This window comes from Pseudophryne corroboree, chromosome 8 (assembly GCF_028390025.1).
Source record: "Pseudophryne corroboree isolate aPseCor3 chromosome 8, aPseCor3.hap2, whole genome shotgun sequence".
Classification (NCBI taxonomy): domain Eukaryota; kingdom Metazoa; phylum Chordata; class Amphibia; order Anura; family Myobatrachidae; genus Pseudophryne; species Pseudophryne corroboree.
Window position 1 is genome coordinate 316,854,196 of NC_086451.1, and position 72,089 is coordinate 316,926,284.

Sequence of the window (72,089 nt, forward strand, 5' to 3'; positions counted from 1 at the left end):
CCAGCACCCCCCTCTCTGATACTGAAATAAAAGTATTGTCTCTGTGTCTCTCTTTCGTCCCAACGGTTAAACACAATGCTATTGATTGGTCTGTTGACCACTTTAAGTTTGGGAGGAAATTGAGATTAAGAGAATTTTTCTCCAACAGTACTGCCACTAGACAGGATACTGTTGAATTTTCCAGACCGAGTAGTTTTGACCCAATATCTTCTAATGCTAGTATAAAATCTTTTCTCAGATTAACAGAACACAAGATGCAAACACATAACTGTGATGTGGTTTATGACAATCTATCTAGTGAACAGAGGATAGCATTACAGAATCTTTTAAAAAATGACCAATTGGTTATTCATCAGGCCGACAAAGGGGGAGCAATAGTTATACAGGACTGGGTAGACTATGACTCAGAGGTACGTCATCAGTTGTCTGATACGACTACTTATTCCAAAGTTATGACTACTCCTATGTACAGTATGGTATGAAAAAGATTGTTGATGTCACTGTAGATATGGCCTTTTGGAATGGGTGGATTGCCGAAAGCATTGTGACCTAGCTAAAGGTTGATCACCCTACATGTCCCATACTATATACTTTACCCAAGATTCATAACTCTATGGCCATCTGATTATTTCAGCCAGAGATTCTATTTTACAACCAATAGCTAAATTTGTAGACAGTTTTCTGCAACACCGTGTTTAAAATATGGAGAGTTATACAAAAGATACAAATGATACAAATGATTTTTTGACGAAATTTAATGAATTGGGTATGGTAACTTATTATTTATAGCTTGCGTCTATGGATGTTAATTCACTCTACACTGTGATTCCTCACTCTGAGGGTCTTGATACAATAAGATTGGCATTTGACGATGGTGCCCATAGTTGCCCCCTTGTTGAATTTTTATTAGAGCTGGCTTGGCTGATGCTTAGCAAGAACCATTTCTGCTATGGTAATGACTTTTACATCCAAAACATGTGGACCGCTATGGGTTTCAACCTGATGTATGCAAATCTATATATGCACTGGTATGAGAATCTACACATTTTACTGGTATTTGGTGAAAAAATAGCCTACCTTAGGTACTATATTGATGATATTTTTCTACACTGGAAGAGTACAGAGAGTGAGTTCCATGAGATGGTCCAATACTTCAACTCCCTAGATAGCCTTATTAGGTTCACATATGAGATTGACCGTAATGTAATGAATATCTTGGATGTTACCATATTCCGTGATAAGCAATATATTGGGTCTACCATATACTGTAAAGAGACTGACTGGAACACATTACTGTACGCTACAAGCCACCATCCTGATAACTTTAAAGAGAGTTTGCCAATACCGCAGTTCCTATGTGTTCTACGTAACAATTCCTCTATAGATGCTGCTAACCAACAGATAGAAGATATGGAAGAGAGATTTTGGATATGAGGTTAGTCACCTTTCTCCATTTAGCGGTGTCTTAAAAAAGCTAGGGCAAAATTTGCAAAGACTGATTAAAATTGTCTTCATCCTTTGACCCTCTACTTTTGATACATCTTCATATGCGGCAGAATAAGTGATCAAGAAATATTGGCCAATCATCATGACTGACTCTAAATTTGAGGGAATCAATCAGAGACCTCTAATGCATTCCTATCAAAGAGGTCCAAACTTAAAACAGTTATTGATGTGACCTTTGCTATAACCATCAAAAGCAAATACCTCTTGGCTAACGATGCGGAAGATGGGTTGTTTTCACTATGCTGATTGCACAACTTATAGATCGATGATGAGTGGCTCGTCATTCTCACATCCACACAGTGGTAGAACAATTCAAATTAAACATAAACTTTTGTGTAGTTCAGATATTGTGATTTATATTATCATCTGCCCGTGCGGGCTGTACTATGTCGGTCTGATCACACAATGTTTTAGAGATCATATGGCGAACCATCTCTACTCAATTTGTGTGGCATTGGAAACAAACAAAACTGACAAGCCTGTTGCCAAACATTTCTTTCAATACAAGCATTCTGTCTCAAGTCTAAAATGTATGCTGATTGATCATATTCCTGCCTCAATTAGGGAAGGCAATAGAGAGAAGAAGCTTAAACGCTGTGAAGTCAGAAAGATTTTCGACTTGGGAACTGTGGTCCCACGTGGGCTTAATGAAGCCAACCCTTATGGAATTTTCCTGGATTAGACTAAATAAAAAGAGTTATTTTTTTTTTACTATTAGGATCTTTCAAATATTGATGGCTTTCTCAATGTTGTGTTTTTATTAGTTATGCAATTATTATTGTGCTAGCCTGGACTGTGCTGCATTGATCTGACACTCTCTTGGTGTCAGTTCAGTGACAGCTGGTCCTCTTCTCGCAATTTTTAAACATGAAAGATTAAAAGTTAATTTTTATCTCCTAAGGTTATTGACTTTGTGCATGCTGCGGGTTCCTGGGCCATTTATACCTGTTTTATAATACTACTCTCCTTGTTTATTTATATAGTGATCCATTCTGTTGATTCTCAGATTCAGTCTTTTGATATTCAGTAATTGACATATATATTGGTAGATGCTCAATTAGCTAAGTGATATCATTCAGGTGCTCGAAAGGGAGGGGTATTTCTGAGCAAGGAAAAAAGGCATTTGGTTTCCCCCAGCACGCTGAATGATAACAGTAACCAGATATAAATCCCACATAATAATAGAATTCAGAGATCTTCGTTACACATATTTGCGCAAATGTGTGGTTAAGCCCCAAAGCCGCATCAAGGCATCTCTGTATATTTGGGGTCCCTAGCGCTATATCTAGGTGCAGGGTGTGGCACCCCAAAACACCAGCATAAGACAGAAAGCCCAGCGTAGCATACCAGTGAAAAAACTATAGTGTTAATAAATTAGTATTTAGGAAGCCAAAGCTATAGAGAGGGTGATACCAACATGAAATGTAATTAAAATAGAGAAATAGTGTTAACAAATTAATAAGTGAAAAGTGTTAATAGAATGTAAAGGTATGCCACACTAAAGCCATCCAGCTCAGCCAGTCCATAGGCACCACACCTCACACCTCCATTACCCCAATCTGGGTCGTATATTAACCAGCAAGGAGCCACATGATAATGGCTCCTTACTACAATATGTCTAAGCTAAGAGCTACCTACCTTGGAGCAACCCCATAATGCTCCATGTGGCATGTCAGGGCCTGCACCTCCTCCTAATGCAGGAACCTCTCTGCCTCTCACAACAGACATATATATTGGTAGATGCTCAATTAGCTTAGTGATATCATTCAGGTGCTCGAAAGGAAGGGGTATTTCTGAGCAAGAAAAAAAGGCATTTGGTTTCCCCCAGCACCCTGAATGACAACAGTAACCAGATATAAATCCCACATAATAATAGAATTCAGAGATCTTCGTTACACATATTTGCGCAAATGTGTGGTTAAGCCCCAAAGCCGCATCAAGGCATCTCTGTATATTTAGGGTCCCTAGCGCTATATCTATGTGCAGGGTGTGGCACCACAAAACACCAGCATAAGCCAGAAAGCCCAGAGTAGCATACCAGTGAAAAAACTATGAGAGGGTGATACAAACATGAAATGTAATTAAAATAGAGAAACAGTGTTAAAAAATTAATAAGTGAAAAGTGTCAATAGAATGTAAAGGCATGCCACACTAAAGCCATCCAGCTCAGCCAGTCCAGAGGCACCACACCTCACACCTCCATTATGTTTTTTCACTGGTATGCTACGCTGGGCTTTCTGGCTTATGCTGGTGTTTTGGGGTGCCACACCCTGCACCTAGATATAGCGCTAGGGACCCAAAATATAGAGAGACGCCTTGATGCGGCTTTGGGGCTTAACCACACATTTGCACAAATATGTGTAACAAAGATCTCTGAATTCTATTATTATGTGGGATTTATATCTGGTTACTGTTATCATTCAGGGTGCTGGGGGAAACCAAATGCCTGTTTTTCTTGCTCAGAAATACTCCTTCCTTTCGAGCACCTGAATGATATCACTAAGCTAATTGAGCATCTACCAATATATATATGTTTGTTGTGAGAGGCAGAGAGGTTCCTGCATTAGGAGGAGGTGCAGGCCCTGACATGCCACATGAAGCATTATGGGGTTGCTCCAAGGTAGGTAGCGCTTAGCTTAGACATATTGTAGTAAGGAGCCATTATCATGTGGCTCCTTGCTGGTTAATCTTAGACCCAGATTGGGGTAATGGAGGTGTGAGGTTTGGTGCCTCTGGACTGGCTGAGCTGGATGGTTTAGTGTGGCATACCTTTACATTCTATTAACACTTTTCACTTATTATTTTTTTTAACACTATTTCTCTATTTTAATTACATTTCATGTTTGTATCACCCTCTCTATAGCTTTGGCTTCCTTAATACTAATTTATTACCACTATAGTTTTTTCACTGGTATGCTACACTGGGCTTTCTGTCTTATGCTGGTGTTTTGGGGTGCCACACCCTGCACCTAGATATAGTGCTAGGGACCCAAATATACAGAGACGCCTTGATGCAGCTTTGGGGCTTATTCACACATTTACGCAAATATGTGTAACGAAGATCTCTGAATTCTATTATTATGTGGGATTTATATCTGGTTACTGTTATCATTCAGGGTGCTTGGGAAACCAAATGCCTTTTTTTGATATTCAGTAATTACAATTGTTTCCAGCGCAGGTTACCATGATGATGCGATGTCACTTCCGGTTCTAGTATGCGTTCCACAGCTGGTGGAATGCATGGCGCTCTCTGTTTGGTGGTGCTGAAGCGCAGTGCTGCCTATTACCTCTCTGGGTTTGTTCTATGTAATGTGCTTAACTATAGCACCTAGTCGCCTTATTCATTATCGATCCTTGTGACTTTTAGTTGATAACTCTACTGGCTTACATTGTTTATCCTACACTTCCCCTCTGTGAGATGACTGGAAGTGATGTCACAGGGAGTGTGCATTAAGAATGTGATGAGTGCCCTCTATTCAAGTACCTGTATTTGGATTTATGTTCATGGAGTGGAGCACCCCATCCGGCTGAACAATTAATAGCGGATTTGCGCGGATCTACAAGTATATATATATATATATATATATATATATATATATAAGACAAGCAAACAATAAAAAAGTATTTTATTAAACAAACCTAGTTGCACATGGCTAGCTAGGACCTCCTGTCCTGTACACCAGTATTTACAGTATTACTTATTTTATTAACCATTTACTACAAATCCCACAGACCAGAGTTTTGGGCAATATCCCTAGTGCAATCAGCACAGGGTTAGTTTTCCCTATGGGGAAGGGAGCATATTTTATTTTTAATATAGCCCCATGCTGACTGGCCCGGGTTAATTGGCTCTAAAGCAGGGTGACTTCATGCTGTACACCTTCCCTTCTAGTGCCATCAGCCAGCACTGACAAAGCCTATTGCTGGTTAGTGGAAAATTTGGGGGTGGTGGGGTGACCCACACATTATGTCTCCACATTTTTTCCCCCACATTTTTTTTAAATACTGTAAGTATATACACAAGGATGCATGGATGCTATTCCTAAGCAGCAGTTAAACACCCCCCAAAATAGATGTTTTATGTTGGCCATACCATGGAACCAAGGCCCAATTAAATGATGGCCCTGTTTCATGTAACAAGATGGTGATGTATTCAATGAAAGCTATATACCACTTTTTATTAGTAATCACTAGAGATGAGTGGTTTGGATTGCTTGGAATTCGTACCGCTCTGTACATTGGTAATCTGAGTCCACCCAAGCTAGGTGTTCCCACCAGATTCAAATTCCTCGTCAAGGCTGAACATTATCTACCCGGCTTCGGATTCTCATAGGACTTGGATTCTTTATAAGATGCCATAGATGGAACTGGGTGCCATTTCATCCAATGCACGCTGATTAATGCCGAGCTATACTTTGCTGTTTAGGCTGTGCTGTGTTCATCCAGAGACTCCAGACTAATTGTAGCTGTGCAGTAAATAGTGACTGTATATAGGGGCATGCTGCACTGTACTCTGCTGTTTAGGCTGTGCTGTGTGTCCATCCATAGACTCCAGACTAATTGTGGCTGTGCCCTGTGCAATATAGTGACTGTATAGGGCCACACTGCGCTCTACTCTTCTGTCTAGGCTATGCTATGTCCATTTAGAGACTCCAGATTAACTGTTGCAGATTAATTATGGCAGTATAGTGGTTGTATATAGGGGCATGCTGTGCTGTACTCTGCTGTTTAGGCTGTGCTATGTCCATCCAGAAACTCCAGATTAATTGTGGCTGTGCAGTATAGTGGTTGTATATAGAGGCATGCTGCACTGTACTCTGCTGTTTATGCTGTACTCCGTCCATCTGGAGACTCCAGACTAATTGTGGATATGCAGTACAGTGACTGTATATAGGGACAAGCTGTGCTATACTCTGCTGTGTCCATCCAGAGACTCCAGGCTAATTGTGGCTGTGCAGTATAGTGACTGTATAGGGGGCCAGCTGTGCTATACTCTGATGTTTTTGCTGGCTGTGTCCATATAGAGACTCCAGACTAATTGTGGCTGTGCAGTATAGTGACTGTGTATATAGGGGACTGCTGCATGAGGCTGTGTGTTCCACTGTACTCTGATATATTGGCTATGCTTTACTCAACTGCATTTTGTTCAAGTATATCTATAAGCCATGTGATCTTTGCATTTCGAACTGAGATGCAAGTTTAAAAATGGAAAAATAAAAAATATATATCTATTACTTTCCTTCTGGTTGGTAGGTGAGCTTTACTCAAGTGTGCTTTGCTCAGGTGCATCTTAAAGGCCTGTGTTCCACACAGTTCGAACTGAGCTGCAAGTTTAAAAATATGAAAATAAAAAACATATATCTAATGTTTTTGTACTGGTTGGTTGGTGCGCTTTACTCAAGTGTGCTTTGTTCACATGCATCTATAAGCCCTTAGATCAACGCAGTGACTTTCGACTTGGCAAATAGAAAACTATCAGCTTAGAGAAGAGCAACCAAATACTAGTGCAGCAGCTGCTGCCACCAATCATGATAAAGATGCTAGTCCAGCAATGTCATCTACTAAAGCCGATGCTCAAGGGCATAGCAAGTCTGAGTCAGGGCATCTAAAACCAAGTATACAGTGTTAAAGAAAAAGACACCTCTTATAAAGGGAAGGTTTAGTTCAGAAAAAAATATAAAATTGCCAACATGCCATTCACCATACGCAGTGGCAAGGAAAGGTTCAGGCCTTTGCCTTTATTTCTGAGTGGTGGTTCTGCAACTGTCAGTGAGGCATCTTCTTCTGCCTCTCATGACAATTCAAGACCTCTTCAGTCAGAGACTAGAATAGCTGTAAAAAAACCTAAAAACCACTAAGGCAGTAGAACAAACTGTGCATTCAGAAACAGAAATGTCACAAATCCCTAAAAGTCTTAGTGTCTCCAAGAGTGCTATGTGTGGGCCTGATTTATCTGATACTGTACTCGCAGAGAAGCCGCCTTCCACTATTTCTGCTCCCTCTGCAAATGTGGGGATGAGCAGTAGAAATATAGCTGATGAAATAGAAATTGGGGATGTCACTGTGGAATTGCAAGAGGATGAGGGTGATATTTGTGTAGCTGATGCTGGTGCTAATGAGGATGGTGAGGATGTTATTTGTCTAAGTCAGGCACCAGTAGAAGCAGCTCTTGGCCATGATAATAAGATGACCATTATCATGCCTCGGCATAGAACCAACAAATCCACCTCGGATGTGCAGAATTATTTTTAGCCAAACCTGACAACATTTGTCAAGTCTTCTGTACCCTTTGTGGAATCGCATTAAGTAAAGGTAGGGACTTTCAGCATCTAGGAATCACCACCCTGTTACTTTATTTGCAGTGAGCTCTTGACAAGTTATTTATATCATTAAAAGCTGGTGCTAAATAAAAACCCAACAAGCAGTCCAGCATCAGCTAGCTTTGTCTCTCAACTAGATCCCAGCACCGACAATCTCCACTACCAACACCTTCATCCTCAGTAATCATTAGAGGTAGTCCTGCTTCCAATTTGTTACGGCTAAGTGATTCCTCCACAATTTAGGATTATAATAATAACAATAATAATAATAATAATAATAATTATTATTATTATTATTACTGTTATTTTTATTTCTATAGCACTCTTTCTCCAACAGGACTCATGGCAATTCCACAGAAGAATCTTTGAGCACTAGGCCTGTTGCCGCTGGGGGTGGTTCTTCATCAGAGAAGCGCACCAAGAAGACTACTAGTAGTGTTGTAAAAAAATCACAAATATACAAAAGTGTGTTCAAACAATGCGCCAACCACAGCTCTAGTATTCAGTGATATTGAGTGTCACCCACACTTAACCACCATAGAAAGATAAAAAAAAGTATCTCAATTCCTTAAGCACAGATTTCTTATGAATATAGTGTTTAAACATCCATAGGGTCACAATAACCTCAGAAAGAAGATACAAACAATATCATAGCATAATTTTGTATGAAATATGACACTTTTCTGGATTATTTTCTTCTAATCAAATTCATACCAAATAGGTTGGTCTACATAAATAAGTAGGCAATAGAGCCAAATGATTCCTTAAGATACAACTGGAACTCCCACGTTCTCTTCTTTCTTATACTGGTACCTCAGAGAGATGGAAAAATGCTCCCAATAGTGTAAAAAGGATTTTTAATGAAATATAACAAACATGCATGTATAAGCCAAGGTAAATCGGACTATCACTAATTCAGTAGGTCTACAATAATTTAGTAGACAATTGCGCTTAAGATGAAATAACCCAATGATTCCTTAGGGTACAGCCGGAACTCTCACGTAATCTTCTTTCTTCACAGGTACCTCAGAAAGATGGAATACGCTCCCAATAGTGTAAAAAGGTTTTCAATAAGATATGACAAAACATACATATACAGGCCAAGATAAATTGGACTCTCACCGGTTCAATAGGTCTACAATGAATAAGTAGACAATTGCGCATAAGATGAAATATCCAGGCATTTCCAGGTAATGTGATCACCACAGTGTTCGTCCAAAGTTTATGGTCACTCTCCTGCTACCAACGCATTTCAACACCACATGGTTGTCTTTTTCAAGGTATGAGGAGAGTTATGTTGTGGCAAATATATACCCACAATCCTAATTACCATAATTGATAATGGGATTACCTAATACCAGACATAGATATCCTAAAACGTATAAATCCCCCTTATAATCACATTTTCTTATCAGGTCCATGATTCAATGTTTTCCACATATTATGTCCTCCTGTTGAACTGATTCCTTTTCCCGAATGTTGCCAGATATTCACCGGAACTGGAAGTAATTTAACCGCGATTTGTGTTTCATTTTGCGTTCCACCAATAAACCGTGTTACATCTGAGTGACGTACTTCCGTTTTTACAGGTCCCACGGTCAACCAAATTTACTTATTCTATTCTGATGGCCATTTTTAGATAGATTTTCCATTTAGTTGAACAGGAAGCCAATATCATGTGGACATAAACAAAAAATGAATTACTACAACACAGATTGATACAATATAATAGGTTGATAAAATTCCATTTAATAAACCTATTAAAATACAATGAAATACCACACAGAATAAATAAAATAAAAAAACATAAAAAAAGGGACAGAAACGAAGCATAACTGCATAAATCATTTTACCTCAAAGTCCTTATTTAGGCCCAAAGGTAACAAGGTTTTGTAGTTAAATATCATTTGCATTTCTTCCTTTGCTAATTTTTGTGCAATATCACCCCTCGTATGTTATTAACAATTTTCTTAAAACCATAAAAATTCTTTATATATTTTGTCACAATGATGTTCTTTTTTGAAGTGCAGGGACAGGGCATGTGTCTCTAATCCCTTAAGGATATTTTGGACATGTTCCCCTATCCTTACCTTCAATGGGTGACTAGTGCTTCCAATATAAAACTTATTGCAAGAACATTCTATGCAATAAATTATATTATTTGAGGGACAGGTTATGAAGTCCTTAATTAAGTATTTTTTCTCATTAATAACAACCTCCATTTTCTTTTTCCCAAAGGTGTTCTCAATTTGTTTGCATCCTACACAACATCTACATCTATGTAACCCTTCTGTTAAATTCCTACCATTTTTAGGAGAAGATGGATGTAGGCTCCTAACCAATTTAGACTTCAAATTGGGCGCCTTTTTAAATATACACACTGGGACCTCTGGTGAGTCATTTCCTAACACAGGGTCTTTCTTTAATATTGACCAATGTTTTTATAGTATTCACTTTACTTTATGATGTAACTGGTTGTAAAAGATCACTTGTATTTATCTTGGTCATTAATTTTTCTGTCCCTTTTCTTAAACAATTTTTCTCTATCAGTATTTGCCGCCTGTGTGAGAGAGGTAGATACTTTCTCTTCATCATAGCCACACTTCTTAAAACAATCCATCATTTTTTTAGCCTGTTCTTGAAAAACCTTTTGATCTGAACAATTTTTCCTAAGTCTTTTAAACTGGCTTAGAGGGATTGATTTCAACCAATTGTGATGATGACAACTATTTCACTCAATATATGATCTTGAGTCTATTGGCTTTACATAGTTCTTTATTTTAATTATACCTTCTTCATTATAAATGGTTAAATCCAGAAAGTTTATACTTTCTGCACTGATATCGCAGGTTAGGGTGACATTTTTGTCATTCCTATTCAAATACAAACATAACTCTTCCAACAGTTCTCTCCCTCCACGCCAAATAAAAAAGATATTGTCAATATAATGATGCCAGGACACCAGGTTCACCTCATATGGGTTGTCATGCTAAATGGTTTCGAATTCCCATTGACCCATGAAAATATTTAAATAACTAGGGGTGAACCTGGTGTACATGGCTGTCCCTCTCCTCTGTATGAAAATGTCCTCCTTAAAAATGAAATAATTATTCGTCAAAATGAAATTGATCCCCTCCAATATCAGCTCTTGTATATATAATTTCAAAGTAGATACCCTTAATGCCTCCTTAACTGCTCCTATCCCCTGCTGATGATCAATTAATGTATAGAGGGAATTTACATCAGAAGTGACTAGGAAAAATTCTTCATTCCATTTCATAGAATTTTGCACCTCTATTATACTTCCAGTATCCTTCAGATGAGAAGGTTTAGATAAAACCAATGGCTGCAAATAGAAGTCTATGAATTGCGATAAATTTGCTGTCAATGAATCAATTCCAGCCACTATAGGTCTTCCTAGTGGGTGTAGGGGGTCTTTATGCATTTTTGGTAAAATGTATATAGTGGGAATAATAGGATGTTCATTAAACCGAAACCTACTTTCACCATCTGTTAAAGTATCTTTCTTATTAAATTTATCAATGATTTCTTTTAGTTGTAAATTAATTTTTATTGTAGGATCTCCCCGTATTTTTCTATACATTTCCTTATCTCTTAATTGTCTGTAGCTCTCTGTCTCATAGTCTTTCCTATTTAACAATACTACCCCTCCCCCTTATCTGCGGGTTCGATTATTAGTTCTGTATTTGCGTTGAGGTTTTTCAAAGCTTTTCTTTCTTTATTAGTAATGTTCATATTAATACGTTGGTTATCCAAATTCTCCAGATCTTGAACTAACAGTCCAAACAACTCTATGAAACAACTTTAAGATGGGGCAGAAAAAAGTAGACTTAGGTTTGAAAGGTGTGTGATTAACATTTTCACCATTTTCTATACTATCATCATTTAGTGTAAAAAAAAAAAATGAATAGTGAGTTTTCTTAAAAATTGCTGAATATCAATAAAAATATTAAACTGATTCACTTTCGTAGATGGCGCATATTTGAAACCTCTCTATAAAAGGGACCTTTCCTCTTCTAACAGAATATGTGAACTCAAATTAAATATCTTAGTTTTATTTAACCTGGATGTATAATCATTTCCCGAGATTACCATTGTATCTTCATTTTGTTCTATTTCTAGATACTCTTCCTGTCTTTCTTTATTTTTGTTATTTTTCTTATCTTTCCTTTTCTTTTGCTGTTTAGTGAGAGTGAGAAAGTTTGGTGAGAGTCCGATTTACCTTGGCTTGTACATGCATGTTTGTTATATTTCATTAAAAACCTTTTTAGACTATTGGGAGCATTTTTCCATCTCTCTGAGGTACCAGTAAAAGAAAGAAGAGAATGTGGGAGTTCCGGTTGTACCTTAAGGAATCATTTGGCCCTATTGTCTACTTATTTATGTAGAACAACCTATTTGGTACGAATTTGATTAGAAGAAAATAATCCAGAAAAGTGTCATAATATTTCATACAGAATTATGCTATGATATTGTTTGTATCTTCTTCCTGACGTTGTAGTGACACTGTGGATATTTAAACACTATATTCATAAGAAATCTGCACTTAAGGAATTGGGATACTTTTTTATCTTGTAAAAAAAATCAATTGACTTTGAAATAATTGTTTCCAAGGGGAAGCAAGTATGACAGCTCTCAACCAGTCGCACAGCAGATCACTGACGCTATTATAGCTATGCTAGTATTAGATCTGCATTCAATATCCACCATTAATGCAGTGGGTTTAACACAGTTAATTAAGGTCCTGTGTCCCCGGGACCAAATTTTATCTCGGTTCCATTGTAGCCAAAAGCCATTCCTCGGCTGTACTAGGACATTTAAAAAAAAACAAAGGAGCAGAGGGTAAATATACCTTACCCCTGCACAGTGGAGAGTACTTTCTGTCTTGTGCGAGGTGCGCAAACCCTTTGAAGCAGCCACCTGTTAAGTGAATGCTGACACGACTGGCTTGAGTAAGGTGATTCCCCTTATTAGGCTTATGGAAAATCAGCTGTAGAAACGGAAGGAGGAGATTAAACAAAGTGAATCCACAAAGTGTAGATCAAGTCCTTAATTTGCTTCCCCAAGATTCATGCCAATAGCTTGAAATCTGGTCATTACATTTTAGCAACTGTACTTGAGCCTAGGTTTAAGTTGTATGCTGTCTTTCTTTCCATTTTTCTCAGATCTTAAGAGATGCAAAGAGCTCCTGGTGAGAATTATGGAGCTCAAGTGACACATGACACTATGATGTCTCCTCATTCGGTTTCTTCAGCAGTAGCAAGAAAGAAATTCAGCTTTCCCAAACCACCCAGCGGTGATGCAAATAAGTCAACCCATCATTTTGACATCTGGTTGGGTCTAAGAGATTTACTCAACATTAGTGACACCTGTACCGTAACTCAATCTGCTACGATCACCATCCAAAAAATGGTGGAGGATTAAATTCATGACACCATACAAATAGACATGTCACAGAGTTCCTTCGAGTACTATAGTAAGGAAAAAAAAGGTAATTTGGAGGCCCTCGTGCAAACTGGCTTTGCACTACTTAAGCTGCCCTCCCTCCAGTGTGTTCTTTGAGAGAGTTTTCATCACAGCCAGGAACCTTGTGAGTAAACAGCGTAGAAGGCTAGTTCCTCAAAATATGGAAAAGATGATGTTTAACAAAATTATTTGGAAATTCCATGAGGAAGGCCTTTCCTGGCAATTATGTCAAATTACAGAGACTGCTGTATTGGTGAATTACAGCAGGGATGAATGAATATTGTCTGAGAATGATGTACACATTGATGATGGCGAGGATGGCAATGACATTGACATCTAGCTACTGTAGAGCTCTTGTCATAAGCCAACTGATAGATTGTTTTGTGGGGGCCCAAATAAAACAAGCACTTCATCCAAGCAAAAGTGGCAGTCCCTCACGTTGGTGAACTTGGTTTGTTAAAGGGTGCAAGTTCATTTTAATATACAACATTGTCCTTGGGTGGGAGGTCCAAAGGACAACTTCATCTTTCACCACCTTTTATTTCTGCCACTGCTGTGTGTAAAAGCTTCATAGATGTGCTATAAATTGCCGTGTGTTTGTTGTGCCTCTGCTCTGTCGCTTAGTAACAAACCAGCTCACTTCAGCCTTTGGCCAATAATAGTGAAAACAATGTTGTGGGCTGTGAGGTAGTCAAAATTGACTGGAAATGTCTGGAATTAATGTTATTGAGGTAAATAATAGTCTAGGACAGTGGTTCTCAAACTGTGTGCCATGGCACCCTGGGGTGCTTCAGGGCACTTGCAGGGGTGTCTTGGGTTGATGGTCCAGGACCAATTCAAATTATTTATGGTCAATTTAATAGGTAAAACCAGTGCTGGTGGCTGTCAATCATAAAATATGGCCAAACAGAAGCAAATCTTATTCCTCACCACACAATTGTTTCTATATGTCATCCTTAGGTTCAATTTACTTAATTTAATATATACTTTCTAAATTTCTCAATAAGAATCTTTTGGCCTAGGGGTGCCATGAAAAAAATCCTAATACTATAGGACACCGTGATTGGGAAATATTTGGGAAGCACTGGTCTAAGAACAAAAAAAATCACAAATGATGTGATTATAGCTTTTTTTGATCAAATTTGAAAAAAAAAATCCAAATCAGAATCCATAATCAGTCACGACAGGTTGGCAAATCCAAAGCCAAAGCTGAATAATGAATTAGAGCCAAATCGAAATCCAAATCGAACAAAAATGGTCCAGCACATATCTCTAGTAATCATTACCATGGAAGAGGGAAGAATTTCTTCCCTTCTGTAGACACAGTAGCTGAAGTTTAGGGTACATAGAGTATAATTGTTCCAAAAACAAATACAATATCAAGTCATTCTTTTATTCTTTTTCTTGATTCAGTAGTGTTAGATGCCTTGGGGACTGGAGAAGTCTAGAACAGATGAGTAACCATCCTTCTTGGTCCACAGGAGCCCCAAAATCTCTCTCTCAAGACAATTCAAAATATCCAGTGGATTTTGAGAAGTGAGAAACCACAGTGGCATAAAGTAAAGAGATAGCACCTTTAACATCTTAGTTATAAATGCATTACCAGTCAAAAGGCATGGGGTACCTTAGTTTGGACTATTAGTAATTTTATTAAGCAAAAATTCTAATTTTCAAATATGAAAAGTGCAGGTTTAGTGGTCTGTCATAGCTTTCACACCTCGATGTCGGCTTTTTGATGTACCTAACTAATACTGAGCCATAGTACTATATAAATCACTAAAAGTTTTTTTTATATTTCTCACAGCTGCAAAGCTATTGTGTTTGTGACTACACACAAATCTGTATCCAAAAATACAGTGCAATAATAAATGTATATTAGTTTTTGTGCTAATTAGTAAGAGGACTGGCATGTGAACTGAACACGAAAACACTCTAAAATACTTATTGAAAGCTCACCACAACATTTTTCCTTGTGGGTGTAATCAATATTGTGTCCAAATGGATCTGTAAACAACAAGTGGGAGCAGATTTCCAAAGACCTGCAATTTCTGGCCAGATTAACAGCATCTCCTGGGCTGAAATCGCGATAGTGCCTTGCACCTGTGTAAGATCACAGGTGCATGAATGCCATGCTGCTTGGCTATGTACTCAGTTTGTTATGCCCTATCTCCAGAGAATAAGTGGCTTGCATGTAAAGTCGCATTTAGTTATCATCAGGCAGGTGTTTGAAATCTCCTCCTGTTACACAGAGTCACTGTTCCCAGAATCACCATGCAGCAGCAGTACAGGGGCACACCTCTGTGACTGGCGGTCAACAAGCGTGATGTCTCCGAACAAGTTGTCATCCACTGCGGGCACTAAGCAATAAATCTACAATAGTAAAAGAACATGCAGGATATCTCTAACCAGTTTCACTCTGTTTCCTGGAAGCTTTTTCCTAGTTGGCAACCCCTGATCTAGAGTAAATCAAAAAGTGGAAACAAAGTTTCTGTGACTAGTCTCAAGGACAAAGGAAGACAGTGCAGGGAGTAAATATTGTAATCTTTAGTCAATGCATTTTAAATGCCACCCATTGCTTATAACCTGATTTCCAGTCAGAGTATAAGACATGGATGAGTTGTGAAGCCCATTTATAGATACAGTAGCGTAAATTCATCCCAGTTGCCCGGAGGCAAGATAAATATTGGTGCCCCCCCTAAATTTAGATAAATATTCGTATGTATGTATATATATATATATATATATATATATATAGAGAGAGAGAGAGAGAGAGAGAGAGAGAGAGAAAGAGATAGTTCTGAAATAAAAATGTATATAGACATTTCATTTTATTTTATTTTAAATCACACAATTCTTAGCAGTCATACCCAGGATTAGAACCCATGACCTGTTGCACTGACGGCAGACACTTTAGTGATAGAGCTATTTGCTCCTCTATAGGAAGTAAATTCATAAAGTTAGAATTGTCATATGTTCTATACAGGAGCAAATAGCTTTATGAGTACGGTGTTTGCTTCCAGTGGGTTTTTATCCTGGGTATGACACTTGTAAGGTGCAGGGACTACTGAGGAAGTCGTCCACTGAAGAGATAGTGGCGGCTATCAATTAACTTAATTGAATTGTGTCACAGAATGGGAGGAGAGGTGCCCCCCTTCAGAGCAGGAGCCCGGCGGCAGATGCCTCCATTGCCTCCCAGAGTTACGCCTCTGTATAGATATAAAATCATAAAGCCACACAATCAATAGAATTGCAAGAATGCTTACGCTTCTGTGACTCTTTTGCAGGCAAACACGGCAGGTCAAAATCGCAGTGCAGCTACACATGTGACCTATTCACAGCAACGTCCAGCAAGGATACATCTATATGTATCTAATTCAGTTATGATATTGGGGAGAAATGCTTGAGGAGAGGAAAGGGTCAATAACACATTGACCACAAATTATATTCTGTACTGTTGTGATCTATGGAGATCTCAGTGATGTTCAAGATAAACAGACTTCTAACTACCAGCGGCTCAATGCTCAAAGCATAAACTAGTGGGGAGACATGGCAGCCCCAGCCAAACATGAATGAACATAGGATATTTGGGCGGAAAAGCATATTAAAAGCTTTCTCAGCATCAAGAGCTAAGACTAAAGAGAATAGTTTTTGATGATTAATTTGAAAGACTAAAAAAATGGTGTATTTTGTTTTATCCAGGGTTTGTCTAGTTGGAACAACCTGGTCCACGTCTATCAGTTTGGGCAAGCTTAAAATCTTTGTTTGCCTGGAAAGTAGGCCTATAACTAGCACAATATGCTAGCCATAACAGAAACATGGCTCACACAATCAGACACGGCATCCCCTGCAGCACTGTCACATTGTGGCCTCCACTTCACACATCCCCCAGGCCTGGTAACATTAAAGGAGGTGGTGTTGAAATATTACTGTCCAAATCTTACACACATCATTTTACCACCTGTTCCCTCACTCACATTTACATCATTTGAAGTACACTCTATTAGGATTTTCTTCCCTTTCTCTATCGCCCACCTGGGCAATCCAAAAAGTTTCTGGAAGATTTTTCTGCTTGGCTCCCTCACTTTCTATCCTATGACATCGCCACCATCACTATGGGCGATTTCAATCTCTCTATTGACAGTCCACAATCTTCCCATGCCTCTAAACTACTCTCTATAACCTCCTCTCTTGGCCTCTCCCAATGGACTGACTCCCCTACTCATCAGGAGGACCACTGCCTTGATCTTTTATTCACCAGACTATGCTCTGTTTCTGAACTCACTAACACTCCTTTCCCTCTGTCAGATCACAAACATATCACCTGCATGTTCTCCTCCATTACTTCAAGCTCAATGTCCCTAAAGTCTGCAAGGACACCTCTAACCTGCAGAAATATTAACGCTATTAATTTTCAACAACTATCTACAGTACCTCTCTGCAACCACTGCTCTCACCAATTTCTACATTCACCTCTCCTGAGACTGCTGTGTCACACCTTAACCAAACTCTAGTAACAGCACTTGATGAAGTGGCTCCAGCTACCCATCACACTCCACGTAGACTTAGATGTCAACCGTGGCACTCTAAATACACTAGACACTTACAAAAACTCTCACGTAAAGTAGAACGCCAGTGGCGTAAATCTCGTAGTTCAAGTGAATTTCTCACATATAAGACCACCTACCACTCTTATCATAATGCCAAACAAACATATTTTCAATCTCTCATCTCTGCTCAAGCCTCTAACCCCAAGTGACTTTTTAATACATTTAAATCACTTCTTGTCCCTCCCTCACCCAACCCACCAGCCACTGTCAGTGCACAAGATCTTGCTTCCTATTTCAAGGACAAGATTGACAAGATCCAAAATGAAATGGTATGCTCTTCCACAGCAAGTGACCTGCCTGAACCCTCTAACACCTTCTCTTCCTTTGATCCTACAAATGAAGATGAAGTATCTGCACTCTTTTCAACTGCCTACTCTAATACCTCTCCCCTTTACTCTATACCCTCACAAATTAGTAAAGCTCTGTCTACTGTGGTCATCCCAACCTTAATGAAAATCTGTAATCTCTCCCTGTCTACTGGTATCTTTCCTTCTCTATACAAACATGCAGTTATTACTCCCATTCTGAAAAAACAAAACTCTGACCCGAACTCTCTCTCTAACTACCGTCCCATCTTTCAGCTCCCATGCCGCTCCAAGCTACTTGAGAGACTTGCCTACACTCACCTCACACACTTTCTTAACTCACACAGCCTACTGGACCCACTTCAGTCAGGATGTCGTGCCCAACACTCCACAGAGAAAGCACTGACTAAGGTAGTGAATGATTTGATCACTGCTAAATCTAAAGGACATTACTCTCTACTTATTCTCCTTGATATCTCTGCTGCTTTTGACACTGTTGACCACTCTCTTCTCATACAAACACTACAATAGGTATTCAGGGCACAGCCCTTTCTTGGTTCTCATCCTACCTATCTAATCGCTCCTTCAGTGTTCGTTTCTCTGATTCCACCTCTTCTTTGCTACCTCTCTCAGTTGGAGTACCGCAAGGCTCAGTCTTAGGTCCTCTGCTTTTCTCTATCTACACCACATCTCTTGGCAAACTAATCAACTCTTTCGGATTCCAGCACCATCTGTATGCGGATGATACTCAAATCTACCTATCCTCCCCTGATTTGTCACCATCTGTATTGGGCCATGTCACTGAATGCCCTTCTGCCATTTCATCTTGGATGACATCTCACCACATCAAACTTAATATTTCCAAAACAGAATTAATTATATTTCCACCGGCCAATAGTAGTTTCCAACCTGATATCTCTATCACTGTTGAGAACTCGGCAATCATCCCTACCCCACAAGGTCACTGCTTAGGTGTCATTCTTGACTCTGAACTGTCCTTTGTTCCCCACATTCAATCTCAAGATCATGTTACATACATCTAAGAAACATATCCAAAATATGACCATATCTTACACAAGACACAGCAAAAACTCTAATCCATGCTCTCATTATCTCCAGCATTGACCGGTCTTCCCAAACATAGGCTCTCACCACTACAATCCATTTTGAATGCAGCTGCAAGGCTAATGTTCCCCACCAATGCGCCCCTGCAGGCGGGAGAATGTCTGCTATTTAAACGGAAGCACGGAGGGACGGTGGTATACTTCTCTGAGGAAGCCGCTGAACCAGTGACAGGCGGAGAAACACGTAAGTGTCTTCACCAGTTTTGTCCGGTACCGGATGTTTAATTTTTTCCCTACCTGCTTATGCTTGGACCACTGTTGGGACACTCCGGATAAGGCCCTCAAATAACGGTTTATTAAAAGCACCAGGAGCTGGGAGACACCAACTACTCGACCAAAAAAGGTTAATTCTTGGATCCTTGAAGCAGGTTGTATTGATATACTAACACGGACTCTTCCTGTAGCCTAACAGTCTAAAGAATAGCATGCACTAATTTACAACTATTTCTTTGAATGTCTTCTGCAATTAATTGACAAGCTTGTCTCAGTAGGAACTGCAAATGACTGTCTTATCTGCTGCTATTAACTGATCAGCTTTCATTACTAACTAGCCACTGCTTTGCAAGTGACTGCTATGCGTGAAAAAGCTAAAAGACTAACAAATTAGATCTGCTTGAAATAGTTCGTGTACAGAATTGCACTGTGCTAATTATGTTATGCTTTGCAGGAGTAACCGGTATTTAGGATATAGCCACTTCTAAATGTGGATTTTTTAAATATTGTTTTTAATTGTGTTAAATAAAAAGCACACATATGTTTTAAATCAGCGCTGTTATTTGTGTTTGTTTTTTATGCAATAGATAGCATCTATCCTTGTGTATCTATGCCTATTTCCCTATAGATTGTAAGCTTGCTAGCAGGGTCTTCCTACCTCTATGTCTGTCTGTTTTTACCCAGTTTTGTTCTATTACTGTTGTTCTAATTGTAAAGCGCAACAGAATATGCTGCGCTGTATAAGAAACTGTTCATAAATAATAAATAAATAGGGTCATCTTTAGTCTTGAAGATTACCATTATGGGTGGCGGTCTCGAGCAGAGCCGGAACTAGACTTTTTGGTGCCCTGTGCCAGAGAGAGAATTAGCACCCCCCCCCCCTTTTTTTTTTCCAGTAGGGACATATGGCACATGCCTCATGGGGAAGGGGCATGACAATATTGATCCCAGAAAAAGCCAATGCTACGATACCCCTTCCCACATTATTTATATAATAAACACACATTTATAGACCACTGCAAGAAAATGGATTTGGATACAAATCCTCTTTATACCACATTCATGCAGTTAACTTGAGAGCTTGTTGTTTTTCAGTTACAATACCCTTTATTAAATAACACATTTCAATATACTACCATACCCAGGATTCATACCTATAACCTATTGAATTCTAATCAAACACCCTACTCATAAAACTATTTATCCTGCATAAAAACTATGAACACTATATGAAGCTACTGGTACTTTGTAAAAAAAATAATAATCAGTATTGCAATTGAGCAGATCTATGTAGTGTGCAGCCACACAGCCAATCTCTTGCATCCAAACACTACATAGATCTGCTCAGCTGCAATGATGATGATTTTTTTTCACAAAGTACAAGGTAAGCTTCAAATAGTTAGAATCCTCTAGCTTAGAATTATCTACCATTCTATGCAAGGGCAGATAGCTCAATGAATAGATTATCTGACTGCAATGCCACAAGCATTGGGTTTGAATCCCAGGTATGTCAGCATCTTGAAATGTATTATAGGACAGTGTGACTGAATAACAACGACTCTCAAGTTGAGTTCATGAAGGTTGTATAGGTATTAGCTACAGAAGGGGTCAGGGAAGGAGACAGGCGGTCAGGAGGTGTTGGGCTTCAAAAAGAGGGGAAGCTGCAAGTGAAAGTAATAAAACAGATAATTGACAAGTGCCGTCAACAGCGCCCCCTACCCTGCAGCGCTATGTGCGGTGCACACTCCGCACACACCGAGTTACAGCCCTGGTCTCGAGTCCTTTAATAATTCTTTAAAGTCTCCTGACTTGAGGAACCATAAATGACTAGGAAAGACTAGTTTCTTTAATAGTAATTATTTCAAAAGAAGATAATTTATAAACCCACTAATGATTCATCAAGTGACATAACCAAGTTGTTACTATCCATTAGGGAAGTCTTGCACTTGAACAAATACCACACTAATTGTATAGGAATTCTTTAAATGTCTGACTCGAGGAACCATAAAAAAGGCTACTGTTTTATTAATAGTAAGTGTTATATAAAAAAGTGCTTGTATTGACCCACTATTGATTTATTCAGTGACCTAATTAGGTAATTATTACCCATTAGGGATTTCTGGTTTTCTGAACAAGGGACATACTAGATGTATGGAAATAAAGTCATTTAATAAAAGCAAATTAGGAAAAAATAAGTACATTATTGGAACATCTATTGTTTAATGTTAATTGATTGGGAATCCTATAGTATATTTAAACAACATTAATATATTACTGCTTTGCTTGGTTCTATAAATATACATTTCTGTCAGGAATATATGCACATATGTAATATATATGCTTTTTTAAAGAGGTATGTGCAGATACACATAATGAAAGTATAACTAATTCTGTGATTGAAAAAAAATCAGGGATTCATAGTAAATTAGCCCATTATAATTGACTGTATACTCAACTAAATGTTATTCAGTCATTAATGGAAATATATTATATCTTGCTTAGATAAAACGAGGATGGATTTTGGATATTGTTGTTCAAAGTGAACTGGATTGGCTGACACCAAACTTGCCTACTTGTGGGCATCAACATGAGTAAAATATTTGTAAGACAATGGTGATTTTACATGTACTATGTAAGAAAATGTTTAAAATATTTAAAACTGTTTTATTTTAAATTAAATTGTTCAGTTACATATGTTTTATATTTTTATGTTGGATCTCGAGTTTAGTTAGATTAAGTGTACTCAGGATAACTTTTAAAAGAAACAATTATCATACCCACATCACTAAAAAAACAGAATATTTTCTAGAGTACACATGTAGTCATGTTGACCATGGCTTTACTATGGCAGTATGTGCTCACCCTGAACCTATCTGGTAATAAAATTCAGAGAATTAGTCACAAATGTTTGCAAACACATGTTTAGCTGCTGGCCACGTCACGGCTTCTCTGATACAGCAGTCCTAACCTACATAATAGCAGTGCCCACATAGGGCCATGCAATTTGTATGATTGAGCAACTGCCAAATTGTTTGTCTGCTTGTGTGCAAGAGGCATTGAATGGGAGCAGCATTTGGAAGTCATGCTGTTCCTTGTAGTGCCAATGGGAGATCCTGGGGGTGGCTCCTGGGTAAGTTAGCTCTCTGTCTGGAAGTGTTTTAGTAATAGCCTTTATCATTAGGCCTACTGTGACAAATTACATGGCCCTATGTGGGCACTGCTATTATGTAGGTTAGGACTGCTGTATCAGAGAAGCCGTGATGTGGCCAGCAGCTAAACATGTGTTTGCAAACATTTGTGACTAATTCTCTGATTTTTATTACAAGATAGGTTCAGGGATGGTAACAGGTAATTTTCAGTGTGCGGAAGGGAATTTAGGGGTGGGGATTTGCACCCCCCTCCTCTCTGTCTGTTGTTGGTATGGAAAAGCTATCAGCTTGATTGCTAAAATGCTGGTATGACATCATCACACGTGAGAAATATTTGGGAGGTAGGTAGGAAACCCGAGGACTGAGATTACAAAAAAATCCCACAGTTGGTACTAATAATGTCACATTTATGGCCAACTGTAATAAAAAAACATTAGAGGAAAGGTCCGTAAAGTAAGTTAGCTTCCTAATTATTGAAAGAAAAAGAGTTAAAAAAATTGAGGAGATTAAGCAAGTCTAACCTGTCAAAATTCACCACCAATAAGACGTTTTCTAATTATGGAGAAATTGTTCAAATAGGCTAGACCAGTGGTTCTCAAACTCGGTCCCCAGGACCCCACACAGTGCATGTTTTGCAGGTAACCCAGCAAGTGCACAGGTGTATTAATTACTCACTGACACATTTTAAAAGGTCCACAGATGGAGCTAATTATTTAACTTGTGATTCTGTGAGGAGACCTTAAAAACATGCACTGTGTGGGGTCCTGAGGACCGAGTTTGAGAACCTGTGGGCTAGACAAACTTGACAATTAAATAATAATGAGAAATAATAATAAAAAAAATCTTCTGCGACAGAAAGAATTATGAAAATAACAAAATACATAATTAGGCTAATAACAATGTAGCACCCCAGGAATGCCTATTTGGCAGACCAAGACTAACAAGTAATAGAGATTAAAATAGAGAAAGATCTAGGAATTACTATGAAACACATCAGGATAATGATGGTTGGCAGCAAGTAAAGAGAAACTATAGGAGAAGTTCACCAAATTACCACTCACAACAGCAGAAATATAGGGATCAAACCAATAATCCAGTTACAAGAAACAAATATGAAGTTTTAAACTGAACGCCATCTTTATCTAGGAGACTTTTTTAGATGTGAGAAAAGAGACCTAATTACTGCACTCAAACAAGGGGAAAACTTTTCTGAAGGTTATACTCCCCACAAGGTTTAAAAAGGAGGTTGTACAATAGGCAATAGGAAAGAGTGTCAGTTTGAGGTTCACCAAAGAAAAGGAAGGCTCAATTCAATGTAGATGAGGGAAGAAGACAGGAATATTCAACATCTCAAACAGTTATCCAAACCACAAAGTGAGATACTAGAAAAAGGTTTAAAATTTGCCCCAGATTTACATGTAAACAAGTTTGATTTGTTTATTGAACTTAATAAATGTATCCATAATTTAAAATTACAGAAACATTTTTTTTAAATCCTGTTCAAAAGTTAGCATATTACCCAAAAAGTAAATCCGTAATATCACTCCCTTCAAAATATTAACTGGTAAAATTAAAAAGGTAGTCACATAGATATCTAGTATGATTACTCTGCGTTTGGGCACCATGGATCCCTTGTGGTGCCATATAAATAAAGAATAATAATAATAATAATAATAATAATAATAATAATAAAGTGGAATCTGGGAAACTAAAACTAGGAACTAATAAACATAACTGTAATAGTAAACCTTTAGAAAAATAGGCAGTGAAACAACTAAAATCTGATAATACACTAGCAATAAAGGAGGCAGTTGTAATTCAGAACTGAGGACATTTAAATGAAGTCTTAAGTATAAAATGAAAGGGGATACTTCCACATATAAAAAAAACTCAAGGAGACCCCACTGTAGAAGTAAAAAACAATAATTCTCAACTTCCAAAATATTTAAAAACTCTAAAATCAGATCTGAAAGATTCAACTAGTGTGCTGAGAGAAATCAAAGATACAGGTACAGTACTTGATCATTTAACTTTAACTTTATTAATTGAAACTTCATTACACTATAAGCCTAAATAATGATAATTTTATTTCATGCACACCATGTACCCAAATTGGTATTCATTATTGCAATCCATGGTATTCTTTTTGAAACAACTACATCCTTCATTCCATCTGTATCTCACCCTCCCTGTAAACACTGGCATCTCAATTATCCATTCCCCTCTTAATAACACTTATAAGCTTTTTACCTATCATTCTAAATTGACAAAAAACATCCACAACCTGTCACCATAAAAAACATTCACAAATCTCCTACAAGTATGTTTCTCTATTTCTCCTGCCTCTATTCGCAGGTAAAATTTCACCAAATCCGGGCCCCAACAACTCGCCCCTCTCACATTCACCTGTTTCACAGTAATAAATAAATACAGCAAGCCTCATTAACATCCCATGTCTTCCATCATCCTGCAAATCAGTAAAATCTACCTTATGGAATACACTCTCTGTTTGAAACAAATCAATATCCATTCATGACCTCATATATAACAACTTCAATCTGCTGGCTATAACTGAAACATGGCTCACACAAACAGACACGGCCTCCACTGCAATACTATCACACAGTGTTCTCACTTCACTCAAACTTCCAGGCCTTGCAACAGTAAAGTAGGTGGGGTTGGACTATTACTATCCAATCTTTCACTTACACAGCTCTACCACTCATATTTACATTATTTGAAGTACATTTTATTAGGATTTAAATTCCTTTCTATTTGCAGGTTGCAGCTATCTATTGCCCACATGGGCAACCCAAACAATTTCTGGAACATTTTTTTTCCGGGCTCCCTCACTTCCTATTCTCTGACATCTCCACCATCATCATGAGTGATTTTAATATCACTATTGATAGTCTGAAATCTGCTGTTCATGCTTAAAAACTACTCTCTCTCTCTCTCTCTCTCTCTCTCTCTCTCTCTAACCTCCTCTCTTGGCCTCTCCCAATCACACATTACCGAGACTATGTTCAGTTACACTGAGGCTATGCTCAGTTTCTTCATTCACTAGCACTCCTTTCCCTCTCTTGAACAACAACTTTATCACCTGGATGCTCTTCTGCATTACTTCAAACTCACTGTCACTGAAGTCCTCCAAGCCTCCTCAAACCTGCAGAAATATTAAATCAATTAATTTTCAAGAATATTCCAACTCTCTGCAACAACTACTCTCATCTATTTCTGCATTCACTTCTCCAGTGATGACTGTATCACACCTGAAGCGGTCCCTAGAAATAGTCTTTGATGAAGTGTCTCCAGCTACCCATCACAGTCCACGTAGGCCTAGATGTCAACCATGGCACACTAAATTAACAAGGCACCTGCAAAATCAACTCTCACCCAAAGTTGAACTCCTGTGGACTACAGTAAATCTTGCACTCCTAGTGACTTTCTCATGTATGAGACTATCTACTTCTCGTATTGAAATGCCCTGAACACTGCCAAACATATTTCCAAACTCTCATCTCTGCTCAAATGTCTAACCCTAATTGACTTTTTCAATATATTTACAGTAAATCACTTCTGAACCCTCTCTCACCATATGCACTAGCCACTATCAATGTGCAAGATATTGCTTCCTTTTTCAAAGGACAAGATTGATAAGATCTGAGATGAAATTGTATGCTTTTCCTCAACAGTGACCCGCACAATTCTCTACCTGAATTCTCTGGCACCTTCTCTTCATTTGCGCCCACAAATGAAGATAAAGTATCAATGCTCTTATCATCCTTGTACTCTACTACATCTCCGTTTGAACCTATACCCTCACAAATAAGTAAAGCTCTGTCTCCTGTGCTCATCCCATTCTTAACTAAAATCTGTAATCTCTCGCTCTTTCTCTCTCTCTACTGGTATCTTTCCTTAACTGTTCAAGCATGCAGTGATAAATTACTCCCATTCTGAAAAAAACTAAATTTTGACCTTACCTCTTTCTCTGATTACCTTCCTATCTCTCAGCTCCCATGAGCCTCCAAGGGGTAAATTTACTAAAGTTTGATTTGGGATTCAATTTTATGAATCTTTAAAATTAACTGAAATCAAGTCTAATCGAACTGAAAAATCCCTTAAAAAATCCCTCATTTACTAATGTACGATTTTGCTTTCGATTTTCAAATTACATTTCATTTTGGTTGATTTTATCAAGGGATTTTGTGTTTGGTTTCAGAATTCTTTCCAAATATGAACATGAAATCACCTCAAGTTCAAGTTAAAGTTCAAGTTCAGTTTCTTGTCATCAGCCAAAACAAATTGAAAGACGAAATTTCAGTAGTACATACCACCAGGTAGCAGGAGACACAGTCATAGCATAGAAAAACTCATAAAAAAATAATACAATCATACATTTAACATCCACACTACAAATGGAATAAAACTGTTCCTAAACTGACTAGTACGTGGTAGCGAGTTTAAAACCTCTTTCGGGATGGAAGTTCGACAAAGAACTCATTAAAAGGATGTCCACTTCCTGATAAAATACTCCTAACTTTATTTAAAGCCCTATGCCTATACAACTCATCAAAGGTAGGCAGCAGCATACCAATGATTTTACTAGCGGTTCTTATAATTATCTCTAATGCACACCAGTCATTTAAGGTACAGCCACCATACCATGGGGGTAATTCTGAGTTGATCGCAGCAGCAAGTTTGTTAGCAATTGGGCAAAACCATGTGCACTGCAGGGGGGGCAGATATACAATTTGCAGAGAGAGTTAGATTTGGGTGGGTTATTTCGTTTCTATGCAGCGTAAATACTGGCTGCTTTATTTTTACAATGCAATTTAGATTTCAGTTTGAACACACCCCACCCAAATCTAACTCTCTCTGCACATGTTATATCTGTCCTCCCTGCAGTGCACATAGGGGTCATTCCGAGTTGTTTGCTCGTTGCCGATTTTCGCTATGCTGCGATTTGTTGCAAAATGCGCAGGGTGCATGTACTTAGTTATTTAACTAAAAACTTAGATTTGCTGTGGATCCTGTGGCGCTTTTCAGTCGCTCTGCTGATCAGTGAGTGATTGACAGGAAAGGGGCGTTTCTGGAGGTAACTGAGTGTTTTCCGGGAGTGTGCTAAAAAACGTAGGCGTGTCAGGGAAAAACGCGGGAGTGTCTGGAGAAACGGGGGAGTGGCTGGCCGAATGCAGGGCGTGTTTGTGACGTCAAACCAGGAACTAAATGGACTGAGCTGATCGCAATCTAGGAGTAGGTCTGGAGCTACTCAGAAACTGCAAGGAATTATTTATTAGCAGTTCTGCTAATCTTTCGTTCGCTATTCTGCTATGCTAAGATACACTCCCAGAGGGCGGCGGCCTAGTGTGTGCAATGCTGCTAAAAGCAGCTAGCGAGCGAACAACTCAGAATGAGGGCCATGGCTTTGACCAACTGCTAACAAATTTGCTGCTGCGATCAACTCAGAATTAGGCCCCATGTCTCTATTCCATAACTAAGGATTCTCTCAGCTGAGCACCTATAAAAGTTTAACATGGTCTGTGCACCAACACCTGCAGTTCTTAAACGTTGCAGGAACAAAAGTCGTTGTTGAGCTTTTTTAACTGTCAATTGCAAATGCGCCGACCATGTCAAGAATGACGAAATCTGACTGCCCAAGAAGCGGAATGAAGCAACCATTTCGACTGCTTGATCACCAACAAACACTGTCAATTTCTGCAACTGCCCTTTCCTAAAATCCACAATCAGTTCTTTAGTCTTCCCACTATTTAAAAATAAATGATTTTCACTACTCCAACCAACTAATTTCGCAACTTCCGTTCTATAAGCTGACTCATCGTTACTGTTAATTAAACCTACTACAGGTTGAGTATCCCATATCCAAATATTCCGAAATACGGATTATTCCGAAATACGGACTTTTTTGAGTGAGAGTGAGATAGTGAAATCTTTGTTTTCTGTGGCTCAATGTACTCAAACTTTGTTTAATACACAAAGTTATTAAAAATATTGTATTAAATGACCTTCAGGCTGTGTGTATAAGGTGTATATGAAACATAAATGAATTGTGTGAATGTACACACACTTTGTTTAATGCACAAAGTTATAAAAAATATTGGCTAAAATAACCTTCAGGCTGTGTGTATAAGGTGTATATGTAACATAAATGCATTCTGTGCTTAGTCTTGGGTCCCATCGCCATGATATATCATTATGGTATGCAATTATTCCAAAATACGGAAAAATCCGATATCCAAAATACCTCTGGTCCCAAGCATTTTGGATAAGGGATACTCAACCTGTACAGCAATGTCATCTGCAAATTTGATCACTTTATCAGATGCATCTGCTGACACACAGTCGTGGGTAAAAATTGAGTATAAAAAAGGCTAAGAACACAGTCCTGAGGTACACCTGTATTTATCAACACCTCCCCTGGCCTAACAGTACCCATTTTAACCATCTGTGGGTGATTTGTCAAAAATTCTTAAATCCAATTACAAGTAAAACTATCAAGGCCTAACACAGATAATTTGTTCGTCAAAGACAAAAATCCTAACAAAGGCATTCCTCTTTTCCAAATGGGACAGAGTACAGTGCAACAATGTAATAATTGCATCTTCAGTGCAACGGTTCCGTCTATAAGCAAATTGAAATGGGTCAAACCCAGCTGAAAAAAAAAGATTCAATGTGGCTCAATACTAGTCTCTCAAAATATTTCATTATGAGGGATGTTAATGCTATAGGCCGGAAGTCATTAAAACATTTAGCTGACCCTTTCTTAGGGACTGGGACAATACTTGTCAACTTCAAACTCCTTGGCACCTCACAGTGCATAAAAAACAAGTTGAACAAGACCATTAAAATCCCACTTAGTTGCTCCGTACATCCATGAAGGACCCTCCCCTGAATACCATCAGGTTCCGCTGACTTGCACGGATTTATCCAACGCAAAAATTTTGCACAGTGCCTTCTTCAAGCAACAAGGGAGATTCCCCCTCTCGTGGCAACTGGGGTAGTCTGTTATTTTTAGTGATGTGCACCGGAAATTTTTCGTGTTTGGTGTTTTGGTTTTGGATTCGGTTCCGCGGCCGTGTTTTGGATTTGGACGCATTTTGGCAAAACCTCCCTGACATTTTTTTTGTCGGATACGGGTGTGTTTTGGATTCGTTTTTTTTTTTACAAAAACCCCTCAAAAACAGCTTAAATCATAGAATTTGGGGGTCATTTTGATCCCATAGTATTATTAACCTCAATAACCATAATTTCCACTCATTTCCAGTCTATTCTGAACACCTCACACCTCACAATATTATTTTTAGTCCTTAAATTTGCACAGAGGTCGCTGGATGACTAAGCTAAGCGATCCAAGTGGCTGACACAAATACCTGGCCCATCTAGGAGTGGCACTGCAGTGTCAGACAGGATGGCAGATTTAAAAACTAGTCCCCAAACAGCACATGATGCAAATAAAAAAAGAGGTGCCCCAAGGTCACTGGATGGCTAAGCTAAGTGACCCAAGTGGCCGACACAAACACATGGCCCATCTAGGAGTGGCACTGCAGTGTCAGACAGGATGGCACTTCAAAAAATAGTCCCCAAACAGCACATGATGCAAAGATAAATGAAAGAAAAAAGAGGCGCAAGATGGAATTGTCCTTGGGCCCTCCCACCCACCCTTAAGTTGTATAAACAGGACATGCACACTTTAACAAACCCATCATTTCAGCGACAGGGTCTGCTACACGACTGTGACTGAAATGACTGGTTGGTTTTGGCCCCCACCAAAAAAGAAGCAATCAATCTCTCCTTGCACAAACTGGCTCTACAGAGGCAAGATGTCCACCTCTTCCTCATCCTCCGGTTCCTCACCCCTTTCACTGTGTACATCCCCCTCCTCAAAGATTATTAATTCGTCCCCACTGGAATCCACCATCTCAGGTCCCTGTGTACTTTCTGGAGGCAATTGCTGGTGAATGTCTCGACGGAGGAATTGATTATAATTCATTTTGATGAATATCATCTTCTCCACATTTTCTGGAAGTAACCTCGTACGCCGATTGCTGACAAGGTGACCGGCTGCACTAAACACTCTTTCGGAGTACACACTGGAGGGGGGGCAACTTAGGTAAAATAAAGCCAGTTTCTGCAAGGGCCTCCAAATTGCCTCTTTTTCCTGCCAGTATACGTACGGACTGTCTGACGTGCCTACTTGGATGCGGTCACTCATATAATCCTCCACCATTCTTTCAATGGTGACAGAATCATATGCAGTGAGAGTAGACGACATGTCAGTAATCGTTGGCAGGTCCTTCAGTCCGGACCAGATGTCAGCACTCGCTCCAGACTGCCCTGCATCACCGCCAGCGGGTGGGCTCGGAATTCTTAGACTTTTACTTGCAGCCCCAGTTGTGGGAGAATGTGAAGGAGGAGCTGTTGACGGGTCACGTTCCGCTTGACTTGACAAGTGTCTCACCAGCAGGTCTTTGAACCTCTGTAAACATGTGTCTGCCGGAAAGAGAGAATCCTGGTTAAGCGAATTAAGGGCTCCATCCACAAGTCCCACATGCCTAGTGGAATCGCTCTATTTTAGCTCCTCCTTCAATCTCTCCAGCATCTTCTGCAAAAGCGTGATGAGGGGAATGACCTGACTCAGTGTCTAAACTGACTTCACGTGTGGCAAGTTCAAAGGGTTGCTGAACCTTGCACAACGTTGAAATCATTCTCCACTGCGCTTGAGTCAGGTGCATTCCCCCTCCTTTACCTATATCGTAGGTAGCTGTATAGGCTTGAATGGCCTTTCGCTGCTCCTCCATCCTCTAAAGCATATAGAGCAGTGGTGGCCAACCTGTGGCTCTTGAGCCGCATGCGGCTCTTTCTTTATTCAAATGTGGCTCCCCACACTCAAAGTCATGTGATCACAACAGATCCGGACAGGCAGCAGCATTACGATGACTGAGAACTGAGGGAGCCAGATACTAGAGGTGAGACACCCACTGGCAAACAGAGGGCACATAAGGGGCTGCTGCAACTGCTGGCACACGGTGTGTGTGTGTGTGTGTGTGCGTGTGTGCGTGTGTGCGTGTGTGTGTGTGGGTTGGGGTTGTGGGCTGTAGTGACACATGAGGGTGCTGGCTAAAATGACACAGCAGGATACTGGCTGGAGTGACCCATGGGAAAGCTGAAGTGTATTATGTGAATATGGCCTTCTCTATATATTTTATGTGGATCTTTCTTTCTTATTTATTTTATGTGGACGTGGCTTTCTAAATTTATTTTATGTTGGATCTGGCTTTAAAAATGTTTTTTTATGTGAATCTGGCTTTTTAATTGTATTTTTAGCAGGCACGAGGGCGCACCCCATTTTTGCATGTGTGCTTTCAACTCGATGTCGGCTCTTTGACGTGCCTAACAAGATTTTTGGCTCTTTGACCGGATTGGTTGGCCACCCCTGATATAGAGGGTTGAATTCCACCTCATTACCACCTCTTGCTTCAGATGATGGCGGGGCAGGTTCAGGAGTGCTGGTGCTCCAGTCTTCGGCACGCGGTGGCTGAATGCCGAAAGTGGCACATAATTCTTCGGGCCACCGACAGCATCTCTTGCATGCCCATGTCGTTTTTTAAATAATTCTGCACCACCAAATTCAATGTATGTGCAAAACATGGGACATGCTGGAATTTGCCCACATGTAATGCACGCACAACATTGGTGGCGTTGTCCGATGTCACAAATCCCAAGGAGAGTCCAATTGGGGTAAGCCATTCTGCGAGGTTGTCAGCTGTGTGCCTCTTATGGAAAACGGTGATACAAAGCGTCGCCTGCCTAGGAACGAGTTGGCATTTGCGAGATGCTGCTACTGGTGCCGCCGCTGCTGTTCTTGCTGCGGGAGGCAATACATCTACCCATTGGGCTGTCACAGTCATATAGTCCCGAGTCTGCCCTGCTCCACTTGTCCACATGTCCGTGGTTAAGTGGACATTGGGTACAACTGCTTTTTTGAGGACACTGGTGACTCTTTTTCTGAAGTCTGTGTACATTCTCGGTATCGCCTGCCTAGAGAAGTGAAACCTAGATGGTATTTGGTACTGGGGACACACTAACTCAATAAATTCTCTAATTCCCTGTGAATTAACGGTGTATACCAGACACACGTTTAACACCACCCAGGCTGCCAAGGCCTGAGTTATCTGCTTTGCAGCAGGATGACTGCTGTGATATTTCATCTTCCTCGCAAAGGATTGTTGGACAGTCAATCGCTTACTGGAAGTAGTACAATTGGTCTTCCGACTTCCCCTCTGGGGTGACGATCGACTCCCAGCAGCAACAACAGCAGCGCCAGCAGCAGTAGGCATTACACTCAAGGATGCATCGGAGGAATCCCAGGCAGGAGAGGACTCGTCAGACTTGACAGTGACATGGCCTGCAGGACTATTGGCTTTCCTGTCAAAGGAGGAAATTGACACTGAGGGAGTTGGTGGTGTGGTTTGCAGGAGCTTGGTTACAAGAGGAAGTGATTTAGTTGTCAGTGGACTGCTTTCCCTGTCACACAAAGTTTTTGAACTTGTCAATGACTTCTGATGAATGCGCTCCAGGTGACGTATAAGGGAGGATGATCCTAGGTGGTTGTCGTCCTTACCCCTACTTATTACAGCTTGACAAAGGCAACACACGGCTTGACAAATGTTGTCCGCATTTCTGTTAAAATAATTCCACACCGACGAGGTGATTTTTTTTGTAATTTGACCAGGCATGTCAATGGCCATATTCGTCCCATGGACAACAGGTGTCTCCCCGGGTGCCTGACTTAAACAAACCACCTCACCATCAGAATCCTCCTTGTCAATTTCCTCCTCAGCGCTAGCAACACCCATATCTTCATCCTGGTGTACTTCAACAGTGACATCTTCAATTTGACTATCAGGAACTGGACTGTGGTGCTCCTTCCAGCACTTGCAGGGGGCGTGCAAATGGTGGAAGGCTCCACCTCTTCCCGTCCAGTGTTGGGAAGGTCAGGCATCGCAACCGACACAATTGGACTCTCCTTGGGGATTTGTGATTTAGAAGAACGCACAGTTCTTTGCTGTGCTTTTGCCAGCTTAAGTCTTTTCATTTTTCTAGCGAGAGGATGAGTGCTCCCATCCTCATGTGAATCTGAACCACTAGCCATGAACATAGGCCAGGGCCTAAGCCGTTCCTTGCCACTCCGTGTCGTAAATGGCATATTGGCAAGTTTACGCTTCTCATCAGATGCTTTTAATTTAGATTTTTGGGTCATTTTACTGAACTTTGGTTTTTTGGATTTTACATGCTCTCTACTATGACATTGGGCATCGGCCTTGGCAGACGACGTTGATGGCATTTCATCATCTCGGCCATGACTAGTGGCAGCAGCTTCAGCATGAGGTGGAAGTGGATCTTGATCTTTCCCTATTTTACCCTCCACATTTTTGTTCTCCATTTTTTAATGTGTGGAATTATATGCCAGTAATATATCAATAGCAATGGCCTACTGTACCGTACTGGTATATATTATATATTGGTGGTCAGCAAAATTCTGCACTGTCCTCCTACTATATATACTGCGCACAACTAAAATGCACCACAGGTATGGATGGATAGTATACTTGACGACACAGAGGTAGGCAGAGTAGTGGCCTACTGTACCGTACTGCTATATATTATATACTGGTGGTCAGCAAAATTCTGCACTGTCCTCCTACTTTATATACTGCACACAACTAAAATGCACCACAGGTATGGATGGATAGTATACTTGACGACACAGAGGTAGGTAGAGCAGTGGACTACTGTACCATACTGCTATATATTATATACTGGTGGTCAGAAAAATTATGCACTGTCCTTCTACTATATATACTACGCACAACTAAAATGCACCACAGGTATGGATGGATAGTATATGTGACGACACAGAGGTAGGTAGAGCAGTGGACTACTGTACCGTACTGCTATATATTATATACTGGTGGTCAGCAAAATTCTGCACTGTCCTCCTACTATATATACTGCGCACAACTAAAATGCACCACAGGTATGGATGGATAGTATACTTGACGACACAGAGGTAGGTAGAGCAGTGACCTACTGTACCGTACTGCTATATATTATATACTGGTGGTCAGCAAAATTCTGCACTGTCCTCCTACTTTATATACTGCACACAACTAAAATGCACCACAGGTATGGATGGATAGTATACTTGACGACACAGAGGTAGGTAGAGCAGTGGACTACTGTACCGTACTGGTATATATTATATACTGGTGGTCTGAAAAATTATGCACTGTCCTTCTACTATATATACTACGCACAACTAAAATGCACCACAGGTATGGATGGATAGTATATGTGACGACACAGAGGTAGGTAGAGCAGTGGACTACTGTACCGTACTGCTATATATTATATACTGGTGGTCAGCAAAATTCTGCACTGTCCTCCTACTATATATACTGCGCACAACTAAAATGCACCACAGGTATGGATGGATAGTATACTTGACGACACAGAGGTAGGTAGAGCAGTGGCCTACTGTACCGTACTGCTATATATTATATACTGGTGGTCAGGAAAATTCTGCACTGTCCTCCTACTATATATACTGCGCACAACTAAAATGCACCACAGGTATGGATGGATAGTATACTTGATGACACAGAGGTAGGTAGAGCAGTGGACTACTGTACCGTACTGCTATTTATTATATACTGGTGGTCAGCAAAATTCTGCACTGTCCTCCTACTATATATACTGTGCACAACTAAAATGCACCACAGGTATGGATGGATAGTATTCTTGATGACTCAGAGGTAGGTAGAGCAGTGGACTACTGTACCGTACTGCTATATAATACTGGTGGTCAGCAAAATTCTGCACTGTCCTACTATATACTACAATGCAGCACAGATGTGGAGCGTTTTTCAGGCAGAGAACGTAGATATTTTCAGCAGGCTGAGCACAGATATTTGCAAGCACACTGAGCACAGATATTTGCAGCACACTGAGCACAGATATTTGCAGCACACTGAACACAGAAACTGAGAGAACGCTGCATGTCCTCTCCCTATCATCTCCAATGCACGAGTGAAAATGGCGGCGATGCGCGGCTCCTTATATAGAATACGAATCTCGCGAGAATCCGACAGCGGGATGATGACATTCTGGCGTGCTCGGTTTAACCAAGCAAGGCGGGAGGATCCGAGTCTGCCTCGGAACCGTGTATAATGGGCGAAGTTCGGGGGGTTCGGATCTCGAGGAACCGAACCAGCTCATCACTAGTTATTTTCTTCAAATCTACAATAAAACAAATTTAAATCATCCGCCAATGAGTTCCTAACCTCCACATGGTCGGCCTTTTTAACTTTGCACCCAGTCACTTCATATATCAACTGCCAAAAGCCCCTCGGATTCTTATTCAAACTACTTAGATCTGCAATCTTTTTTGAATAGCTAAATTTTGCTCTTTTAATGCCCAAACGGAGTTGGGCCTTGGCCAATCTCAAAGCGACCTGATCACCAGCCTTGAAAGCTCAATCCCTGGCTTAAAGCTGGGCACGAACCTTCCCATTTAACCATGGTTTCTCATTAGAAAAAGTTGTAATTTTTTTCCTCACTGTGACACTCTCCGTGCATGTACTTATGTAGCAGAAGATCAAAGATGCAAGTAAATCAATATCAATTGAATCATTGATCACACACTCTTCATTGAACAGTTCCCAATTTGTAAATTCCAACATAACCTGCAACCTCGTCATTGCTCCCTCTGGCCAGATTGTAACCGTTTTAATCACAGGCTTCACTTTTTTAACCTGGGGTTTATAAATTGGCCTTAAAAATAGAGATAAATGATCGGAGTTGCCGATATGAGGACAAGCAAAGTTCTCATAAGCTAAGTTTAAATTAGAATATACTAGATCTAATGTATGCATCCCGCTTGCAGGGACCGACATACTTATAAAATCTCGGCATTACTTTTTTCAAATCGGCTTTATTGAAATCACCAGCCACAATAAAACATGCCTCAACATAATCTGTCTGTAAAGGTCCAACGGCATTATAAAGAATCTCCAATGCATTATTAACATTTGCACAAGGGGGTATATAAACGGCAATAATAATTATCACAGAAATTTCCCTGCACAGATAAAATGCCTGCAATTGACAATCAAATACTCAATATCCATTGAGCAATGAGTGTCAATCAAGGTGGCCTCAGAGCACCACATACGATGTACAAAAATACAAAGCCCACCACCCCTGCTTTTTCCGGAGGCCAGAGTCTGATCCGCCCCAAATAAAGTTCTATCGTCAATAGACACAGCTGAATCCGAAACTGAGTCCTGTAACCAAGTTTCAGTAAAAATGTATAAAGAACAGTACTTTAAATACTTCTTACTAGCACAGTCCACATATAAGTCATCAAGATTACTGGCTAAGGACTGAACATTAGCTAGAAGCAAACTAGGTAGAGCGGGCCTGAGAGAATACAGGCTATTCCTGGCTTAAATACCAGCTTGTTTCCCCCTTTTATGCCACTTCCAGCCAAACCTGGGGCTCCACAACCGATAATAACCAAAATTTTGCCCCTTACTGGGGCGTTGTATGCTCCCATCCCTTGAATTTCCATGACTCTGACAATTCTGTACAGCCTGTTCATAAAATCCACTCATAACCTCACTTATATGTGACCCTGGGACAGTCTCCAAACAATCCTCCACAGAGGCATGAGGTCTAGCACCAGAGCCACCACCACCACCACTTGCCAACCCAACCATCTTAGCTGCAGCAGTGCTAGACCCATCCATGGCCACAATGGAGAGGGGAACAGCGGCACATTTGTTCAGCGGCTCAAGCAGCATGGAAGGGCCACTCATCCCATCAGCCACCGCTGCTCCCACAATGCCCACACTTGCAGGAACCTCCAGGGATGCAGCAGCAGTCACAGCCCCAGACACAGGGCAGCCCGCTTCCATCCCTTGCATCCTCAGCAGCATCAAAGGCAGCGACAGAGACAGCACTGGAGGCAGATGAAGACCCAGCAACACATCACAGAGGTACACCATCCCGCAGTGGCCCCCTTCATGCTGGGCACACAGGACGCCCAAGATCACCAGCATGCCTGACACATCACCATCGTCGCAGACGTGAGCACCACTAACCCCACGGACACTAGCCTCATCGCCAACCACAGGAGCAGGTACAACTGCAGCATATGCACGCACCGCCATCATTGTCTCTTCAGTTCCAAAACTGCCAAATTGAATTCAAAATTAAATGCAACTCAACGTCCTCATTCCTTCCTACTGGTGCAAATGTATTCCATGTGCACTAATTAATAAGGGACAACTTGTAAACCCTTGTGCACACTCTAGAAAACTGAAAGTGAAAGGGAGTTATTTTGTTTTCTTTACTATTAAAAAAACAATGTTTGTTGTTAAATTTTAGCTAAACATATACAGTAAGTGATTATTTTGTCCCTTACAAAATTAGAATATTACTAAAAAAATCTGTAACTGTTTTATACATGAAAACCTAACTGTAGAATATACAGTAATAGTGTTAATTGTAAAAAATAAAAATACTTACAGCTGAAGTTGTTGGCAGTAAGTATTGCCCTAATCTGCCTTCCACATTCTATGCATACTTAGTGCCAAATTCAATTAGTGTAAAAAGACTCAAATTTACCACAAATCAAGGTAAATTTACGAAAGCACCTATTCAATTGCAGTTTTACAGTAATTTTACCAACAATTTCAATTCACCAACTCTTAGCAGGTGATAAACTTGGGGTAAATCCCTATTTTAAGTTAAAAATGTTGGGATTTGTTTCTGAACCCTTTGAAAACCCCCAGAATGAAAGGCACTCATTTTTCATTTTTTTTAATTGCCCAATAATGTAATGTCATTTTTGGGGTGAAAAAGTGCAACATGAAAGAAATTGGGGTACAGGGTATGGGACAGGTATATTGGGGTGCTTTGGAACTGGGACAAGTGTTATTAGATTTGCAGGTGAGAATAATTGGTCTGTTTTCACTTTTTTTAAAAAGTCCCTAAAATGACCCAAATACAGTATATACTTATACTCATTTTTATGTACCATAAAATTTAATTTTAGCACTTATTTTCCTGACAAAAATAGCTTTCTATCATTTGTTTTTATTTTTAAACAAAAATGCATATAACAGCCATTTGTCCCAATTTAAGTACCAGAAATACATTTATTATAAACAATAATAAACTTTTATACTGTTATCTGATGATAGTTTAGGTTTTGGGGGGCTACAGAAAGATTTACCCATTTCTCATTTTCAGTATCAATTTTCGCGGTAATCCTGTTTTCGCTAATTTGCATTTGAATAGGGTGAATCGCAAAAGCGTACATACCCGCTGCAGAAAAAGACACAAAAATGGCAAAAACAACAATGATGGTAAATTATCGTGATTTTACTGCTAATTGAATTTGGGCCATAGGGGATCATTCCGAGTTGATCGTAGCTGTGCTAAATTTAGCACAGCTACGATCATCTTCCCTGACATGCGGGGAGATGCCCTGCACAGGGCTAGTCCTCCCCGCATATCAGTGCCGCCCCCCCCGCAGAAGTGCAAAGGCATCACACAGCAGCGATGCCTTTGCACTTCAAGAGTAGCTCCTGACCAGTGCAGCTTTAGCATGCTAGCTGGGAGCTACTCCCCGCTCCCCGGCCCACAGCGGCTGCGTGTGATGTCACACAGCTGCTGTGCCCTGCCCCGTTGGGTCCGGCCACGCCTGCGTTGGCCGGACCGTGCCTACAAAACGGTGACCAAATGCCACCATTCCGCCCCCTTCTGCCCAGCAATAGCCTGTACCTGTCAATCAGGCAGAGGCTATCATAGCCCTGCAATGGCCTTCAGCCATCTGGCATGCGCCGGCGCACTACGGCGCCAGCGCATGCACAGTAGAGACCCTTTTGCTCGGCTGCGAAAAACAGCAGCGAGCGAATGGGTCAAAATGACCCCCATCGTCAGTTGTTGGTAACAAAACCTCTGCCTGCCTGCTAATAGAATGGTGTAGAAGTTTAAATCTCCTGTCTCTTATTCTGTTCATTTTATTAATTTCAAGTTCAATTTTAAGTTTGATTTGCATTCAATTTGCAAATCAAATGTTAATAAATGAGGGTATCCTATATTCGACTATGGGAAAACACCGACATTTTGCAAACCTTCGGTTTTAAGGAGGATTTGAGTGGAATTCATGTTTATGTTCGATTTGACATTTGATTTTGCCTTTAGTAAATACCCAAGTAAAAATCGAATGGACTTGAATGGAAATCGAATGTCAAATCCCTCAAAACGAACATTAGTAAATGTACCCTCCAAGCTACTTGAGAGACTTGCCTACACTCGCCTCATGCACTTTCTTAACTCACACAACTTACTGAACCCACTTCTGCCAGGCTTTCATTCCCAACATTCCACAGAGACAGCACTAACTAAAGTAGCAAATGATCTGGTCACTGCTAAGTTTAAAGGCCATTACGTACTTCTTATACTCCTCTCTGCTGCTTTTAACACTATTGAGCACTCTTTTCTCATACAAACAGTACAATCTGTAGGTCTTCAGGACACAACCCTTTCTTGGTTCTCATCATACATTATCTATTTAATTGCTCTTTTTGTGTCCACTATCCGGAATCCACCTCCTCTTCACTACCTACAAGTGTAAGGTAATGCACTGTGGTAGCAAGAACAAAAATTACACCTACATACTAAATGGGGTAACATTAGGGGATTCTGTACTGGAAAAGGACTTAGGTGTTCACATAGATAACAATCTAAGCAGCAGTACCCAAAGTAGGATTGCAGCAAAGAAGGCTAATAAGATAATAGCATGCATAAAATGTGGAATTGATGCTAGGGACGAGAGTATTATACTCCCATAATATAAATCACTAGTGAGGTCACATCTTGAATACTGTGTACAATTTTGGGCACCATACTACAAAAAGGATATTCTGCAGCTAGAAAAGGTTCAGAGGTGGGCTACCAAACTAATTAAGGGCATGGAGATGCTGGAATACGAGGAAAGGCTTGCAAGGCTAGGCATAGTTACACTGGAAAAGAGGAGACTAAGAGGGGACACGATCAACATCTACAAATATATAAGGGGACGATACACAGAGTTTGCACTGGACCTGTTTTTGGTAAGATCAGCACAGAGGACACGTGGACACTCGCTTAGGTTAGGGGAGAGGAGATTCCGCACAATGCAGCGTAAAGGTTTTTTCACAGTAAGGACAATACGTGTTTGGAATTCCCTGCCTGAGGGAGTTGTAATGGCGGACTCAGTCAACACCTTTAAGAATAGGTTAGATAAATTCCTAATGAATAAGGATATCCAGGGTTATGGTGCGTAGTCGCGTACTATAGTTACTATGAAAAGGAATAAAACACAACGGCTGACATCAGCATCAGACAAAATTTAGACCAAAATAATCCTGCATAGAGACCACAAATAGGTTGAACTTGATGGACAATTTGTCTTTTTTCAACCTTAGATACTATGTTACTATGTTACCTCTATCAGTTAGAGCACCACAGGCAATGCTTCCATCAGAAATTGTGTGGCCCAGGACTGGCAAAATAGGCAGTTCACCCCCAAATTATATATATATATATATATATATATATACACAATATATGTTACAATTCCTATGCACTTATGGAGCAACGCCATATTATCACCTTTGAACCATATTAAGTCTGCATAGTAATGCTCCTTACACTATATTTTGCCCCCACAATTATGCCCCATCACTATATTATGCCCCACTCAGTAATGCCCCTGACAACATATTATGCCCCAAGATTAATGCCCTTGTCACCATATTATGCCCACATAGTAATTATGCCAGTACCTTCTCATTGTCAGGGGTTCTGCTCCTTCCCAGAGAATTCTCTCCTCTGGCCACTGCTGCAGGTCTGCAGTTGGTGAGGAGCTGTTTACACCTGCCTGCTTCAAACTATTGAAAATGTCAATACCAAAATGGCTGCCCCCTCAGAGGAAACAGTTAGTAAAGATACTAGAGCCTCCTCTAGTATCTTTAATAACTGTCTCCTCTGAGGTGGCGCCCATTTTGAGAGGGACATTTTCAATATAGTGCGTTGGAAGGACGAGTGCTGACAGGGACAGGCGGTGGTGGGTGTCAGAATGAGGGGCCCCGGCCCTCCTCTCTCTGTCAGAAAGACTAGGCCTGGGATAGCTGTGCCCCCTGTACCCCCCCTGATGGTGGTCCTGGATGTCAGAGATGTACTGTATACAGTTGCTGCCTGCAGCTGAATGCATTGTGATGTCACAGAGATAGTGTCTGCTTGCAGCTGAATGCATTGTGATGTTTCAAAAGTAATTTCTAGCTAGCTGCAGCTGAATCCATTGTGATGTCACAGAGGCACTGACTAGCTGCCTACAGCTGAATGTATTGTGAGGTCACAGAGGTACTACAGTATTTAGGAGTATGTATATTAAAACATTGTGATTTCACAGTGGTAATGTATAGCTGCCTTCAGTTGATCTCATTGTGATGTCACAGGGGTACTGTCTAGCTGACAAAAGTTGAATACGTTGTGATATCACAGTGCTACTGTCTAGCTGCCCTGTTCTGAACAATTGTGATGTCACAGAGGTACAGTCTAGCTGCCTGATTCTTAATACATGTGATGTCACAGTTACTGTCAAGCTGCTGCAGCTGAATGCACTGTGATGCCACAGAGTTAATATCTAGCTGCCTGCAGCTGAATGTATTGTGATACCACAGAGGTGCTGTCTAACTGCATGCAGTTGAATGCATAGAGATGTCTCTGAGGTACTATGCTGCTGCTTGCAGCTGGATGCATTGTGATACCACTGAGGTACTATTGATGTTGCAGAGGTACTGTCTAGCTATCTGTAGCTGAATGCAGGGCCTTCTTAACAGCAGTGTAGGCCTCTGGACACAGCAATGTACTGGGGCCTCTACCCATCATCCAGCAGTAGGGGTGGGGTGCTATCAGTGGCAGCTTTGATGTCCTGCGGGCAGTAGGGGGTGTTCTATCTTCCGCTCAGCATGTAGGACCTAGAGCAGTAATTTCTGCAAATTACTCCTTTACTGCATAAGGGGGCATTGTGCTGAATGAAGGGGCCCTGGTACATGACTTCCAGTGTAGTAGGGGTGTTTAATATGCAGGGAATGGGTGGATAGTGGAGTGGGCTTCATATTCACAATTTTCTGGTGAAAGGGCAGCTTGCTTTTGACTGCAGATAGCTCAAATTCCTGGTAATAGATTTCTTAGCTTTGAATGGGATAAAAAGTAAAAACTAGAGAGCCCCACCCTTCGGGAGGTACTGGGTACTTAAAGATCAGAGTTCCGGAGCCAGAGCAATCCATCAACGAAAATATAAAACTGCATATTAGGCGTGTGGTGCTGGAGCAGGGACCAGCTGCTGGAAGGCTGATATCTCTGGTTTTGGGCATAGTACAGACAAGCTGCCAGTGTTCACTGAAAGAGGACAGTGCCAGCTTTTGGATTATACTCTCAGAAAAACTCTAATACCCCTTTTCCACTAGCTCTAAAAACAAGGGTAATGCACGGGGGCGCGCATTTACCCGTGTTTTTTGCTAGTGGATAGGGATCCCTCTGCAAAAACCAGGATTAAGTGATCCGGTAATCCTACCCGGGTAGCTTATCGGGTTGAACATGAGTTCAACCTGGTAAGCTGTGCAGTGTAAATGGAAGCTGTGTCGATGTCGCATGGCATCCGTTCACAGTGTATGGAAGGGCCGCACTGGGAGATCATGTGATCACCCAACGACACCCCTGCTGCGTCGCCAGCAGCGTCACCAACCCGGCAATATGCCAGGTTGGTGAGTGCAGTGGGAAAGGGGGCTGAGCACGGGCCGCAGTCGGGTAGCACACGTGTCAGGCTCCCGGCTGTGACCCATGCTTCTAGGTGGAAAAGGGGTATACGTCAGACAGAACCCGAGATATCTGGCTGGGAAGAGCAATTAACAGGCTTGGATAGGGACCACTGCTTTGAAGTCAGCTATCTCTGGTTCCTCAGGGCCGATTTTTAAAAAATCTGGTTCCCCTGAAAAGAGGGGCCCCTCAGCTACCAGCCTAGGGCCCTTATACTCCTGGGGCCCTTGGGAAAGTGCCCATTGAGACCATACAAAAAGACAGCACTGGCTGTATGCATTGTGATGTCACAGAGGTACTGTCAAGCTGCCTACAGCTGAATGCTTTGTGATGTCAGAGAGAGCTGCTGCAGCTGAATGCATTGTTTGTGATGTCACAGAGTTACTGTCTAGCTGCCTGCAGCTGAATGCATTGCAATTTCACAGAGGTACTATCTAGCTGCCTGCTGATGACTGCATTGTGATGTCACAGAGGTACTGTCTAGCTGCCTGCAGCTGAATGCATTGCAATTTCACAGAGGTACTATCTAGCTGCCTGCAGCTGAATCATTGTGATGTCACAGATGTATGCTTTGTGATGTCACAGAGAGCTACCTGCAGCTGAATGCATTGTGATGTCAAAGAGGTACTATCTAGCTGCCTGCCATTGAAGGCATTGTAATATCACAGAGTAACTGTTGATGTCAGAGATGTACTGTCTAGCTACCTGCAACTGAATACATTGTAATGTCACAGAGGAACTGTTTATGTTTCAGAGTAACTTTCTAGCTGTCTGCAGCTGAATGCATTGTGATGTCACAGAGGTACTGTCTAGCTACCTGCAGCTGAATGCATTCGGATGCATGGTATCATCAATGACATCCCCAGATTGACCTGCATGTGACGATCCACGGGAGCATGCATTGTTGACAATCTAATGCAGGGATACTAACCAATATGAATGATATGTTGTTCCAAAATGTTGGAATCTGGCATATTGTTCAGAATATTATCTAGTGTGTACCCAACATTAGTTTTCGAGGCATGAAACTTCAAGACTATATCTTGGGGTGCTATGAGTCACACTGCCTCCATCACCCCTGCCATTGCCAGGCATCCTAGTATCTGCAGTCGCTGCACTGGCTGATGGATCTGGGACACCTTCTTGCACTGCTCACTAAGTGCAGCCATACAACTGCAACATGATTTACTAGGGGGGTGAGGGGAGGGGCTGTCCCAGTTGTGAGAATCTACAGTGAAATGTAAAATGATTGCAGCTCATCAGATCTGAGAAACAAGATACTTCATATGGAACCCAGTAGATACAGGTACAGGTGGGGAACCCACTAGCAGTAAATGGGGCCAGGATAAGGAGGGCACAATTAGGCATCAAGGCAAAGGGGTTAAATTGTCACTTGCCTGTAAATGGAGTTTCCAAGATGGCCATCCCTACACATAGGATGCTGAAAGAAACTGCAACACTAAAGAAATACCCTTGTAGTGAAGAAGAAAGCTGCCTGACCCCTACAATACATATGAGGATCATGGAGAGGCAAGAAAGCAGCTATGAGAGTCTTCTGCAATCATTGCAGCTAACCGATACTTCAGACAGGGGGGGCACACTGTGAGAATGAAATCATACTACAGAAGGTATTTCACAGCTGTAAAAGTATCCCAGAGCCAAGGGAAACCAGCAAGGCACTATAAGGGTTGTGTGGACGCAGTTAACATTTCAGAAGTGGCCAAATAGGGCAACACCAGCTTGAGCCTCTCAGGAGCAAATTCTGCTCCAGTGATAACCAGCCACCACATCCCACTATTATGATTATTATTTTTTAACATGATAAGGTGTTTTTTACATACACTTTAAATGAAAATACTTGTTTGTACTACTATATGGGCAATTTTGATACAAGAAAAACTTTTGTAAGAGCACTAATATCCTTATTTATTTATTTATTAACAGTTTCTTATATAGCGCAGCAAATTCCGTTGCGCTTTACAATTTGAAATAACAATAACAAACTGGGTGATAACAGTCATAGAGGTAGGAAGGCCCTGCTCGCAAGCTTACAATCTATAGGGAAATAGGCATATGTACACAAGGAAAGGTGCTATCTATTGCATAGAATGAGAAGACATGTGAGGATATGTGTGGACTGTACAGAGTGGATGTAATTTGATAGGAAGGTTTATGAAAGTTATGTGGGCGGTTCAGGAATTTGATACGCTTGCCTAAAGAGGTGAGTTTTGAGGGAACGCTTGAAGGTTTGGAGACTAGAGGAGAGTCTTATTGTGCGTGGTAGGGCATTCCACAGGGTGGGTGCAGCCCGATGAAAGTCCTGCAGTCGTGAGTGGGAGCGAGTAATGAGTGTGGATGAGAGACGCAGGTCTTGTGAAGAGCGCAGAGGTCGGGTTGGGAGATATTTTGTGATAAGCGAAGTGATGTACATTGGTGTAGTTTGGTTAATGGCCTTGTGTGTGAGTAAAAGTATTTTATATTGAATGCGGTAGAGTACAGGTAACCAATGGAGGGACTGACAGAGTGGATCTGCAGACGATGAACGTCTAGCGAGGAAGATAAGCCTCGACGCTGCATTCAGAATGGATTGTAGTGGTGAGAGTCTTGTTTTGGGAAGACCAGTTAGGAGACTATTGCAATAATCAATGCGGGAGATAATGAGAGCGTGGATTAGAGTTTTAGCAGTGTTTTGTGTAAGGTATGGTCGTATTTTGGATATGTTTTTTAGATGCATGTAACATGATCTTGAGACAGATTGAATGTGGGGAACAAAGGACAGATCAGAGTCAAGGATGACACCTAGGCAGCGAGCTTGTGGGGTAGGGTAGATAGTAGAGTTTTCAACAGTGATAGAGATATCAGGTTGGTACCTACTATTGGCCGGTGGAAATATAATTAACTCTGTCTTTGAAATATTAAGTTTGAGGTGGCGAGATGTCATCCAGGATGAGATGGCAGAAAGGCATTCAGTGACACGGTGCAGTACAGATAGGGACAAGTCAGGGGAGGATAGGTAGATTTGAGTATCATCTGCGTACAGATGATACTGAAAACCAAAAGAGCTGATTAGTTTACCAAGAGATGAGGTATAGATAGAGAAAAGCAGAGGACCCAAGACTGAGCCTTGCGGTACTCCAACTGAAAGAGGTAGCGAAGAGGAGGTAGATTCAGAGAAGCGAATACTGAAGGAGCGATTGGATAGGTACGATAGGAACCAAGAAAGGGCTGTGTCTTTAAGACCTAGGGATTGTAGTGTCTGTATGAGAAGAGAGTGGTCTACAGTGTCAAATGCAGCAGATAGATCTAGAAGAATAAGTAGTGAGTAGTGGCCTTTAGACTTCGTAGTGACCAAATCATTAACCACTTTAGTCAGTGCCGTCTCTGTGGAATGTTGGGAACGGAAGCCTGACTGAAGTGGGTCCAACAAAGTGTATGAGTTAAGAAAGTGTGTGAGTCGAGTGTAGGCAAGTCTCTCAAGTAGCTTAGAGAGACAAGGGAGCTGAGAGATAGGGCGGTAGTTTGAGAGAGCATTAGGGTCAGAATTTTGTTTTTTTAAAATGGGAGTAATCACTGCATGCTTGAAGAGTGAAGGAAAAATACCAGTAGAGAGAGAGAGATTACAGATGTTAGTTAAGGTAGGGATGAGCACCAGAGACAGAGCTTTACTTATTTGTTAGGGTAAAGGATCAAGAGGAGAGGTAGTAGAGAAGCAGGATGAGAAGAGTGATGATACTTCATCTTCATTTGTGGGATCAAATGAAGAAAGAGTGCCAGAGGGTTCAGGTACAGAACGGAGCAGGTCACTGGCTGCCGAAGAGCATACCATTTCATCTCGGATCTTATCAATCTTCTCCTTGAAGTAGGAAGCAAGATCCTGTGCCTTGATAGTGGCTGGTGGGGTAGGTGTGGGAGGATTCAGAAGTGATTTAAATGTATTAAAGAGTCGTTTGGGGTTAGAGGCTTGAGCAGAGATAAGAGTTTGGAAATATGTTTGTTTGGCAGTGTCCAGGGCATTTTTATAAGAATGGTAGACTGTCTTATATGTGAGGAAGTCACTTGAAATCTGAGATTTACGCCACTGACGTTCAAGTTTTCGTGTGAGTTTTTGTAGTTGTCTTGTTGATTTGGAGTGCCATGGTTGACATCTAGGCCTACGTGGAGTGTGATGGGTAGCTGGAGCCACTTCATCAAGGGCTAGTTCTAGCGTCTTATTAAGGTGTGATACAGCCATCTCAGGAGAGGTGAATGCAGAAATAGGTGAAAGCAGTTGTTGGAGTGAAGTGGAAAGTTCTTGAAGATTAATTGTGTTAATATTTCTGCGAGTTTGAGGAAGATTGGAGAACTTCCGCAACACAGGGTTTGAATTAACAGAGGAAAGCATGCAGGTGATAAGGTTGTGATCTGATAGGGGGAAAGGAGTTTTAGTGAGTTCAGAGATGGAGCATAGTCTGGTGAATACTAGATCAAGGCAGTGGCCCGCCTGATGAGTAGAGGAGTCAGTCCATTGGGAGAGGCCAAGAGAGGAGGTTAGAGAGAGTAGTTTGGAGGCATGCGCAGCAGATTTTGGACAATCAATAGCAATATTGAAATCACCCATGATAATGGTGGAGATGTCAGAGGATAGAAAGTGAGGGAGCCAGGCAGAAAAATCTTCCAAAAATTCTTTTGGATGCCCAGGTGGGCGGTAGATAGCTGCAACACGCAGAGAGAAAGGAGAGTAAACCCTAATGGAATGTACTTCAAATGATGTAAATGTGAGTGATGGAACCTGTGGTAGAACAGTATATGCTGTATATACTGTATATACTGTAACACAAACATTCAATCCCACAAAAATAATACAAATACCGAATGCTACCCTTTAACTAATATGTTTATTGTTTAAATAAATATTTTAGAAAAACATAATAATGTTGGCAAGGACCTACAGATGTGCAAAGTGTACTGTATAATTCAGGGAGCACTGCTAAATGTAGAACACCATTTACAACACACCTCTCATTGCATGTGTTTGTAGGTACACATGCATAAACACACATATTTTCAAAGTAGTTGACAGCTTGGAACTTTTTATTTGTTAGGTAATATTTGGGGCCTGGTTCTAAGTCAGACACAGAGGCTTCTGTGTAGACATCTATTGGTGGATGCCTGTATGTGACTTTATGTAAATACTGCTACAAAGCCCTTCCCTGGTGTACATCTGTGTGTCCAAATGTGCAAATACTGATATGCCTATTTTTAGAATTAGTTTAGTGTTACCACATTTATTCTGACAAAATACAGGATGGGGCTGGGGGCATGGTCACCTCAAAAATAGAACAAATAGACTATCAGCTACAGTGTAAGGCACTGCAAAGGAGACAATGTCTCCGTCAGCAACTGACCTGTTCTGAGGGGGTTTCTCTGCAATGTGGAACTTCTGAAGAAATTGATCCTAAGAATATAACCAACGACATCATCATACAGAAGAGGTTCAACCAGACTCATGCCCCCTGTGTTCCCTCTAGTCTTTTGCCCCTGTCACTCTAGTCTTATTCTCATGTTACTCCAGCATCTTGTTCCATGTCACTAGAGCCTCCTGTCCCATGTCACTCCAGTCTCCTGCTCCTGTCACTGCAGCCTCTAGTCTCTCATCTTGCTAGTCATGACTGCAGCCCCAGGGACAATAATTGCAAAGGAATGGATCATATCAACTTGCCAAGGAGTGCTGTGCTGCTATGCAGTAGTACTGTACTTAGGAGACCTCACTCGCTCTCAGTCTATCTTCTTTGAGATGAACAGCAGTCAGTGGTATCCTCAGACAGGGCCAAATTTATGTGACCAGCAAGGACAGGCAGAGAGGCAGGGAAAAGCAGGGGCCAGGAGCAGGCCATTCATCCAACATCTGTACTCCAAAGTCTGCAATGCAATTGCTAAGAATGGAGCCCAGCTGCCACCCAAGCTCAGCGGCACTCAGCCCGCACTATGCTGCTGGGTGGCAGGTCCTCTGACTTAGTCATACCAACCAGTCTTGCACACAAACCAGCAGCAGCATGAGCACATTATACAGTAGGATGAATGTGCTGTCACTCTGGGACTTGGAGGTGAAGTTGAGAGCTCCACTTCACACACAAATACTACCAGACACTTGAACCACACCACTGTGTGAGACCGGAAGCACACCAGACCTGCAGTATAAACAGAACAAAATGTATCTATATTGGATCAATATGAGATACAGCATGTCCCTGTCAATTACAAAATGATTTTGTATAATACAGGATGAGTGGCAACCTTAGGCATCTGTATGCTCTAGAATACTGATTGGCTCATCTTTAGACACCACTGTCACAGCACTACGTCCAGCCTGTCCAGATACGCAAACATGATGCATGTGGGTGGTTGTAATGTGGGTTTTACTGAATCTGCTACCAGAAAGAGTACTGGAATAGAGCTAATGTGATCGCCAGACACTTGCATCACACTTAAAAATCAACAGTTATTACACATAAGTAGCATGGTCCTCTTTAGGCATGTGAATTCATATATCACTGAGATAACGCTGATACATTGTTAAGTTTTTTTGAGAAATATTGCCAGGGTTAAATTACAAAGGAAAACTGGTAAATAAGCAAGACCTATATATATGGAATGCACAGATTGATTTCAAGAAAATAAAAATGAATACAAATCAGAACTCTAAATTAACTTACTGTGAGGTTTCGATGATCTGTGTGGTGGACACCACATAAGGCAAAAGACTGGGCCGAGAAGCTATGGTACTTCCTTGTAGAGTGAACACAAAGTAGTGTCTGCTTCTGATCCTTATAGTTCCGCTACCACCCTCCTTCCAGCAGCCCCCCTCCCTTTCTAGGCTATAAAGGACTGCTTCCTTTGTTCTCACAAGACCTGTGTATACAGTATGTAAGTTAGGTTGGCTATATGGACACTAAAACATCATATCTTTCTCTTGCTTCAGAAATGTATTTTTATGGCAGGAAAGCTGAATGAGGGAGTCTGATAAGCTTACACCCTTCCAGTCTGCCTGTCTATGCCCAAAGCTTGATCAAAGGCCCCCTAAAGTGAAGAACAAGCACTTTTTGCATGGCATTTTTAACCTTCAAAAGAGCCTTAGTTAACACATAGCCAATTGGTTCAACAAGTGGCTTACACAATGCATACCAGACATTTATAAAATATATATTTTAAAAGCACTGTAATATTTCACCTCATGGTCATGGCCGGGTTGTAACTAATAGAACTGTGAGTACAGTTTGACCAAGGCACACAAAATGCATAGTCATGACACCTGACTTTGAGGAATCGCCATAACCAATGCTGACTGCCAGAGGTTCCAAGAAATATTGCGGCCTGGGAAAACAGGGGGCATGTGCAGTGATATAACACTGCATATTGCTGTTCATCACATTAGGGAATGTAGCTACAGCATCCCAGGGAGAGTGGTTGTACCTCTCAGACAGCCTCATTTCTCAGTACCTCTGGTCCTTGTAGGAAGGGCAGTCGATAGCCAGGCTGGGCCCAGGTACTTTTCAAGGGGTGTGGTCTAATCACAGGAGGTGTGTTCATGTACCCTTAGAAAAAAATACTGAAAAAAAATGTATTTTAAGCACCTCCGTGGCCAAACTGCAGCCCAGTACGCAGCAGAGTGGGCTGGGCTGAGAAGAGCTGCTGCTGCCAGGTAAGGGGAAGGGGGCCTGGAAACCCTACTGGACCCTCACTGGGCCCCTTTGTCAGACCTGGGCCCGGGTAATTTGTACCCTCTCCCCCCCTCTCTCGGCACCACTGGTTGTAGGACTGCTCTATGCAAACTGAACCTGCAAAAAACAATATTTAAGAATAACTGTAACCTGCGAGATGAAATTAATTGTGTTTTTTCAAAGATTATTTTGCTGAATAAAGTCCTTATTATACAAAATGGCCAGTTGCACCAAGTATTTACAGTGCCAAAAGTAAAATATGAACTGATAACTTTTGATGCTTTCAAAAGATTTAAAAATATAGCATGAGGTTTTATTGTAATTTGTTTTAAACAACACCTTTTTCAATAAGCTTTTTGACTAAGTTATTGTTGCTGTCAGTCTAAATGGCAGGCATGCTGAGAATAGTTATGCACTTGTACATAAAATGAAAATATTTTAATTAGATTAAATTATGTACATTTCACCTCTCTAGTGTAAAGAAAAATCAATTATATCCATGACTGCTGTCAAACTTAATGCAAATTGCTTCTTTTACCTTGCAAATGTTACACCTCTTAGGAAATGTAGGAGACATTAGTTTGGCTATACTCATCATTTACTGACATAAGGAAAATATCTCTTAGGAATAATTGGTATCCTCATTACCACAGTGTCTGAAGTGTACACTTTTGGGGTTCTGAAAATCGTGATTTTATTTTTATAAAAATATGATGTGGCCCTATAAATCCCATGCTGCCTTCTTCTCAAATTATATAAAATGTTATTTAATAAAGTTAATTTTTTTTACCTTGCTGTATTTTTTCTTGCATATTGTAAAACTACACATACAGTATGTTAAGTTTTTGATTTATTGATCTTTTTAATGCTGCATATTGTGGGATTGAGAATAAAGTTTCCTGTAGAACCAGCGGCAATAGACATATAATGCTTATTATAGCTCATTTTTTCGAAGTTACAGTTCACAAAAATTGCATTCGATCCCTAAAATTGATGTATATATATAAATAAACAAAATTAAATCTTAAAAACTAAAAAGTGAAACAAAAAAAGTGGTGAATAATTATTTTAAATAACTATTTAATACTAAATGGTTAACACATCCAATTACAATACTAATGTGGTAAATCAGTTAGAAAATGATGGCCATTATCCAGGTTTGTTAGCAAACAAAACGAAAAGCACACTAATGGGCAAAACCATGTTGCACTGCAGGTAGGGCAGATGTAACATGCACAGAGAGAGTATTGTATTACTTAATAAAGTTTAATAAGTATCATTTAGATAGTTACTTTTATCTGCCTCAACCCCTCTGGATATAGTTCCCACCTTAAAGTTACCCCCTTCATGGGAATATACCCCTCTCCCCCACGCAGAGTGCAGCGGAGCATGTGTCAGGGGAACTGATAAACTCTCCACTTGATTAGCCAAGCTGTGCTGGGAGATGAATGAAGTTCTCCTCCCCACACTGTGATTCCGCAGTGCATGTGCTCCAGAATGTAACACATGGCATTCTGGGGCACCATACTGGCAGTGATGTTGGCGGTCATAGACCGCCACAACACTGCCTTATTCGGGGCACAAAGCAGAGACAGTGGACAGTGGGGGTAGCACACATCAGGGGCAGTGCATCACATACTGTATGATGCGACCAGGTCAGGTAACGTGCTCCTAACTCAGTTGCATCACCTGCAGCCAGACCAGGCAAGTGGCTAAATGCACCTATATTTTATAAATACTTTGAAAATAAATACTGTATAATAGCAGAAAAGCAATAAAATATTTAGCCAATTCCAACAGGAGGATGACAAAGGGCATACTCTCCAAACCTGCTCTCGAAAGCATATTTTACCTTTACTTACAGCCCATATTTACAGGCAAAGGTAAATTAATAATGAGCTGATTCATTAGCATATTAAATAAAAAATATAACATGACAATTGTACCTGGGTGCATAGGTATGGCCTCTAATCCACCCATACCTGAATAGAGAGAGGCCCTGAACCTCCAGTAGGGCCTCTATGCATTTCACAATGGCCTCAGAAAGCTGATTTAGTAACTCAGATGAAAAGGAATTACAAAGTAGAATGCAAATATTATAGATGATTAATATTGTATGCCCAACACAATTACCAGTGTACAACATCTATAGTAGGTGCAGGGTGTGTGGTGCACATAGATTCCTGTGGCAAGGTCTGCCCCAATGTTGCACACTTCTTTGCCCACAATGAACTACACTGATTGCCAAGCATGCAGCCATATCTGCTGCGGACAGACTTTTGGGTTTATTAAAGCCAGAAAGATGGAACAGGAGATTAAATAAGATCTGGTACAGTACCAGTCATTTTGTGATCTTTTTCACATGTGACATTTTTCTGAAAATGTCATATGAAGAATGGTTGCCAGCCGAAGGTATCGGAAGGACCTACCAATTCTGTCTTTTTTGATATGCCGATCGGAAGAGATATTAAAATTTTATAAATATACTGTATTTTTTTTATTAATTGTGTATGTTTCAAATTTATTGTTAATATATTATATCTGCTTAATTCAAATTCCTATGTTTCTTATGAAGATGTACAGTATTAAGGATTCTAATTTAATAAGTGGGCATTTCAAACATTAACAGTTAATTTGTTATTGACCACTTCAAATGGGACTTACAGTATATATTATATGAGAGACATTAATGTTGTGGCTAAGTATTATACCTAATTTTACATAGGATTGAAACCTTTTTTTGAATGAACGTGTTTTTATTTACTTGGTTTTATGAATAGATTATGATTTGTTTTTGGTCTAATTATTATATTGTATTCAGTTTCCTGGATTTCAATTAATTTGGTGATTTTCTGAGAGCTACCAATTCTATTATACTGAACAAACAGTTACTTTTAACTGATTTGTATGGAGACATTACACCTTAGGGATCCTTTGAAGTAATCTTTATTGGGAGATGGTTTTGTACTGTATGCTTATTCAGGTTATTTTGCTAAAGGCTGTTACAGTATGTAGTGGTCAGGGCTATATTTGTGGAAGAATGGTCTGGAATGCCATTCCTGAAGTTCTTTTGAAAAATGCTGTCATCAGGAATGGTGTTCCGGAACCTCCTGCCAACGCCATTATTTTTGTTTTGTTTTATGCTTGGGTACAGTGGTGAGAGAGAAACTCAGTGGGGGATGCCCCCACTTCCCACACAGTGTCTTGGGAGACCCAAGGCCTGCGGGGTGCCCACCAGCCCCCTGTGTAAAAGAACCTCTTAAAATGGCCGCTGCGACGCAAAAGATATGCTAGAGGTCGTACTTGACCTCTAGTGTCTGTCAGTGACAGGGAAGTGTGTGTCAAATTGTGTAAGGACCATTACTATAAGGGGAAAAAAATGGCAAATGATGCAAGGGGCATGAATCAGGATTTTTTTGCCCCTGTGGTGGCCAATGTCATGGCATGCAGGTTGGCCCTTGCAGTAAGGCCAAACCGCTTGCAGTGAGGTCACACCGCATGTTCAGCATGGGAAAATTCTTTATTCTTATCAGGGATTATTCTTTATTCAAACAAAGGTGCCCAGCACTACCCACATTACTCACAGCTCCACCCACTGGTGCCCACCTCCTAGAGTTCCTGAACCAATTTTTCTACAAAATAGCACTGGTAGTGGTTGCAAGTTAGTAGAACCATATTACCACCTATTTAGGCCCTTGACCTTGCACCTCACCTCTACAGAATTAAATATGTATTTTACCACACCTATTTGCAGCACAATATAATTAGTAAGGTGTTGTGAGTCATGTAGAAGGCAGGAAAGCCAAGAGTACAGGACCAGTGAGAGATAGACAAGAGAACTGTTGTCTACCTGTTAAGGGCAACCCCTGGAAAGGGAAACCCTTGCTGATCCCAGCTCAGGTGCACACTCAATCGGTTAGCATCAGGTTCAATCATGGCTGCAGCCAGTGTGAAGTAAGAAGTAGCGGAGCATTTAATTCCAAAATGCAGTACATTATAAAGTAATACAAATTTGCATACAGTGTCATAGCTTCCTGACACAAAGCTCAATCCTATTGGCTAATAAAATTCTATCTTATACATCATATATCTACTAACGTCTATAATTCTTATATGTGCTTAAATGGGTTAACTGGGGAGATTTTGCTAACACCAAGAAATACATTTGTCTAGTTACGTTTTCACACCTGCTATACGACAAACTGACAGGTACCTTTTGAAGTCTACATGTCCAGCTGCTGACAGTTACATTTTAAGTAAGAAAGCACCAAAAAAATAGAACTGTGTTTTTCACTTAAAAGTTCATACAAAGTGCAAAACCTTCCACTTGTTCCAATATCAGCTCTGAGCTGAAAAACAATTTTAAACAGCTTATCAAATGTCAATGTGGCATATTAAAACATGGAGTCTATGAACAAAGATGGCTTCCATCTTGATCAACTTCCCCTCTTTGTTTAAAATGTTTACCTCTTTTCCAACCTTCGTTTACCTTACCATTGATTCTATAGGGACACCTACATTCACGTCAAATGTGCCATAAGGGCACTTACGATGTGGGCTAATCCATTCAACACCCCTATGTTCCTACTGAATCAATGTTCCCTATTCTCTCATCCCTAACTTAGAGAAAAAGTTCATAGAGAAGAAGAATCTTCTGAAGATGGGATCATCATAATGTTAATAGTCCTTGGAAGAACTTGTAACTCAATATTGTGACAGCAATGTTTCTTTAGATCACGTCATCATAACAATAGGGACAGCTGGAGGCTTCTGAGTATCTGGTATGGCAGGTCTCACAGTAGAATGATGTGGAGATATATATGGTAGTTTCTCCCAGAAGTTCCAGATAAATTGGTTGCGGTTTACCAGTTTCAGCAATACCTCGAGTAGAGAAAGATTTCTGTGTCAGTATCTTTTGTATTAGCCACATAACAACTTTTATAACAATATAAATCACTAATAGCAATGCAAGTATCTTAGCAATAACAGACAATGGGGGTAATTCTGAGTTGATCGCAGCAGCAAGTTTGTTAGCAATTGGGCAAAACCATGTGCACTGCAGGGGGGCAGATATAACATTTGCAGATAGAGTTAGATTTGGGTAGGTTATTTTGTTTCTGTGCAGGGTAAATACTGGCTGCTTAATTTTTACACTACTATTTAGATTTCAGTTTGAATACACCCCACCCAAATCTAACTCTCTCTGCACATTTTATATCATCCCCTCCTGCAGTGCACATGGTTTTGCCCACCTGCTAAAAAATGTCCTGCTGCGATCAACTTGGAATTACCCCCAATATTCCTGCTATCGATCCTCATATGCTCTGAAACCAATTACTTGGACTTCACCAAGAAAACCAGGAAAAGAAAGAATCTGGAATTACACTGGTGTAATTATAATTTGTAGCAAACTGATTTTTCAACTCTATTATTTCATTCATTTTTTCATCAATGATATCCTCTGGGCTAGTATCATTAGTCAAATAAGTACAACATCTTATTCCATACATGGTCTGCAAAGTCACACAATTGCCTGCAGATATATTTAACAATTTGTGACTACCACGTCTTCTACGCCTATTTTCTGTACCTGGGTAATTGATGACACCCTATGTATAGACATTTCAAGTGGAGTAAGGGTAGTCACTTGTGTGTGTATATATATATATATATATATATATATATATATACACTGCTCAAAAAAATAAAGGGAACACTAAAATAACACATCCTAGATCTGAATGAATGAAATATTCTTATTTAATACTTTGTTCTTTACATAGTTGAATGTGCTGACAACAAAATCACACAAAAATTATCAATGGAAATCAATTTTATTAACCCATGGAGGTCTGAATTTGGAGTCACCCTCAAAAGTAAAGTGGAAAAACACACTACAGGCTGATCCAACTTTGATGTAATGTCCTTTAAAACAAGTCAAAATAAGGCTCAGTAGTGTGTGTGGCCTCCACGTGCCTGTATGACCTCCCTACAATGCCTGGGCATGCTCCTGATGAGGTGGCGGATGGTCTCCTGAGGGATCTCCTCCCAGACCTGGACTAGAGCGACCGCCAACTCCTGGACAGTCTGTGGTGCAACGTGGCGTTGGTGGATGGAGCGAGACATGATGTTCCAGATGTGCTCAATTGGATTCAGGTCTGGGGAATGGGCGGGCCAGTCCATAGCATCAATGCCTTCATCTTGCAGGAACTGCTGACACACTCCAGCCACATGAGGTCTAGCATTGTCTTGCACTAGGAAGAACCCAGGGCCAACCGCACCAGCATATGGTCTCACAAGGGGTCTGAGGATCTCATCTCAGTACCTAATGGCAGTCAGGCTACCTCTGGCGAGCATATGGAGGGCTGTGCGGCCCCCCAAAGAAATGCCACCCCACACCACTACTGACCCACTGCCAAACCGGTCTTGCTGGAGGATGTTGCAGGCAGCAGAACGTTCTCCTTGGCGTCTCCAGACTCTGTCACATCTGTCACATGTGCTCAGTGAGAACCTGCTTTCATCTGTGAAGAGCACAGGGCGCCAGTGGCGAATTTGCCAAACTTGGTGTTCTCTGGCAAATGGCAAACGTCCTGCACGGTGTTGGGCTGTAAGCACAACCCCCACCTGTGGGCATCGGGCCCTCATACCACCCTCATGGAGTTTGTTTCTGATCGTTTGAGTAGACACATGCACATTTGTGGCTTGCTGGAGGTCATTTTGCAGGGCTCTGGCAGAGCTCCTCCTGTTCCTCCTTGCACAAAGGCGGAGGTAGCGGTCCTGCTGCTGGGTTGTTGCCCTCCTATGGCCTCCTCCACGTCTCCTGATGTACTGGTCTGTCTCCTGGTAGCGCCTCCATGCTCTGGACACTACGCTGACAGACACAGCAAACCTTCTTGCCACAGCTCGCATTGATGTGCCATCCTGGATGAGCTGCACTACCTGAGCCACTTGTGTGGGTTGTAGGAAGGTCATACAGGCACGTGGAGGCCACACACACTACTGAGCCTCATTTTGACTTGTTTTAAGGACATTACATCAAAGTTGGATCAGCCTGTAGTGTGTTTTTCCACTTTAATTTTGAGGGTGACTCCAAATCCAGACCTCCATGGGTTAATAAATTTGATTTCCATTGATAATTTTTGTGTGATTTTGTTGTCAGCACATTCAACTATGTAAAAAACAAAGTATTTAATAAGAATATTTCATTCATTCAGATCTAGGATGTGTTATTTTAGTGTTCCCTTTATTTTTTTGAGCAGTGTATATATATATATATTTATTTCCTATTGTTCTGTTTTTTTTGTATAGATACTGATTATTGCACTGTCACTTGACTACTCATATAAGAAATGGCCAATCATTACTTTTTATATAAGAATAACCATGTCAACAATAAGAACTGAGTAACACATTATACATCCCCCAGACCCTTTTATGGCCTGGGGCCTCTTAAATTGTATCTGTACATTTTGATTATGTATCGTAATTGGATAATACTTCCTTTGTCACTTTCTTGCAATGAGATGCGTCTATCCACCAGTCTCTTCCACTCAACTTGACTGAAGTGGCGGTATTCAACAGAACTTAGAATGGACCGTTGAATCTGGGTTCAAGAGACTCTTTTTTTCTTTGTGACCTCCCAATCACCTTGCTTTAGTTCATGTGAGTATTGGGAACAGTTGGTATCTGGAAAAGAAACAAAAACTTTGTTGTGCAATTTGGTTAGTTGCTGTTATATATGCATTACATACTAAGTTAGGTCACCATGCTCATACAGAAGCTTCTGAGGAAAATAACATCCTGTCCTCTGAACAATACCAAACAATATTTCATATGGTATTAACCCATGCTTTCCACTGAGAACAAAGCAATGGGTAAACATTCTAACCATGTTTTGCCTGTTTCTGTAAATCATTTTTGTAGCTTTAATTTTAGGGTGTAGTTACATTTTTCTACGTGTCTACTACTTTGCTTATAGGGAGTTTGAAAGTCCTGAGTAACATCAAGATCTGAAGGAATTTTGCCTAGTCCTGTGTAGTCTAAGTTTACATATATATTATGTATAATTCAAGTACACAGCCTGGAACATGGTCCCTAGAGGTGTAGGTGATGGCCCAAGGCAGAGTGGGCCACCGGAGAACTCCGGTGTACTCCTGTGGTGCAGTACATTCCTGTATGTCTGAGCAATTTGACAAATGACAATTAACATTTGTTTGTAAAAATGAAAAAACCCTGTATTTCACATAAGAACAGGTTATGAATGTATATAAACCACAAACAAGTTTATTTAAAAAACCTGTGTAAACAATTATTTTATTTATTACACAATGGTACCAAATGAGGAAATCAATAGTTACCATTTTGATTTTATTTTATTATTTAAAAAAATAAAAATAAAAATTTAAACCTCATGTCTATGTTTCTCTTTCCTTAGGCAGAGCACAAAGGCAGGTGGCAGGACCGTCTGAAGAAGCTTCCTCCCCCTCTCAACCACCCTCCCACCAACAAGCATCCTCCCCCTCTCAACCACCCTACCCCATCAAGCATCCTCCCCCACTCAACCTCCCCATTAAGCATCCTTCCCCTCTCAACTACCCTCCCCATCAATCATACTCCCCAACCTACTCCCCCTCTCAACCACCTTCTCCCCATCATTTTGCCTACACCTCCTTCTCCCCTACCCCCATCCAAACTACCACCCCCTTTACAGACTCTTCCCCCATCCAAACTACCACTCCCTTTCAAGACCCTTCCCCCTTCCAAAGTTCCGCACCCAATTCTGATGTGGACAAAAGAGAGTGGGCAGCTGAGGCCACGGAGGTGGTTGTTGGTGATTTTCCGGCATTGGTGGAGAGTTTGTCATTTTTACAATACAAATGTATTTGTAAGTTGTTTTAATTTTATAGCCAACAACATGTGTTTTCAAATTGTGTCCCTGCAACTGCTGTGCTAAAACACATTCCAACATTCCCCATCAGTTTAAGTATTAAAGCATGCAATCACTGAGGCAGGACATGCTTGGATATGTAGTTCCACTGCAGATGAAGAGCTGCAGGTTGCTGACCCAGGACCTAGACCAGGAATGTTGAACCTTTGGCCCTCCAGATATGGCTGAACTACACATAAAAGCATGCCCTGCAACATTTTTAGCATGGCCATATTTTTCCCAAATTGCAGGCCATGCTGGTATGTATAGTTCAGCAACAGCTGGAGGGACAAACGTTCACCATCCCTGACCTAGCTAGTGAGCTGTTGAAGTGTGCTTTGTGCCTTACTTTAATATTGCGTAATGTGTGATAATAATTTTGTATTGCTTACAAACATTAATTACAGATGCTGCGGTTGGAGATCCCAATGCGCAAATGCGCCTTGTCATTGGCAGGATGGAGCAGCATAGCCATGGGCTCCTGGAGGAGATCATTGCCTTAGGCAAAATATTGGCCTAATTTTTTTTTTTTATTGTTAATTTTTTATTGAACAAATAAAAAAAAAGATAAATCCACATTTTGTGTGTTGTGTTCTGTAAAAGGAAGATAACAAACATGTAGAGATGTCTAGACACTTGTAAAGTGTTAAAATGAAGAGTGACAAATTAATAGGTAATCAACTAATAACTGACATACAAAAAACAAAGGCTGTGACATGACAGTAATGAGCTGATTGGTTGTTTCTTTATCACTTCCCGTCTTAACACTTTCAAAACAAGGAAGGATATATGGTAAACTGTAATGCACAGTATGTCAGTCTGGGATTTTAATTTATGACATTTCAGGGTATTGAGCAAATAGGCCAACAATTATTTTAAACTGATATATTTGTTGCCTTAATTGCTGAATGTTATTGTGCAATTAGGTTGTCAAAATCTTAATTTTGCAGACTTTGATCACTTAATTGTTCAATCACATTAGAAATCCTTTGGCTAATTGGTGTCTTAATTTAGAAAGGAAAGGAAAAAAAAACAATAACTGTGCAAATATTTGCAAGCTAACGAAAGGAATAGCACATGTATGACTGTGTCCGTGTTGCTAGCGGTGCATTTTGCAGCCCAGCGAACGAATCGCTAACTTGCAAAGCGAAATAGTAAACACCTACTTTGTGCATTGCTGCATGCTCATTTGCAGTCGTACGTAGTGGGCGGTCGTTTGCAGTTAGGCGACGTGTCCGCTACAGTGCAAACGCTGCTTGCGTGCTCATCGATTAGTGATCAGGTCAAAATGACCCCCCCATAGTCTGCTGGGGACCAAATCCTCAGGTAAGTTATACGCTAGATGTGCAGATGCCAGACTTGAAATTATACATACATTTTTCTTAGGAGATGCTCCTGGTCTCTTGACATTACACGCTGTACAGTTTCTAGTTTGCCAATGTATTAGTCTGGCACATGCACATCTCCAGGTATATTTAGTAGGTCTTTTATTCTTCAACACTGGCAACCATTCACTGATAGACTTTCTAAACCTAACAGATTTCCTAACATTTGGTCCTTCACAGGGCTTACATTTATAGGACAAGCTATCTGACAAATTGGACATATTGTATCATCTGGTGGGTTACAATGTCCACAATTTGGCCATGCCCAATAAGGATACCCTTTGGTTTTCTTGTGACCTCTATGTCTAATTGTTCCCTGTCCTGATGTGTCTGCATCTTCAAAATCATCAATATTTATTAGAGCCATTTGTTCTTGAATTTATTCTAACTCTTCTAACTTTTTCTCATACTGAAGTAATTCACCTGTCTCAATGCACAAATCAAGACTCTGTTCCAGATTATTGTCCATCACATATCTCCCATAGGTTACTCTGATATGTTTCAACTTTTCTGGGTCCAGAGTGCCACCAATGGACAACCCTGCCCGTTGAAACAACCGCCTCATACCCTTTAAGCATTGCTCACCATGGGGGTCATTCCGACCCGATCACTACACTGCGAAAAACTGCAGCGTGCGATCAGAACTGCTCATTTGCCAGCGCCGCAGTGTGCCTGCGCATGTCCGTCCATCACTGTGCTACGATCGCCTCTGCCTGATTGACAGGCAGAGGCAGTCGATGGGCGGGAGGGGACGAAATGGCGGCGTTTGCCTGCCGTTTCAAGAGCGTGGCAGTGGCCCCGCAGCAGCTGCGTGATGTCACACGCAGCCACTGTGGGCCGGGGAACTACTCTTGAAGTGCAAAGGCATCGCCACTGTGCGATGCCTTTGCACTTCTGCGGGGGGTCGGGCCTGACATGCGGGGCGCATCCCCCCGCATGTCTGAGTTCATGATCATAGCTGTGCTAAAGTTAGCACAGCTACGATCAAATCGGAATGACCCCCCATGCACACATTTCATAATGCCCATGGCTTTCCAAGGTGCTTCATCCATAGGGCAACTATTTATATTTCCCATACTTATGGCCAGTAAGCATTCAAAATCTGGGAAATATTAGTAACCTGGATCTAATGGATCTTCCGAGATATAACTGTGAGGAATGTTACCTGGAACAGAGGTGATCTGCAACCAATCCTTACCTATGTCACTGTCCTTCGGTATAAAATGACATCCCATCAATATGAGCACATAATCTGGGTTTTCTCTATTTTCCAAAACCCCTTCTTCTGCGGTGTACACTATGGCTTTTAAAATGAATAGATATCCTTCTCCTAACTTATATATGATAGCTATGCAGACACAATCCTGACAAGACATTTAATTTGCATTTGCTGCCTGTACCTGTTTTAGGTTGCTTATCCCAGACAGAGAGAAAGTTTTAAATGACTTAGGTTCCTCTTTTTTTTCCCCTTAACTCTGTATGGTATAATTTTTAAAGTGACAGGAAATGTTTTGTTCAAGTACTGGCAGCACACACAAGTCAGATGTTTCTTGGCAATGATATTGTACCGTAACTATAATTTAGACTGTTATGGTATGCATAATATGATGTTCTGAGTTTCCCAATTCAGAAAGTATTTCTATCCAGTCCCAATGTCTCTTACTCTAGGGATAAAATGGTAACCTATTGGTACAGAAATATCAGACCCCTCATCCCATGGTTCAGAAAATAAGGGTAATTCTCCTGGGCTACAAATATAGTTTAAATAATATCTCTTATTATGGTGTGCTTTTACTAAGATTATTACACACTTACAAAGGGTACATGTTTCTTTCATAACTCTAATTTCTAAAGGGATCCTACAATATCCTACACATATAGACTGCAGTAAAACAAACTTAACTTACATTCTAATTTTGAGTATAAGACAAGATAAAACAGTGGTCCAGACACCAAGTGACACATGGGTCACTTGAGTAAGCATACAGGATTGCTGCCACTCCAGACCACCTGACCAAACTCACTGGACACTTACTGTGCCACTTGATCCACCTGGTATTTGAGGTCCACACACCAAGTTCACGGATTCCAGGAGTCGCTACCGCCAGTGAAGGCAGCTGCAGCAACCTCCAGTTTAACAAACCCGTCAGTTGATTATATGTGGACACACTCTAAATACACAGAACACATTCACTCCTACATTCATTGATTCTTACGCCTTTGTGACACATACAGTATATAAGCACATATAAGCAGAAAGATAGAAGGAGAATAAGAAATTAACCTGAATGCTAAGTGACCGCTGTGCACCATCCCGATCCTTGTCTGGCAACGGAACAGATGGACAGTCAAAGGAATGAGAGTCTGGAGAGAAATATCTCTACTCACCATGCACATGGATTTGTGAGTCTCAGTCCAATAACAGTCCACCCAGCTATCTGTTGTTCAACAGGTGATGAGGATATTGGATTCAGACCTCCACATGTTAAAGGCAACCACTGGGAAGGGAAACACTTGCTGATCCCAGCTCAGGTACACACTCAATCGGTCAGCATCAGGTTCATTCATGGCTGCAGCCAGTGTGAAGTAGGAAGTAGCAGTGTGTTTAATTCCAAAATGCAGTACATTATAAAGTAATACAAATTTGCATACAGTGTCATAGCTTCCTAACACAAAGTTCAATCCTATTGGCTAATGAACTTCTATCTTATACGTCATATATCTACTAATGTCTATAATTCTTATACTGTATGTGTTTAAATGGGTTAACTGGGAAGATTTTGCTAAAACCGAGACATACATTTGTCTAGTTATGTTTTCACACCTGCTATACCACAAACTGACAGGTACCTTTTGAAGTCTACATGTCTAGCTGCTGACAGTTACATTTTAAGCAAGAAAGTACCAAAAAAAATAGAACTGTAATTTTCACTTAGGTCATACAAAGTGCAAAACCTTCTTGTTCGAATATCAGCTCTAAGCTGAAAAACAATTTTAAACAGCTTATCAAATGTTAATGAGACATATTAAACCATGGAGTCTATGAACAAAGATGGCTTCCATCTTTATCATACCCAACAGGATGCTGTTTAGAGAGCCCAATGTAATTCCAGTGTGTCCTGCAAGTGTTAGGGTCTCCTGCCCTGTGCTGCCACGTCGTCATGGCAACCGGGAGACAAGTGCTAGCGGAGTAACCTGAGCGCAGCTGATACTCCGGTTCGGGTCTTTTGCTGTGCAGTGGTTACAGGCTCTGTGCACGGCAGGGGATCCGGTGCTGGTTTTTGTGCTCACAGTCTGTGAGGTCTGAGTGGGGCGTGGACAGCACCTGCTATATAAGGCCTCTTCTCAGGTTAAGCAGATGCTGCTGAATCTTTGTTGGTTAGTTAGTTCCTGAAAGTTAGCCAGTACTGTGTAGCTTTGTATTTGTTGTTGCTTACTGCATATAGGCCTTGGGATTTGGTACTACACTCTGCCAATCCAGACCTAGCAGTAAGACTGGAGTCAGTCGTTTAACTTGCTGGGGTTCTTTTGCTACTCTGTGAACTTAGCAAGTTTGCGGCTGTATTCTCAGACTTGCCTGCCTAAATCCTGTCTCACTGTGCTAGATGTTTAGGTGTCAGTTTAGTGGCAGTAAGCTGAACCTGTGCACTGCAAGTGAGGATTAGGATTGTGGAGACTCTCCTTGTGTCTATCATTCCATCTCTGACCAAGGAGTTTACTGCCACACCCGTTGGTAACCCTTTAGGGTTTTGCTGTTGCCCTTAGCAACAGCATTTCGGGTTCTCTACGTATTAAAACACAACATCTTGCTTTTTCCATCTGAGCATTCTTAATACTAGGGAGACACCCAGTTTCTTAGCCTCTGGGCTTCTCTGTTCACTTTGTGTTTATTTTGTTACCCTATCACCTTCTGTGTACGTAATGTCATATTCCCCAGTCTGTCTGTGAGTTCATTTGTTTTGCATCCCTATCTGTTCAGACACCAGTACATTCCTGCAGGCAATGGTGTGCATAACAGTTCAGACACCAGTACATTCCTGCAGGCACTGGTGTGCATAACAGTTCAGACACCAGTACATTCCTGCAGGCACTGGTGTGCATAACATATTCAGCAGCCTAATACTCCTGTTGAAATTTTGTGGGAATATGGAGCATACCCCTCAAAATACGTTGCAACAGGTGGTCGATCAGGTGCAGGTCCTGACTCGACAATTTAATGATTTGTCCATTAAAATGCACACCTCCCAGGCCGCTGGCGGAGCTCCCGCAGCAGCAGCACCTTCAGGGGTTAAGGAGCCGAAAGTAAATCTCCCGGATCGTTTTTCTGGAGATCGCTCGCAGTTATTTTGTTTCAAGGAGAGCTGCAAGCTATACTTCCGGCTTAGGCTTCAGTCTTCTGGGTCGGAGATTCAGCGGGTGGGCATAGTGATTTCCTTGCTACAAGGAGACCCACAGGTCTGGGCATATGGGTTGCAGCCTGACTGTCCGTCGCTTTAAAGTGTTGATGCTTTTTTTACGGCACTGGGCATGTTGTATGATGACCCTGACAAGACGGCCTCAGCCAAGGCTCAGATTTCGATCCTTAAGCAAGGGCGAAGGCCAGTTGAGGTTTACTGTATGGAGTTTCGGAGGTTGGCCCATGATACCCAGTGGAATGACCCAGCCCTGAGACACCAGTACCGAAGAGGTCTTTCTAACCAGATAAAAGACCAACTGGTACAATATCCCTTGCCTGATAGCTTGGATCAGCTCATGCAGTTATCCATCCGGGTGGATAGACGGCTGAGAGAGCGTAGGCTTGAAAGGGAGACCGAGGTTTCCTTCTTTCACAAGGGAACCTCAGACTCTGAGGAATTTTCCGAGGAGCCTATGCAGATTGGGGCTACCCGCCTCTCCTCGCGTGAGAAGACGCGGAGGAGACAGCAGGGGTTGTGTTTGTACTGTGGGAATAAAGGTCATGTGGTAGTATCATGCCCAGAAAAGCCGGAAAACTTCAGGGCCTGAGGGTGATGGGAAATATCCTGTCAGGCCAAAAGTCAGAATTTCCCAAGAAGACTTTTATCATTCCGGTGACCTTGAAGATCCTCGGTCAAACTGTCAAGACTGAGGCCTTTGTGGACAGTGGGGCCGACGGGGTTTTTATGGACCGCCAATTCGCCCTGAAACACTCTGTTCCCTTAGTACCCTTGGCATCGGAAATTGAGATTTGTGGGTTAAACGGGGAACCATTATCCCAAGGTAAAATTACCTCTTGCACTAGCCAGATTTCTTTGTTTATTGGAGCCACACACTCTGAAAAATTGTCCTTTTATGTGACTGTCTGCACTTTTGCTCCATTGGTGTTGGGGTTACCCTGGTTAAGGGCCCACAATTCTCAATTTGACTGGGTCTCTGGGGAGATTCTTAGTTGGGGTACTGATTGTTTCAGGAGTTGCTTGAGCCTTCCAGTCAGGCTCTCGCAGCTAAGTTTGCCAGTATTGCCAGGGTGTTATGCAGATTTTGCGGACGTGTTCTCCAAAAAAGTTGCAGAGGTACTACCTCCCCATCGCCCCTATGACTGTGCCATTGATTTGTTGCCAAATGCTAAGCTTCCCAAGAGCAGGTTGTACTCCCTGTCACGTCCTGAGACTCAGGCTATGGCAGAGTACATTCAGGAGAACTTGGCTAAGGGATTTATCAGACCTTCACAGTCTCCAGTTGGGTCGGGGTTCTTCTTCGTGGGTAAAATGGACGGTTCATTGCGACCCTGCATCGACTTCAGGGAATTGAACCGTATCACAATTAAAATCTCATACCCACTGCCTCTCATTTCGGTCTTGTTTGACCAGCTTCGTACTGCCACCATTTTTTCTAAGATTGACCTACGCGGGGCGTACAATCTAATCCGAATAAGAGAGGGGGATGAATGGAAGACTGCCTTTAATACCTACTCAGGGCATTATGAATATTTGGTGATGCCTTTTGGGCTCTGTAATACCCCGGCAGTCTTCCAGGATTTCATGAACGATGTACTCAGGGAATATTTGGATAGATTCTTAGTTGTATACTTAGATGACATCCTAATCTTCTCCCATTCCCTGGAGGAACATCGGAAGCATGTACGCTTAGTCCTCCAGAAACTCAGAGACCACCGGCTTGGGGCGAAGCTGGAGCAGTGCGAATTTGAAGTTCAGCAAATCGCATTTCTAGGATATATTATCTCCCCAGAAGGCTTCCAAATGGAGGGTTCCAAGGTACAGGCAGTCCTGGATTGGGTGCAGCCCACTAGTTTGAAGGCGCTTCAGCGTTTCCTGGGCTTTGCAAATTTTTATAGACGATTTATCGCTGGATTTTCGTCTATAGTGGCGCCCTTGGTGGCACTCACTAAAAAAGGGGCGGATGTTGCTCACTGGTCTTGTGAGGCTAAAGCGGCTTTTGCCCGTCTCAAAAGGGCATTTGTATCGGCCAAGGTGCTGCGACACCCAGATCCAGAGCGTCCTTTTGTGGTGGAGGTGGATGCCTCTGAGATGGGTATTGGGGCAGTGCTCTCTCAGATGGGAGTGTCTGATAATCGCCTTCATCCCTGTGCTTACTTTTCCCGTAAATTTTCGCCTGCCGAGATGAATTATGACGTGGGTAACCGGGAATTGTTGGCTATTAAGGATGCACTCGAGGAGTGGAGAAACTGGCTTGAGGGGGCTAAGTTTGTGGTCTCAATTCTCACCGACCATAAGAATCTGGCATATTTAGAGTCAGCGAAGCATCTCAATGCCAGGCAGGCACGATGGGCTTTGTTTTTTGCTCGCTTTAATTTTTTGATAACATATCGCCTTGGGTCAAAAAACATCAAGGCTGATGCGCTCTCGCGGAGTTTTGCTCCAATCCAGGAGACCACCCGAGGAGCCGTTGCCCATTGTGTCCCCATCATGTATTAAAGTGGGCATTACCCAGGACCTCTTATCATTAGTCCTTAGAGCACAGGAGCAGGCTCCTCCAGACCTTCCGGTAGGTCTTTTGTTTGTGCCTCCTAGGTTAAGACAGCGAGTGTTCCTGGAATTCCATGCCAAGAAGTCGGCAGGTCACCCGGGTATTGCCAGAACTCGGGAGTTGCTATCTAGGGCGGTGTGGTGGCCCTCGGTGGCTAAGGATGTTGATCAGTGGGTTCGGGCATGTGACATCTGTGCCCGAAATAAGACTCCTAGAGGGGTTCCTGTTGGCCCATTACATCCACTCTCTATCCCATCTAAGCCATGGACCCACATTTCAATGGATTTTGTGGTGGACTTGCCCAAATCCTCGGGGATGACAGCCATCTGGGTTGTCGTTGACAGGTTTTCGAAGATGGCGCACTTCGTTCCACTGGTTGGACTGCCATCGGCCAGACGCCTGTCTGAATTATTTATGCTGCATGTTGTGCGTCTCCACGGGTTGCCACTTGATGTGGTCTCTGACCGTGGATCCCAGTTTGTGGCCTAATTCTGGAGGGCATTTTGTTCCGATCTCCAGATTTCTGTCAGCTTGTCGTCAGGCTACCATCCACAGTCTAATGGGCAGACTGAAAGGGTGAACCAGTCCTTGGAGCAGTTCCTCAGGTGTTATGTCTCCAAGTGTCAGACTGACTGGGTTGCTCATCTGTCCATGGCGTAGTTTGCCTATAACAACGCGGCTCACTCTGCTACTGGGATCTCTCCATTCCTTTGTGTGTATGGGCATCATCCTCAGGCCAATTCTTTTGACCCCCTGGACTCCACGCCTGGTGGTTCCTCTGTGGTTTCGGTCCTTAGAGGTATTTGGAGGAAAGTGAAGAAAGCCCTTGTGTCTGTGTCATTAGTGACCAAAAGGGTTTTTGATAAGCGGAAAAGACCCTGCAGCTTCAAATTAGGAGACTTCGTCTGGTTGTCTACCAAGAATTTGAAGTTGAGACAGCCATCTCATAAGTTAGGCCCCCGGTTCATCGGCCCTTATAAGATCACCAGGGTTATCAATCCGGTGGCATTTCAGTTAGATCTGCCCCGTTCTTTGGGTATCAATAAAACATTTCATTGTTCCCTTTTAAAACGGGCGATTAGTAATCCTTCTTCCAGTGGAAGACCTTCCCCTCTTCTGATACGTGGCCAGAGGGAGTTTGTTGTTGAAAGGATTCTTGACTCCAAGATGGTTCGGGGTCGGCTGTCATTTTTGGTGCACTGGAAGGGGTATGGCCCGGAGGAGCGGTCGTGGGTGCGCAGTTGTGATCTTCATGCCCCCAGACTGATACGCTCTTTCTTCTCGCAGTTCCCCGATAAACCCGGTGGTAGGGGTTCTTTGACCCCTCGTCAGAGGGGGGGTACTGTTAGGGTCTCCTGCCCTGTGCTGCCACGTCGTCATGGCAACCGGGAGACAAGTGCTAGCGGAGTAACCTGAGCGCAGCTGATACTCCGGTTCGGGTCTTTTGCTGTGCAGTGGTTACAGGCTCTGTGCACGGCAGGGGATCCGGTGCTGGTTTTTGTGCTCACAGTCTGTGAGGTCTGAGTGGGGCGTGGACAGCACCTGCTATATAAGGCCTCTTCTCAGGTTAAGCAGATGCTGCTGAATCTTTGTTGGTTAGTTAGTTCCTGAAAGTTAGCCAGTACTGTGTAGCTTTGTATTTGTTGTTGCTTACTGCATATAGGCCTTGGGATTTGGTACTACACTCTGCCAATCCAGACCTAGCAGTAAGACTGGAGTCAGTCGTTTAACTTGCTGGGGTTCTTTTGCTACTCTGTGAACTTAGCAAGTTTGCGGCTGTATTCTCAGACTTGCCTGCCTAAATCCTGTCTCACTGTGCTAGGTGTTCAGGTGTCAGTTTAGTGGCAGTAAGCTGAACCTGTGCACTGCAAGTGAGGATTAGGATTGTGGAGACTCTCCTTGTGTCTATCATTCCATCTCTGACCAAGGAGTTTACTGCCACACCCGTTGGTAACCCTTTAGGGTTTTGCTGTTGCCCTTAGCAACAGCATTTCGGGTTCTCTACGTATTAAAACACAACATCTTGCTTTTTCCATCTGAGCATTCTTAATACTAGGGAGACACCCAGTTTCTTAGCCTCTGGGCTTCTCTGTTCACTTTGTGTTTATTTTGTTACCCTATCACCTTCTGTGTACGTAATGTCATATTCCCCAGTCTGCCTGTGAGTTAATTTGTTTTGCATCCCTATCTGTTCAGACACCAGTACATTCCTGCAGGCACTGGTGTGCATAACAGTTCAGACACCAGTACATTCCTGCAGGCACTGGTGTGCATAACAGTTCAGACACCAGTACATTCCTGCAGGCACTGGTGTGCATAACAGCAAGATGCAGGACATCTGAGGAGATGGCTTAATTAACAGTGCTGATTAGACAGTAAAAGAAGGGGCTGAGGCATGATCTGATGGATGCAGATGAAAGAAGCTGCAAGGCCTTACCAGATGAAGACAGGAAGACATCCTGTCCCTGGAGAGTTAGAGACTAATTACAGTGATTGGCTGAGGAGAAATCCTCATAAATACAAATGACTGCGTTTTATGTGTTCTATCAATAAAAAGAAGAGGTTAATGTGGTATACAGTAGTTGCTTACTGGTTTAGAGAGGGTTCAAGTACTAAGGTGAGGTACAGTAGTATCCTATATTACAGCATGTGGCACCTCAGCATTTACTGTCCTAGTTTTAGTCCCTGGGGCTTTATCACCAAAGCCATTTATGTTTTTTTCCCAGCTCATGATCCCCTCTGTCATCAGTAAGCTCCTGCCTTATACAGTATATATCTATATAAACACAAACATTATTCTGTTGTAACATTTTATCTGATGATCAATATCTTGCTATTTCTAATTTGATTCATACGCTAAATGGTTTACATAATTTGATACATAAATGAAATAATATAATCATTTGTGCCCATTATTTAAGCTCAAACAATGGCTTAATGCATTTATGGATAAGGCACAAAGGCAGTATCTTTTAGAGGACAACAATTTTGTTTTGTGGAGATTAGTATGCGTCTGTTGTCAAGGTGACCTCTGAGTAATATCCTGTTTTTTCCTTTTTTTTGCAGACAACACTGTTTAAATTTTAACTGAAATGACAATAATGAACCAGGACATCACTTTTAGGGGAATTCAAACCATAATTGACAAAACTAAAAACAATTTAATTTGAAAGCAAAGAACTCATGTGTGTTGTTGCAAAGGACTATAAGGTAAAAATGTGCTTTGAAAAAGCATGACGTTTATAAAGGGTATGGCTGTTAGTACCCCTTTTCCACTAGCTCAAAAAACACAGGTAAATGCACGGGGGCGCGCATTTACCCGTGTTTTTTGCAAGTGGAAAAGGGTAAACCCGGATCAAGTGATCCGGGAATCCTACCCTGGTAGCTAGCCGGGTTGAACACGTGTTCAACCCGGCTAACTGGCTCTAGTGTGAACGGGAGCCGTGTCG